Genomic DNA, 58,512 nt, shown 5'->3' on the forward strand with positions numbered 1-58,512 from the left:
CAATAGTAAGGAAGTTAGCAAGAGAAGAAACTGTGTCTTTATTTTTCCATGAATTCGTTGAAAACCAAAATGCCCTTCAAAGACTTCAACTCATTGAAAGATTCACATTATCATTTCCACAGGTCCTCTCTATTTCCTGTTTAAACATGATTTGCATTGGCAAATCCACTCGAATTTGTCTTCAATAATGAAACGGTCAAATTTAACGACTGGAGAAACAAGACATGTCCATAAAAAGAAAAGGAAGGGACCCACTGCGACCTCTTAACTCTCAACAAATTGATAAATACGGTCAAATGTACATCCCGTAAAGACGTTGCGCTGAGAAAAATGGTAAGACTACCGACATTTGACCATGCCATCTAAATTACGCCTCCCACATTTATTACAATGTGGGCATCAAGCTCGCATTATGTCTTTTCCAGAGGCCCAGCAACTTGCAGCAAACGTAGAATCTGTGACGACATTTTTCCCCTTTCCCGTATGTGGCAATCTCGATAGATATGTTTATATAGAGCATTCGTGGCCTCCTTTATCACCACTCCACATTATCAATGCCTTGTGAAGAACGCCCAACACTCCACTCTCTCTGTTATCTGGAAGCGTATGGATTCCACAAAGTTAGAAATCCCTTCGTATTTCTTGTGCCCAACATCTATGCAACTAATGAATGACCCCGTCACGCTCTGCACTGGTTAGACCTACGACAAGTAGAGCATTGAAAAGTGAATATTCACAATGGGGAACAACACCTGCCCTCTCACAAAGCAACCCCTTCAAAACACCGACCTCACACCCAACCACACACTGCACCGTCTCATCCAACAATGGTGCGTTCTCAACTCCTCGGCAGGAGTCCAGCAGATTTCTACGCCCCGGCCGCCACTCGATGCAGATCGCCTCGATAACTTGCTGCAAGACATTAAATCATTTCAATTAAAAGCATTGAAGAAGCTGAGATCTGTGGCCGATGAGAGCGAGAGCAACAGGCGGTTCATCGCATCGTCCGCTGTGCCGGCTATCCTAATCTTTTAATCTTTGTCATTCAATCTGATGAAGAGGGTTTCTTCTACGATGCTAAGGTCTCCTACGAGGAAGCCTTGAGAATCCTTTGCTCTCTTCCTTTGCCTAACGAGATGCTCGATTCCATCGCCACAAGTAAGTGCCTTGCGTCCCTTGCCTCCATTCTTAAGAGAGGCACCTCCAACGCACGCCTTTATTCCGTCATGCTCTTACACACACTTTCAAGAAAGGGCCTTGAACGACTTGTCCTGAACGCCAGCAGTCTACAGTGGTTTCCCTTGAAGTTCTTATGACAATCACTTCCAACAGCCAGCGCAACAGAATAAAGGCCCTTGAATTGGGGGCAATCTCTGTGTTGATCGAATCTCTTCCTGACCAGACTTCCGAGAAAACAAGCAACTGGAAGAGGATTTTATGTCTTCTCAACGTGTTATGCAATTTTGCAGAAGGGAGCATTGCCCTGGTTGACCATGCCATGGGCATCCCTGCAGTCTCTAACAAAATCATGAGAGTCTCTGACTTGTCGATGGAGAAGGCCGTTCGGATCCTGTGGTTGCTCTATAAATTCTCTCATTGCAGGAAGTGAGTAGTTGATGAACTATTGGAGATTGGTGCAATCACCGGATTGCGCTTGGTCCTGCACAGCGAATGCACAGCGAAGACAAAAAGTAAGGTGAAGGAGATGCTTAAATTGCATAGTCATGTCTACACGAAGACCACCTCTTGCTTTCCCTCTGTAAATTTTCAAAAATAAATGAGGCACTATAATTCAACGTGGAAACTACTTAGATTATGAGGCACTCTCTGGTCATATACTCGCCGCTCTCGGTCAGCGTTAACAAGGACAAAACATCAGATAAATGTGAAGTGTAAACCCCCTGTGATCAAAACATAAGTTAATGGCTATTCTTAAAAATTAATTGAGTTTGTGCATGGCAGAAAGCTTCCTATGATGGATGCTCACCCCCATAACGAGCAACGCTAATTACTTACGCACAAGTCCATCGGAAAATGGAATGAGATCAATAATTACATAAATGAAAAAAAATTTCCCTCAGAGATTTTGACTACTGCAGACAAGAAATCAATATTTGCCTAAAGTCTGCACTAATTTGATTAAAACTTTCCCTTTTCTTACAAAACGCGAAGGATCAATGCAACATTTTCTAATTTTTTTTTAAACTTGTAGATCTTCAGCGTACTGGTTCTTTGGAATGAGATTATCAAATTATATAATATATTTACCAACATATTTATATAATTTAAATATTATATAGTCAACATTCAATGATTCAAAAGTGATTTTGGTCAATGGGTCCTTGCTCTAGTGGTGAAGTTGAAAGGTTCTTAAAGAGCCCACCAAGGCTCCTAGCCAAATAAGTTCAGCTGTAAGACTCATGCTCCTTACAAATATTTCATAGAGGACCTCTATTAAAAAATCTAACTAAAAATTATTGCACAAAATGAATACATATATTTGAGAAGAATTTCCCTTGAAGAATCAAATATTGAATCAAGTGAAACTTGACCAAGTTCCCCCTTGAAGCTTGTATCTAATAGGTGTATTTCTAGCTAAATTCTTAAGTTCTCCATTCCTCAAACTCTCATATCATAGACACTATATTATTATGCATGACCTTTGACTAATTCTCCTCTTGACCCTTTTGAGGATGTAATTCTTGGTCTCAATATTATGAACATTGTCGGAAACCATCCATATTCAAAGCAACATTGAATCCCTTATGTGGCTGCTAAAATTAAACTTCAATTTTTTTAGCTAAATTCTTAAGTTCTCCATTCCTCAAACTCTCAAATCATTGAGGATGTAATTCTTGGTCTCAATATTATGAACATTGTGGGAAACCATCCATATTCAAAGCAACATTGAACCCCTTATGTGGCTGCTAAAATTAAATTTCAAATTTTTTAGCTAAATTCTTAAGTTCTTCATTCCTCAATCTCTCAAATCATAGACACTATATTATTAGACATGGCCTTCCACTAATTTTCCTCTTGACCCTTTTGAGGGTGTAATTCTTGGTCTCAATATTATGAACATTGTGGGAAAGGTCATCCATATTCAAAGCAACATTGAAGCCCTTGTGTGACTGCTAAAATCAAACTTCACAATAAATCCATTCTTCAAAATTTTTACCAACTATAAGGAAATGAAAAGTTGAGAAGTTAACTTGAGATAATGGAAATCCTCTAGTGCCACCATCCTCCACATTGACATTTTTCATCTTTCTTAGTTTCTATAAGTGGCACTAAAGGAAGTAAAACAACATTTATATTGAAGAATCAATATTTTCCTTAGCTTCCTTAGTTTCTATATGTATAGCTACAAATTTTTGCATTGGTCCAAAATCTGTCATTTTTCTTTCAATCAACTAGACAAATCAAGGGAACTAAATTGTGCGATATTCATGGAACTTGACATATCATCTGAGCTAGATTAACAATAATAGAATATGTCAATTTGTGAAAATATTCAACTTTTTTGACAATATTTTTACCAAGAGTTGTTTATGGCTATAACAAAAATATTAATTAAAAAGTATTAATTAGCCAAGGGACCCCCTTAAGGATAAATATAACAAAAAATTATTGCACAAAATGAATACATATATTTGAGAAGAATTTCCCTTGAAGAATCAAATATTGAATCAAGTGAAACTTCACCAAGTTCCCCCTTGAAGCTTGTACCTAATAGTTGTATTTTTTAGCTAAATTCTTAAGTTCTCCATTCCTCAAACTCTCAAATCATAGACACTATATTATTAGACACGGCCTTCCACTAATTTTCCTCTTGACCCTTTTGAGGGTGTAATTCTTAGTCTCAATATTATGAACATTATGGGAAACCATACATATTCAAAGCAATACGGAACCCCTTATGTGGCTGCTAAAATTAAACTTCAATTTTTTTAGCTAAATTCTTAAGTTCTCCATTCCTCAAACTCTCAAATCATAGACACTATATTATTACACATGGCCTTCCACTAATTTTCCTCTTGACCCTTTTGAGGGAGTAATTCTTAGTCTCAATATTATGAACATCGTGGGAAACCATACATATTCAAAGCAACACTGGAGCCCTTGTGTGGCTGCTAAAATTAAACTTCACAATAAATCCATTCTTCAAAAATTTTAACAACTATAAGGAAATAAAAAGTTGAGAAGTTAACTTAAGATAATGGAAATCCTCTAGTGCCACCATCCTCCACATTGACATTTGCTAGCTTCCTTAGTTTCTATAAGTGGCACTAAAGGAAGTAAAACAACATTTAGAAACCAATCAATAGAAAATATAATGAAGCATGTCTCCAATTCTTGTATGCACAAGATTTCGCTGGCTATAGAATCAACACCATCCTAAATCCCAAATAACATGCTTCTCTCATTCAAACCTAACTCTTTTTGTTTAGATTAATTTTCTAAATTCATCGTGTCCTTTCTAAGTAGCCTTGATGTAAAAAATATTATGAAGTAAATAGTATATGCTCATCTTCATCCCATTTTTTAACTAATCACCTCAAGATGGTCTTAAAGATCATATAACATATTGGCTATATTTTCTGTAATGGCCACATTAACAACTAAATACACACATTCATATGCATAAATAAATGTCAATGTTGGCCAATAATGCATCCATTTATAATGTCATCTCTATCATGTATCATTAATACCATTTATTTATAGTATGAATCCCAATATCAAAAGAAAAATCTTTTAGAAGAAAATCTGTTAAGAAAATGAAAACTGACCTCATTTTATGTCATTATTTATTTTGAAAGAGCCTCCAATATAATTGATTTGGATGAAACTAGCATCTTATTTCTTGTTTTATAAATTATCAAAATTCCTTTATCACTTCCATTAGCATAGGTGATAGTACCTATCATTACTTGTATACCTCATTAACTGTAAATAATTGGACATTGAATAAAAGTGGTGGCATTGATAGACAAGAAAAACATAATGGTGATAATCAATTCCTCCCTAATATAGAAAGTTTTCATTCACAACTTTTCATCACCCTAAATTTCAAACACCTCTAACTACCTCCAATTGTACCTAACATAGAAAACTTGATTTATATATTACCTCCATCTAAATTGTGGAAGTTATTTTCATCCATTAATTTTTTTCCTTTTTATATCTTTCTAACAAAAAAAACCAAAAATATATATTCACTTCTTATTGTATTTTTCATAGGCGAATACTATTGCAATCACTTTTATTTAACTATTGATTAATCCTTTTTTGTATCCAATTAGATTTAAGTATTTTTATTTTTATTTTCCCCAAGGTATAAATTTGAGATTTTTAATTTCTAAAACTAATAAAATTATTTTAATTTCAATTGTTTGGGTCTAATAAGAGCAAATTTACATGAAGTAGTACCCCTATTCTAAGGCCATATTTTTAGATGCATAGATATATAAACATATATAGATTAAACATATTTAATAATTTTTTGATTTATATAAAATTATAGAAAATATTAACACACTAGCGTAAAACTATGCACATTGTATCATCTTAAGTTGGACACACTTTGACTTAAGACCTTTTAGCTCTTCTATAGTGTGTTTGCATTTCATATATATTCACATCTTTTCTCCTCATTTTCCTAGGTGAATTTGAGGTAAGACCTAACAAATCCTCCTTAATTTCCCTCCTTCACATATTCACTACATTAGGACCTAATCTATGTCTATCCTCTCTTTCTAGGACCTCAAAATCCTAGGGTGGATCTTCAGATGATAGTCTGACACACTTATTACATCCCTAACCCTTACTAATCTAGAACCTGGACAAGAAGACCCTGAAGGTCAACCTTATGGACTAGTTCAACTTAGATTGGCCTAGTCTAGACTAGATTGACCCAAGTTAGCCCAAGTCAACCTTCTCTAGACTAGGTCGACCTAGGTCAGCCTCATTCTAGGGTTTCTATTGATTAAGGGCTCAGAAACGTTGAACTCCTCTAGTAAAATCTTTCTTGTTCATTGTGAAGTAATTAAAAAAATCTCCTATGAAAAGGCATTTAATACCTCATTTGTACATGAGAGGAAGAAGGAGAAAGGACTTGTCGACATCCCAATCTAACTTAGAGAATTGTAAGGTGAAAGCAAGGGTTGGTTTCTTCTTCTTCATTGCAAGTAAGGCTATTATTATTCATCAAGCATTCAAAGGTGACTATATTAAACATGGAGTTGTGAACGGATCTCAAAGATAGTTAGAGTACTTAATTCTTGGGGGCTTGGTATGATTTTTGCATCATGCTTCAAATCTAATTCTTTGCACCTTCATACATTTACATATATGCACAATTACATGCTAGTGTTTCACTAAAAAAGTAGATTCTTAGTATTTTAACATATTTACATTCTAGATCTACAAATATAGGGTACACGCATACACATAACATTTTTTTCTAACAGCTATTCCTAGAGATGGAAATCACCAAAATGAGGGATTAGCTTTAAGAAAAACCCCTTTATAGCCACCCACATACACACACACAAAACCAGTTATAGATTTGCAGGTTGCGTGGTGCAGGGGCACCTAGTAAAAGTCGTCATTTTGGTTTCTAGTTGGATTGGATTTTTGGCATGTACTAACTCTAGCCAAGTCAGGGGTGTGAGTGAGTTTGGACCTTTTCAATATCATCTTTTTTGGGTTGTAGTTGTTCCTAGGTAGATGGATTTGGTGTGATTGTGAGTGTAGCTTGTGTTAGGGGGCATAGTTCTAGAACCATGACAATATGAGGAAGGTGTGATTTTCATCCATCTTATCCTCCATGATGTATTTTCATCCTCTTTCATGGATTGGAGCTCGTAACATGTCATTTGGGAGCTAGAAAGGGAGAAGATGTCCAAGAGATGTCAATTGTGCAAAGATTGTCAAGAAGGCAAAAATGGCATAGATCATGCAAATTGATGTCCTAGGGGATAAATCATGCCTAGACATCATTTATGGGTTAAAATAGACAAGTTTGGAAGTTCCCAAGTGAAGGAGAGAAAAAATGTTCAAAGATGCAAACAGTTATCACAATTGTGCAACTTTTTGAAAAGTTGCTTGACAACTTTTTGGCAAAGAAGTGGAAAAATAAAAGAAAGAGTTTGATGGTTACTCCAACCACCTAAAACCTCTTTTGGGACTTATAAAACCATGAAATAAATACATCCCAAGGGTTGGAATTTGTACTTAAGAATTTTGTGCACTTGGATTCATGCTTTCCAGTTCAATTTTAAGAGTTATTTTATTACCTGTACAGAATAATGGATTGAATCATTCAATATAGTGTAAGATCTTTGTTAGTTGTCTTATTATCGTATTTTTCTATTCAAGTTTCAATTTTGAAGCTACTCATATAATTAGGTTTTGAAATTCATTTATAAAAGTCTTGTGTGTTGGTACAATTTTGATATTCTATGCAAGAATGGTTCTCCCATGAACTCTTCAGGGTTTTAGGAGAAATGGAAGAGGATATAGTGTACATAATGTACATAGGTTTTGGGGCCATTAGAAGTCGGCTAATTTGTTCAAATTTGATGCCCTAGGTAAGTCTATTATACTTGCTTAGGTGATCACGGTTTTGGAACAGAGCTTTTGGGGTTTGAATGTATTGGATACTTCAAACCAAGTATTTTAGAATGAGGAGGGGTGAGTAGTGTCAAAATATACCATAGTAAAAATTTTCACGACAAGTTTTTTTGAGGGAAAGATCTTTCCCTAGTCAAATCTATCATCCTTATTGTAAAACCCTCAAATATAGGCACAAAATTACTTTCTAGTGTACAAACACCTTCGAGACCTAGGACACACAAAATATTTGAGATTTTCAAAAAGGGTATTTGAATATAAATTATTTTTTCCACCTTATTTTGAGAAAATCAAGATTAAAGTCCAAAAACTCAAGTTGAAGGGCTAATTCTAGAAGCCTTATTTTTGGCAATTTTTAGGTAAGAGTAAGGAACTTGATGGTAACTTGAAAAATTGATTTCTAGAAGTCTAAGGGAAGTCTAAGAAGGTCAAAAAGTGAGCATAAAGAGGTATTTGGATAAAGAAGGAACTATAACTATTGATGTAACTAGGTTGTGGGTAGTTAGAGGATAGGATAGAGATCCTCTAGGGAGTAGGGCTTCTAAGGAACCTTAATAGGCTAGGAGTAAGCCTAAGAAAGTCCTTGATAAGTTAAGGACTAAAGGAGAAAAATAACCTAGCATTACATCATACTGGTATCAAAGCTAAAGATTGCGGTTTGTGGGTAGATGTTTTAGCTTGCAGAGTCAGTTCAAGAATCAAATATGGTGACCAATGCAAAATTGGCCAAAGAGATGGGTGACCAGAAGAAGATGATAAAAATCCTTGAAGAATCTCTAGAAGCAATGAAGACAAAACTAGAAGAAGTTACTGAGGCAACTAAGACTTGAAAGACCAAGAAGGTGAAAGTAACAATAAGGGTAAAGAAATGATGGATGAGGAATATCATATTTCTAAACTAGGCCCTCCCACAAATGAAGAGTCATTCCTAAAAGCCATCAAGGCATTAGGTGGAAAGGCCCTAGAAGGAGTCTCTTCATTTAGTTGGAAGATGGAACCTAAATTGGTAATGGAGTGGATTGAAATATTGGAGAATCATTTTCAATGTGAAGGTGTGAGTGAAGCACAAAGAGTCAAGGTAGCCAAGTCTAGGCTAAGCGGATCAACACTAACATAGTGGAAGTACCTCCAACAAGAGAGGGAAAAAGTGGGAAAGAAGCCCATTGTAAATTGGAAAGCCATGGTAACAAAGGTGAAAGAGAAATACCTAATAGAGAACTATGAGGTTTACTTACACAAGAAGAGGCAAAGTTTGAAGCAAAAGGACATGGATGTGGAAATTTACACTAAAGAGTTTTAGAAGTTGTGTTTAAGGTCAAGAGTACAAGAAGATAAACCTATTAAAGTGGCTAGGTATCTAGGAGGCTTGAAATGGAGAATATAAGAAGATATCAATTTATGGACTCCTATAATAGTCCATAAATGCTTCCAACTTTCTTTAAAAGTGGAAGAGAAGAATAAAAAGAAGGAAGACTCAAGCTTTAGAGGTAGAGGTAAGGATAGAGATGGAAGAAGTCAAAGAAATTGTGATGGAAGAGGATCATATTGTAGGTCACAAGGAGACAAAAAGATCACTGAGTAGCCGGAAGGAAGTTCAAGAAGAGAAGGTTTTAGTAGAGGTAGTGGCTCTAACACTAGTTGGAGAGGAAGGAGAAACAACCAAGGTAGAGGGCCACCATGAAGTGCTATTATTGCAATCAGTTGGCACACCCCGCATATAGGTGCCCTAAGAAAGGCTCAACTGCTGAGATAATGGGTGTTGCACACATTGCATAATATTGTTATATTGTAATATTTTATTTTATTATATAATGTTACACCTAGATGGATGTGCAACATGCAGAGATTCCCATGGGATATACTTGATGAGTTTTATTGTAACACTGTGATAATATTTTATGTAATTATTTAATAAGGGTGAAAAGAATTAAAACTCCAATATTAAATCTGGGGTCAGTGGGTTAGGTAGCACATGGTTTTAGCACATAGTTTATGTAATACCACTTGGTGGTTTTGTGGGATTTGCTACTATATAAGCAGCCACAAGAGTATTTGTTGGGTGAGAAGAAGTGAGAAGAAGAAGGCAAGAAGGGAAAGAGTCGAGAAGGACAAGGCTTGACAAGTTAGCCAAGGGAGCATTTGTGAAAGTTGGAAGCATGGCATGGGATGTGTGGATCCATGCTTGTTCACATGAATTTCTTGGTTGTGGCTATGAATTTGAATGCTTCCATGGTTGTATTGCAATGGTATTTTGGTTGAATAATGCATGGTGATGGATGCTTTTGGATATTCTATTTTTGCCTTAATAAGGGTTTCCTAGGGTATATCTTGTGTCACATTTTTGTGGCTATGTTGTCTATTCTCTTGCATGTGGATTTTAATTGCATATTTATTTTAGATATATTATGAGTTATGTGGAAACAGTTATATTCTTTGTTGTAAGTTTCCTTACAAGTGGTATCAGAGCTATGGTTTTATTATTGTAACCCTAGATTGAATCCATGGGAATGCATGAGAGGATTAAAAAAATGGCAAGATATATGAGTTGTTTATTGTAGATCTGGGGATTTTGGGTTTGTTGCTATGATGGGATATTGGTAGATTTTGGGCATGTGAAATTTTTGGACAAAAGGGTTTTTTGGATGTTTCATTTAAATGAGGGTTTTAGAGGGGAGCTTGTAGAAATGACTTCTTGGGTACAAACCTCACCATTGGATCCGAGTCAACATTTTCATAAATCTTGATATATAATATGCCCTAGTTTTGCCACGTTCAGAGGAAATGAAAGAGTTGTTTAGTTTTAGCCCATGATGGTTGTCAAATTTAATCTTGTCAAAATTTTCATCACAAAGAAAAATTGTAGCGAAATTGGTAAAAAGACTGTCTTAGTAAAATGGTCATAACTTTCACTCAAGAGATTGAATTTCAGACTTCTTACAGGCATTGGAAAGCTAATTCAAACACGATGTAGATTTGGTTCTATGATTTTGACATTTTTTTAGGTTTTAAGAGACTGAAAGTCAAATGTTATCTATTTTGAGCATAAATTAGGGCATAAGTTGGGCATACAAAGTCAGAGTTTGGATTTTGAGTAGTCAACAGAAAGCTCTTGGAAAGCTCTACACATTGGTTTAGATTTGGTGTAGGTTTGGCATGGTTTATTCGATGATATATTGATTTCAATAGTTTATGTTATATATTGACTATGGTATCATTGTGAGTTTATGACATTGTATGTTTGGCGATTTAAGATTTGATGTCATTGTATACTTAGTTCATATTTCAGATTGGTCTCATGATGATATGGTTATATCAATGTTTGGTTTGGATATGTATGATGGCTTGTTGGGTCTACAAGTTGTACAATGTTGTAAGTGGTCTATACTTATAGGTTGCATTTATGGCTTGGCTATAGGTTGTCTTTGCCAATTGATCTTTCATTATTGGTGCATATTCAGAATGGTAGCTTGGATTTGGTTGTCTATGCCCTAAGTCACATGATTTGTTGATTTTTTTCATGTAGAAGGGATGGGATGTTGTTACCAGGTATGCATTTAGATTTGTGAAATTTTATAGTATGTTCATATGGAGCATGTTATCTCTTTGGTTGAGATGGTTAGATCATGTTGTCATGTTTATGTTCTTAAGGCCATGGTCGGAACTTTGACATTGATCTTGGTTTAGTTTCTTAGTATTGAGTACATTGATCATAAGTTGGATACTTCATGATATTGCTATGTTGCATTTGGAGTTAGCATGGATTGATTGGTTACACATGCTCATGGATACTTAGAGATGGGGGTGATGTTGATTTCTCTTGGATCAGAGAAGTATTTATTGGGACAATTGATGGTTTTAGTAAGAATTCTAAGGGGTATTCACCTGATATGGACTTGAGAAGAGATTGTTCTTAGATGAATCTTTGTTTGAGACTTGGATATCTTGATGAGCATTCTCATTCCCCACTCTTGGTCTACGCGGTAGTTTTCTACTTGAGAAGTATAGCCCATTGTTTCTCTCAATTGTATTATATTTATGCTTATCTTTCATGGATATGGATCTTGAGCTATGGTACTTGATTTAACTCTAGTGGGTTCAATCGAGATATGGTTTAACATTGGTTATCTCCATTTGCATATGTTGTTATGCTGGTTGAGTTTGGGAGATCGTTTTATATTGGGAATATTCCTTGGATTAGGAATGGTTTACGAGGTTGATCTTCTTCTGAGAGGCTTACATCCATGATTAGTTATATGGTATGGTTTGGGTGTTGCTGTGGCTTCTCGTTGGGGTTTTATGGAGGAGATCATACTTTTAGAGTTTACATCTACACATGTGTATAGGACATGATATATGTTATGATTTGCATGGTTTCTCTTTGGTCTTGGTTATCTTCCTAGATGTTCAGTTTTGCTTACATGGGATTTGATATTAGTTGGAGATTGTGATCAATAGTTTGTGTTCATATATGTCATGTGAGAGATGACATGGTTATTCCTGAATCTCTTTCCTTTATTAGTTGTGGAGAACTTGGGAGACTATTGGAGATTGGTTATGAGAGTTGTTCTTATAGGTTATTGGTTTTTGTATTGTGGATGTCCTTGAGACTATATGGATTCACTTATTTGAGATGTTGTGAGTGGATTGGTTATAGATTTGACATTATCTTTTGCAGTGGGAGCTTGTCAGTATATATGTGGCAGGTATTGCTTTTGAGGCTTGTGATTGTAGGTTACAGAGTGGATATGTTGATGAGGCAAGATTCATTTGGTATACCTTTAGAGGTATGGATAGTTGGATGGGTTACGCACTTGTTGTGGGTGCTATTTCAACTATGGATATTTTGACAACTAGGGATACATGTGATTATCTTTGGATTAGATTTTTGTGCTTGGCATTTCAGTTGGTATAGGATTTTATGATCTTCTAATGTGACAAGTTGGGTGGCTTTCTCTTTGGATGGCTTCTATGTATGTTCAATGGCAGTGGCATAATAAGTGGTGAGATCATTCATGTTTGAGATGTTGGATACTTTGATTATGTTGTGGGTACTAGGATGGAGCACTTCATGTACTTTGATCCATGATGGTGGATATGCTAGGAGGGATTATTTCCTTGTTAATTTATGTGGCTACAGATTGACCCTATGCAATGTATACAACAAGTGGGAGATTGTTGAGATAGTGGGTGTTGCACACATTGCATAATATTGTTACATTGTATTATTTTATTTTGTTAGGTAATGTTGCACCTAGATGTACGTGCAACATGTAAAGATTCTGATAGGATATACTTGATGAGTTGTATTGTAACATTGTGATAATATTTTATGTAATTATTTAATATTGGGAAAAATAATTAAATTCTCAATATTAAATGTGGGGTCAATGGGTTAGGTAGCACATGGTTTTAGCACATAGTTTCTGTAATACCACTTGGTGGTTTTGTGGGACTTTCTACTATATAAGCAGCCATAAGGGTAGTTGTTAGGTGAGAGAAGAAGTGAGAAGAAGAAGGAAAAAAGGGAAAGAGTCAAGCAGGACAAGGCTTGACAAGTTAGAAAAGGGAGCATTTATGAAGGTTGGAAGCATGGCATGGGATGTGTGGATTCATGCTTGTTCACATGGATTTCTCAGTTGTCGCTATGACTTTGAAGGCTTCCATAGTTTTATTGCAATAGTATTTTTGTTGAAATAATAAATGGTGATGGATGCTTTTGGAGGCTAGGTTTTTTCGATTTCCCAAGGTATATCTTGTGTCACACTTTTTTGGTTATGTTGTCTATTCTCTTGCACGTGGATTTTATTTGCATATTTATTTAAGATCTATTAGGGTTATGTGGAAATGGTTATATTCTTTGTTGCAAGTTTCCTTACATCAACTTCCCAAGGAAGTACAAAAAGGGTCAGTTATGTACAAGAGGAATCTAGTCGTAGTAAAAAACATTTTGGGGTACCCCTAGAATCTAAGGAAAGGGAGAACCTGATGATAAGAAGAACCTTAATCAAAGAGCCAATCAAAGAAGAACCAAGTCAGAGAAGATCACTCTTTAGGATCAGATGTAAGATCATGGAAAAGGTGTGTAGATTCATCATTGACTCAAGCTCAATTGACAATATAATCAGTGAAGAGGCAATCAACAAGCTGAAGTTAAAAAGAATCCCTCATGCCAACCCATACAAGGTCACATGGCTAAATAAGGGACAACATATACTTGTTGGAGAGAAAGCATGGGTAGAGTTCACTATAGGGAGATACAAAGACAAAGTACTATGTGATATTCTTCCCATGGATCCATGCCACCTTCCACTTGGAAGGCCATGGAAATCTGATAATCAGGTCATGTATGATAGAACTAAAAATTCCTTCTCATTCAAGAAGGATGGGGTGAGATTAAAGATCTAATTCTTGCTAGAAGAAGGAGAGTTGAAGACTTTGGGACCAAGTGTTCTCATGGTTAGTGAGAAGAATTTCTCAAAGACCCTAGAGGAAGGAAATGGAGTTGGGTTTAAATTGGTTTCAAAACCTGTTGTCACAAACATTTGTAACCTTCCCTGAAGTTTGACCTAAAGGAAACCTTATGAAACATGAAAAAAATCCCTAAGTTGTGGGACTTCAACAATGAGATTGAGTCTCTAGAGAAGGTTAGCTTCCTCACTATCAAGATGCACCTAACTACTTCTTTAAAGGAAAAGGGAGAAGGAAATGCATGGAATTAAACTACCTAGTCTAATCTAGAGGGGTGATACACCAAATAGTATGTTTAGTCTTATCTCTGCCTAGAACTACATTGTTTATCAATATAATCACAAAGTACATAAATTCAATTGTTTCTTTAACTCAACAACCACACGTAGATCAAAAACCAATAGAATATTATAAGGAAGGATTTTCACTCTATATCATTCAAAGGCAAAATAGATACAACATACAAGTTGAAGAATGGAAGCAACACATTAACAGAAGGCAAGAAGATATTACACAATATATTAATGGAAGAAAGAGGTACAATAGAGAAGTATATTTTCTCAGAGGCAAAAAAAATTACAATAGAAAAGTATGCAATACAGCTAATACAAAATTAGAGAAGAGACTAACCCTTTGAAAGAGTTACAAATTTTGCCAAAATGTATGTTGTGAAATCCTAGCATGTAAAGAACATTAAAGTTAATCTAACATTGACAATTAAAGAAATACAATAATATGTATGAGAGGACAAAGGAGACATAGAAGATGAATTCAAACCAATTATGGTAAGTTCTATAAGTATGACTTTGATACTTCAATGTGTCCAAATGATGGTGGATGTGTGCTCAGAATGATCTCAAGCTTCAAGTGATGGATTATGATCAATTATGAGGGTGAATGAAAGGTTTAACAATGAGAGAATGGATAGATTTTATCATTATAGATGGTATTTTACCATTATAAATGCATGAATAGATAGATTTTATCATTATAAATGCTCTTAGAAATTTACATTCCTTTTCATCTTAGATCTACAATATATCAAGACAACAATGTCTACTTCTCGTTTTCTCCAAGAGCTGTAGTGCTTCCTCAATTTTACCACATGTATAGAAATTCTTTATGAGAGTGTTGTAAGTGATCACATTTGGATGGATGCCTATCTCTCCCAATCCAGCAAGGAGAAAGGGAATTCTATAGAGGTCACTATCATTCGCAAGACTATCCAAAAGTGCATTAAAGATTACAAGATTGAGAGAAAGGTGTTTGGTAATGGTTGAATGGAAGAAGTCCCATGCATTGTTTTGTCTTGCCTAATTAACATAAGACCTTAATTGATTTATTGAATTGTCCAACATCAGAGTTAGGAGATAAGTTCTGTGAAAACTCATTGGGGGTTGAGGTTGTTTGTAAAGAGAGATAAAGCAACAAAAGAATGAAAATAAATAAAATAAGTGGGTATATGAGGTTACCTATTTCAAGCTTGGGAGTTGCCATATAATGGTGATGTTGGAAGCAGAGAGACTGCAATCTTTTTTTGAATTATTCAAACTATAAGCAATTATTGTGATTGAAAATTTTGATTGTTGTCGATATTTGAAATTTATTTTTTGAAGAGTGGTGTGGCTTTTGAAAGAGGAAATAGAGGTGGGTGAGTCAAATTTGATGCATGTAGATTTATGGAGGCTTGCTCTTCAAAAAAGAGCATGGAAAATAAATCAAATAAAATAATGCCAAATTGCAAAACTCAAAGTTTCCTACAATAATTAAGTAAAAACACAATAAAATAACCAATAGACGATTCCCCCTCTTCAAATTTCACAAATAACCTAAAATCTTCTTCTGAAATCCCTAGATGAAAAAGAAAATGCTTACTCCATGGAATTTGCCAAAAATCCATTTCATAGGTTTGGATAGAAATAAAAGAGTTCAATTATCAGAAGAAAGTTGTTTTGGCATATTTTGTATAGGGCGAAAATAATACTTGTTTCAAGTTTGGGTTTTTCCCATTAATTTAGGGCTTTCTCTATAATTTTATATTTTTTATGTATGGGAATCATAGCCATAGATTTATTAATATATTCTTCAATTAATGACAAGGGCATTTTTGAAAATTACCACAAGCCATAGTAATCAATAGTGAAACCCTCAAAAATTGATATACACAATGTTTATGTCACCTGGAGTGGACTAAGACTTGTCAGTTATGGAGATGGGCCTTCTTTTGGTAATAAAATGTATCTACAATTTTATCATGCCTATCTGTAACTCATTCATTTTCAAATATTGTAATATCTATGGGACCATTTTCTCTTCCATCATTTTAATCATTGCTAACTAATCCAAACCTTTTAGCTTTGATAGCTTTCGAGGTGGAAAATTACATGGTAATAAACATGAAATGGGTGAATCCAAAACAACTTCGGGGATAAAGTGGAGAACATGGAAGCTGGTGCAACAACACATAGGTTGTGGCACAACATGGTGTTCGATAGAAGAATAGATTAGGGCTTCCACAGAGAAAAATTCGATGAATAACTCGAAAAAAAAAAGGTGTGAAATGGATGAAATGAACAAGACAATACCACAGGAAACTATCGAGTATGAAGAGGGCGTTCAAATTTTTACTTGTTCAAAACACTTCCCCTTTGTGAAATCTGAACTATTGTTTCTATCTTTACAAAAAGGCTGGATTTTTGAATCTATGCCAAATGCCAGAGCCAGTTGTGAATAATTTCTTTCTCTATCCCCTACACCTTTTACAATCAACTTTACCTTCAACTCCACATAATAAATTCATATGTATTTGCCTGCAATCAATGCAACTCAACTTTACCTTCAACTTTGCATATTAAATTCATATCTATATGCTTGCAATCAATGTGAGTTTATCTAAATGTGTTGTCTTTTCTAAATATCATTTAATTTTTAAATTCTGACAAAAGCCAAAAGGTCTGGCAAAATAGAGTTCAGCCAATCAAAAATTAAGATTATTCATTACAAATTGATTTTTTAAATATTGTTGTCTCAAACTTTATACAATAGCATCCCACGAGATTAAAAATTGATTAAAAATAGGCCACTGAAAATATTAGTTTTGTAACTTATTTCCTAATGAAACTCTAATCAATAGTAAGGAAGTTAGCAAGAGAAGAAATTGTGTCTTTATTTTTCCTTAAACTTAAATTCGTTGAAAACCAAAATGCCCTTCAAAGACTTCAATTCATTGAGGGTCCGTTCGGTTCGTGGAAGATGACAGGAATTGGCTTTATCAAAATCCGGATTTAAAAATTTGTGTGTTTGTTTCAAAATTTGTAAAACGAAATTAGCATATGCGACTTCCAATTTTGCCTCAAAACCAGTTTTTCCAAATTCCTGCTAGCAAGCAGGAATTGAAAATCAAAACCTGGTTTTGTTTTTTAAAGAGTGTAAAAACAATAGATTGGACTACTTTTTGAAATTTGCTTTCAACTCCAAGCTTACGCACTTCACACACATCTTCCGAGTGAAACAAACAGTTTTAGTAAAATCCCAAAAATCAAAATGAAGATATGCAAAACCTTGATTTGACTAAATCAAGATTTGTAAAAATCCAGATTTTTTAACTTCCATGAATCAAACGGACCCTGAAAGATTCACATTATCATTTCCATAGGTCCTCTCTATTTCCTGTTTAAACGTGATTCGCGTTGGCAAATCCACTCGAATTTGTCTTCAATAATGAAACGGTCAGATTTAACGACTGGAGAAAAAAGAAAAGGAAGGGACCCACTGCGACCTCTTAACTCTCAACAAATTGATAAATACGGTCAAATGTACATCCCGTAAAGACGTTGCGCTGAGAAAAATGGTAAGACTACCGACATTTGACCATGCCATATAAGCTCACATTATGTCTTTTCCAAAGGCCCAGCAACTTGTAACAGACGTAGAACCCGTGACGACATTTTTCCCCTTTCCCGTACGCGGCAATCTTGGTAAATATGTTTATATAGAGCATTCGTTGCCTCCTTTATCACCACTCCACATTATCAACACCTTGTAAAGAATACCCAACACTCTTCTCTCTCTGTTATCTGGAGGCGTATCAATTCCATAGAGCTAGAAATCCCTTCATATTTCTTGTGCCCGATATCTATGTAGCTCATGAAAGACCCCATCACACTCTACACTGGTGCGACCTACGATAGGCAGAGCATTGAGAAGTGGATGTTTGCAATGGGGAACAACACCTGCCCTCTCACAAAGCAACCCCTTCAAAACACCGACCTCACACCCAACCACACACTACGTCATCTCATCCAACACTGGTGCATTCTCAACTCCTTGGCAAGAGTCCAGCGGATTTCTATGCCCCGACTGCAACTCGATGCAGATCGCCTCGATAAATTGCTACAAGACATGAAATCATTTCAATTAAAAGTGTTGAAGAAGCTCAGATCTGTGGCCGATGATAGCAAAAGCAACAGGCGGTTCATCACATTGTCCGCTGCGCCGGCTGTCCTAATCTCTGTCATTCAATCTGATGAAGAGGGTTTCTTCTACGATGCTACAGTCTCCTACGAGGAAGCCTTGGGAATCCTTTGCTCTCTTCCTTTGCTTAACAAGATGCTTGATTCCATCACCACAAGTAAGTGCCTTCTGTCCCTTGCCTTGATTCTTAAGAGAGGCACCTCCAATGCACGCCTATATTCCGTCATGCTCTTACACATGCTTTCAAGAAAAGGCCTTGAACGCCTTGTCATGAATGCCAACGGCGAGTTAATCAAAGTGCTACTGGAGCTATTGATGTAGGAGGTGTCCCACCAGTCTACAGTGGTTGCCCTTGAAGTTCTTACGACAATCAATTCCAACAGCCAACGCAGCAGAATAAAGGCCCTTGAATTGGGGGTAGTCTTTATGTCTTCTCAACGTGTTATGCGGTTGTGCAGAAGGGAGCGCTGCCCTGGCTGACCACGCCATGGGCATCCCTGCAATCTCTTAGAAAATGATGACAGTCTCCGACTTGTCAACGGAGAAAACCGTTTGGATCCTTTCGTTGCTCTGTAAATTTTCAGATTGCAGTAAACAAGTAGTTGATGAACTGTTGGAGATTGGTGCAGTCACCAGATTGTGCTTGGTCCTACACAGCGAATGCACAGCGAAGACAAAAAGTAAGGTGAAGGAGATGCTTAAATTGCATAGTCATGTCTAAACGAAGACCACCTCTTGCTTTACCTCCGTAAATTTTCAAAAATAAATGAGGCACTATAATTCAGCGTGGAAACTACTTAGATTATGAGGCACTCTCTGATCATATACTCGCCGCTCTCGGTCAGCGTTAACAATGATAGAACATCAGATAAATGTGAAGTGTAATCCCCCTGTGATCAAAACATAAGTTAATGGCTATTCTTAGAAATTAATTGAGTTTGTGCATTGCAGAAAGCTTCCTGTGATGGATGTTCACCCCCGTAGCGAGCAACGTCACTAATTACTTGCGCACAAATCCATCGAAAAATAGAACGAGATCAATAATTACATAAACGAAAAACCATTTCCCTCAGAGATCTTGACTGTTGCGGGAAAGAAATCAACATTTGCCTAAAGTCTGCACTAGTTTGATTAAAACTTTCCCTTTTCTTATGAAATGTAAAGGATCAATACAACATTTTCTTATTTTTGTAAAAACTTACAGACCTTTAGGGTACTGGTTCTTTGCAATGAGATTATCAAATTATATAATATATTTACCAACATATTAATATAATTTAAATATTATATAGTCAATGTTCAATGATTCAAAAGTGATTTTGGTCAATGGGCCTTTGGTCTAGCGGTGAAGTTGAAAGGTTCTTAAAGAGCCCACCAAGGCTCTTAGCCAAATAAGTTCAGCCGTAAGGCTCATGCTCCTGTATCGAATAGATACAAATATTTCGTAGAGGACCTCTAAAAAAAAATTATTATTACTTTCTATTCGATAATAATATTTTATTTTTTATTGAAATAAGATAATTAATTATTATATTTGATAACTAATTGTTTGGCTTGAATAGTATGATATTTAAGTTAAATTTATTTTATTAGTATAGTAAACCTTTTAATTGAGTTTAAATGTCTTCAAATTAAAATTATATTTAAGATTAATGGCATCAAATTTTTACAACTCTGTAATATTTAAAAATAAATTTTTAAGGTATATTTTTTCTGAGTTTTTGTTCGTAAATATTTTAAATCACATGTTGTGATCTATCATTGAGATGATGTGATTCAAATTTTTCTCCTCTTGTTCTTATATCATCTTGATGATAGAAAACGAAGTGTGATCTTATGATGGAAAAATATTCTTACAAGTGCTACCTAAAAAACCATCGTGCTATATTCAAGATTTATATGCTTATATTTTTATGAAGTAATTATAAATTTGATATTTTCTTGTGGACTCATTTTTAGTCTGGTGTTGTTTATTGTTTTAGACTCTTCTATTGTTCAAGTGTTTAGGTTCCTTCAAAGCCTACTTTCCTCTAATCAAAAACTCTAAAGTGAAATGTTATTATTATTATCAGTATTATTATCATCATCATTGTCATCATCCTGGTATAGTAAAAAGATAAATAAACCCTCACGGGTAGATGACTTGGCTTGGACTATGTGTTTTCTCCCTATAGGCCTTGAGTTCTACTCTCTAATTGTTTTAAGATGGGGGGTCGCTTACAAGTTGTGCATCCTCCCTTCCCCACAATGGGACTAGTCTCACCTTTTCCTAGACCCCAACTTGGCAATATGTACGCCCAAGGTTAGGTAGTTCAGTATGCAAGGATGCTCCTTGTATACCAAAAAAAGAAGTTCAACTAGTAATTTCATAGTGGTTAATCAAGTACCACATTATTTAACATAACTTGAATGAGTTGAATGCGATTATAAAAGAACATTTTGGAGATAACTAATTGGTTGAAGTTGTTAAATCATATCTAGTAGAGATTCACATAATGAGTGAGGAAATTGAAATCATGATATTTTATTTGATACGTGGGAAAAAATATTTATACACTAGAAAATAGTAGTTGTCAAAAAATGTTGCAACAATCATAACTAATATAATAGTTTCATATAGTCAATAGTTTTCCCTTGTTACAATGATCCTAAAAATGTAGCATCAAAAAAGTATTAATTAGCCAAGGGACCCCCTTAAGGATAAATATAATGAAAAATTATTGCACAAAATGAATACATATATTTGAGAAGAATTTCCCTTGAAGAATCAAATATTGAATCAAGTGAAACTTCACCAGGTTCCCCCTTGAAGCTTGTATAGGTGTATTTTTTAGCTAAATTCTTAAGTTCTCTATTCCTCAAACTCTCAAATCATATACACTGTATTATTAGACATGACCTTCCATTAATTTTCCTCTTGACCCTTCTGAGGGTGTAATTCTTGGTCTCAATATTATGAACATTGTGGGAAACCATCCATATTCAAACCAACACTCAACCCCTTATGTAGCTGCTAAAATTAAACTTCAAATTTTTTAGCTAAATTCTTAAGTTCTCCATTCCTCAAACTCTCAAATCATAGACACTATATTATTAGACATGGCCTTCCACTAACTTTCCTCTTGACCCTTTTGAGGGTGTAATTCTTGGTTTCAATATTATGAACATTGTGGGAAACCATCCATATTTAAAGCAACACTAAAGCCCTTGTGTGGCTGCTAAAATCAAACTTCACAATAAATCCATTCTTCAAAATTTTTAACAACTATAAGGAAATAAAAAGTTGAGAAGTTAACTTGAGATAATGGAAATCCTCTAGTGCCAACATCCTCCACATTGACATTTGCTAGCTTCCTTAGTTTCTATAAGTGGCACTAAAGGAAGTAAAACAACATTTAGAAACCAATCAATAGAAAATACAATGAAGCATGTCTCTAATTCTTGTATGCACAAGATTTCACTATTTATAGAGTCAACACCATCCTAGCTCCCGAATAACATGCTTCTCTCATTCAAACCTAACTATTTTTGTTTAGATTAATTTTTTAAATTCATCGTGTCCTTTATAAGTAGCCTTGATGTAAAAAATATTATGAAGGAAATAGTATATGCTCATCTTCATCCCATTTTTTAACTAATCACCTCAAGATGGTCTTAAAGATCATACAATAGCTTAGCTATGTTTTCTATAATGCACACATTAACAACTAAATACACACATTCATATGCATAAATAAATGTCAATGTTGGCCAATAATGCATCCATTTACAATGTCATCTCTATCTATCATTAATACCATTTATTTATAGTATAAATCCCAATATCAAAAGGAAAATCTTTTAGAAGAAAATCTATTTAGAAAATGAAAATTAACCTCATTTTATTTTATTATTTCTTTTGAAAGAGCCTCCACTATAATTGATTTGGATGAAAATTGCATCTTATTTCTTGTTTTATAATTTATCAAAATTTCTTTATCACTTCCATTAGCATAGGTGGTAGTAAATATCATTACTCGTATACCTCATTAACTGTAAATAATTTGTAATTGAATAGAAGTGGTGGCATTGATAGACAAGAAAAACATAATGGTGATAATTAATTTTTCCCTAATATAGAAAGTTTTCATTCACAATTTTTCATCACCCTAAATTTTAAACAGCTCTAACAACCTCCAATTGTACCTAACATAGAAAACTTGATTTATAGATTACCTCCATCTAAATTGTGGAAGTTATATTCATCCATTAATTTTTTTCCCTTTTATATCTTTCTAACAAAAAAATCAAAAATATATATATACTTCTTATTGTATTTATCCTAGGCTAATACTATTGCAATCACTTCTATTTAACTATTGATTAATCCTTTTTTGTATCTAATCATATTTAAGTATTTTTATTTATTTATTTTATTTTATTTTTCCAAGGTATAAATGTGATATTTTTAATTTCTAATACTAATAAAATTATTTTTATTTTTATTGATTGGCTCAATTGTTTGGGTCTAATAAGAGAAGATTTACATGAAGTACTACCCCTATTCTAAGGCCATATTTTTGGATGTACGTATGTATAAACATATATAGATTAAATATATTTAATAATTTTTTTATTTAAATAAAATTATAGAAAATATTAACACACTAACATACAACTATGCATATTGTATCATCTTAAGTTGGACACACTTCGATTTAATACCTTTTAGTTGTTCATTAGTGTGTTTGCATTTCATATTCACATCTTTTCTCCTCATTTTCCTAGGGGAATTTGAGGTAGGACCTAAAAAATCATCCTTAATTTCCCTCCTTCACATATTCACTATATTAGGAACTAATCTATGTGTATCCTCTCTTTCTAGGACCTCAAAATCTTAAGTTGGATCTCCAGATGACAATCTGACACACTTATTCCATCCCTAACCCTTACTAAATCTGGAAACTGGACAAGAAGACCCTGAAGTTCAACCTTATGGACTAGGTCTACTCAGGTTGGCCTAGTCTAGACTAGATTGACCCAAGTTAGCCCAGGTTGGCCTTGTATAGACTAGGTCGACCTAGGTCAGCCTCATTCTAGGGTTTCTAATGATTAAGGGCTAAAAAATGTTGAACTCCTCCAATAAAATCTCACTTGTGCATTGTGAAGTAATTTCACAAAATCTCCTATAAAAAGGCATTTAATACCTCATTTGTACATGAGAGAAAGAAGGAGAAAGGACTTTTCGACATCCCAATCTAACTTAGAGAATTGCAAGGTGAAAGAAAGGGTTGGTTTCTTCTTCATCATTGCAAGTAAGGCTATTATTCTTCATCAAGCATTCAAAGGTGACTATATCAAACATGGAGCTATGAATGGATCTCAAAGATGGTAAAAGTATTTAAACCTTGGGGGCTTGCTATGATTTCTACATCATGCTTCAAATCTAATTCTTTGCACCTTCATACATTTACATATATGCACACTTACATGCTAGGGTTTCACTAACAAAGTAGATTCTTAGTATTTTAACATATTTACATTCTAGATCTACAAATATAGGGTACACACATATACATAACATTTTTTTTCTAATAGCTATTCCTGGAGGTGGAAATCACCAAAATGAGGGATTAGCTTTAAGGAAAACCTCTTTATAGCCACCCACACACACAAAACCTGTTATAGATTTGCAGGTTGCATAGTGTAGGTGCACCTAGTAAAAGTCATCATTTTGGTTTGTAGTTGGATTGGATTTTTGGAATTTACTAAGTCTAGCCAATTCAATGGTGTGAGTGAGTTTGGACCTTTTCAAGGTCATCTTTTTGGGTTGCAATTGTTCCTAGGTAGATGGATTTAGTGTGTTTGTGAGTGTAGCTTGTGTTAGGAAGCATAGGTATAGGACCATGATGATATGAGGAAGGTGTGGTTTTAACCCATCTTATCCTCCATGATTTATTTTCATCCTCTTTCATGGATTGGAGTTCCTAACATGTCATTTGGGAGCTAGAAAGGGAGAAGATGTCCAAGAGATGTCAATTGTGCAACAATTGTGCAAAGATTGTCAAGAAGGCAAAAATGGCGTAGATCATGCAAATTGGCGTCCTAGGGGAAAAATCATCCTAGACTTCATTATTGGGTCAAAATAGATAGGTTTGGAAGTTCCCAAATGAAGGAGATAAAAAAATGATCAAAGATGCAAAATATTGTCACAATTGTGCAACTTTTTGAAAAGTTGCTTGACAACTTTTTGACAAAGAAGTTGAAAAATGCAAGAAAGAGGTTTATGGTTACTCCAACTACCTACAACCTCTTTTGTGACTTATAAAACCATGAAATAAATACATCCCAAAGGTTGGAAGCTGTAATTAACAATTTTGTGCAATTGGATCCATGATTTCTAGTTCAGTTTTAAGAGTCTTTTATTACCTGTATGAAATAATGAATTGAATCATTCAATCTAGTGTATGGTCTTTGTTAGTTGTGTTATTACAGTACTTTTCTATTCAAGTTTCAAGTTGGAAGGCACTCATCTAAGTATGTTTTGAAATTCATTTATGAACATCTTATGTGTTGGTATAGTTTTGATAGTCTATGCAAGAATGGTTCTCCCATGAGTTCCCACCATGAGTTCTTCATGGCTTTAGGGGAAATGGGAGAGGATCTATTGTACATAATGTACTTATTTGTGGGGGCCCTTGGATGTTGACTAAGATGTTCAAATGTGATGCCTTAGGCAAGTATGTTATACTTGGTTAGGTGATCACAATTTTGGAAGAGAGCTTTTGGGGTTTGAATGTATTGGATACTTCAAACCAAGTATTTCAGAATGAGGAAGGGTAAGTAGTGTCAACATCTACCATAGGAAAATGTTTCATGACAATTTTTGTAGAGGGAAAGATCATGCCCTAGTTAGGCGTATCATCTTTATTGTAAAACCCTCAATATAGGCATAAAAATTGCTTTCTGGTGTACGGACAACTTCAAGACCTGACACCCACAAAATCTTTGAGATTTTCAAAAAGGTTACTCAAATATAAATTATTTTTTCCACCTTATTCATAGAAAATCAAGATTAAAGTCCAAAAACTCAAGTTAGAGAGCTAATTCTAGAAGCCTTATTTTTGGCAGTTTCCAAGTAAGAGTAAGGAACTTGAAGGTAACTTGTGAAATTGATGTATAAAAGTCTAAGAGAAGTCTAACATCACTTTTATGAGCCCCTCACTCTACAGGGTTGAGAAAAATCATTAGAAAAGACCAATGGAGAAGGTTAGGAAGTGAGTCTGAAGAGGTATTTGGATAAAGAAGGAACTATAACTATTGATGTAACTAGGTTGTGCATAGTTAAAGGATAGGATAGAGATCCTCTAGGGATTAGGGCTTCTAAGGAATGCTAATAGGCTAGGAGAAAGCCTAAGCAAGTCCTTAAGAAGGTAAGGACTAAAGGAGCAAAATAACCTAACATTACATCATAGTGGTATCACAGCTGAAGATTGGGGTTTGTGGGTAGATGTTTCAGCTTGCAAAGTTAGTTGGAGAATCAAATATGGTGACCAATGCAAAATTGGAAAAAGAAATGGGTGAGTAGAAGGAGATGATCAAAATCCTTAAAGAAGCTCTAGAAGCAATGAAGACCAAACTAGAAGAAGTTGCTAAGGTAGCTAAGAATTGAAAGACAAAGAAGGTGAAAGTCACAATAAGGGTAAAGAAATGATGGATGAGGAAGATTGTATTCTTGAACTAGGCCCTCCCACTAATGAAGATTCATTCCTAAAAGCCATCAAGGAATTAGGTGGAAAGGCCCTAGAAGGAGTCTCTTTATTTAGTGGGAAGATGGAACCTGAATTGGTAATGGAGTGGATTGAAATAATGGAGAATCATTTTCAATGTGAAGGTGCGAGCGAAGCACAAAGAGTCAAGGTAGCCAAGTCTAGGCTAAGGGGATCAGCCCTAACATAGTGGAAGTACCTCCAACAAGAGAAGGAAAAATTGGGAAAGAAGCCCATTGCAAATTGGAAAGCCATGGTAACAAAGGTGAAAGAGAAAAACCTACTAGAGGACTATGAGGTTCAATTACACAAGAAGAGGCATAGTTTCATAGAAAAGGACATAGATGTGGAAACTTACACTGAATATTTTTAGAAGTTGTGTTTAAGGTCAAGAGTATAAGAAGATGAACCTATTAGAGTGGCTAGGTATCTAGGAGGCTTGAAATGGAGCATATAAGAAGATATCAATTTATGGCCTCCTACAAAAGTCCATAAATGCTTCCAACTTTCTTTAAAAGTGGAAGAGAAGAATAAAAAGAAGGAAGACTCAAACTTCAAAGGTAGAGGTAAGGATAGAGAAGGAAGAGGTCAAAGAAACTATGATTGAAGAGGATCATATTGTAGGTCACAAGGAGACAACAAGATCACTGAGTAGTAGGAAGGAACTTCAGGAAGAGGAGGTATTAGCAGAGGTAGTGGCTCTAACACTAGTTTGAGAGGAAGGAGAAACAACCAAGGTAGAGGGCCACCATGAAGTGTTATAATTGCAATCAGTTGTGACACCCTACATATAGGTGCCTTAAGAAATGCTCAACTATTGAGATAATGGGTGTTGCACACATTGCATAATATTGTTATATTGTATTATTTTATTTTATTATGTAATGTTGCACCTAGATGGACATGCAACATGTAAAGATTCCCATGGGATATAGTTGATGAGTTGTATTGTAATATTGTGATAATGTTTCATGTAATTATTTAATATTGGGGAAAAGAATTATATTTTTAATATTAAATGTGGGTTCAATGGGTTAGGTAGCACATGGTTTTAGCACATAGTTTATGTAATACCACTTGGTGGTTTTGTGTGACTTGCTACTATATAAGTAGCCACAAGGATAGTTGTTGGGTGAGAAGAAGTGAGAAGACAAAGAAAAAAAGGGAAAGAGCCGAAAAGGTCAAGGCTTGATAGGTTATCCAAGGGAACATTTGTGATGGTTGGAAGCATGGCATGGGATGTGTGGATTCACGCTTGTTCACATAGATTTCTTGGTTGTTGCTATAACTTTAAAGGCTTCCATGGTTGTATTGCAATAGTATTTTTACTGAATAATACATAGTGATGGATGCTTTTGGAGGCTGAGTTTTTGCCTCAATGATTGTTTCCCAGGGTATATCTTATGTCACTTTTTTGTGGGTATGTTGTCTATTTTCTTGCATGTGGATTTTAATTACATATTTATTTTAGATCTATTATGGGTTATATGGAAATGGCTATATTCTTTGTTACAAGTTTCCTTACAAGTGGTATCAGAGCTATGGTTTTATTATTGTAACCCTAGATTTAATCCATGGGAATGCATGAGAGAATAAAAGAAAGGGCAAGATATATGAGTTATTTATTTTAGATATGAAGATTTTGGGTTTGCTATTATGATGGGATATTGGTAGATTTTGGGCATGTGAAATTGTTGGACAAAAGAGTTTTTCAGATGTTTCATTTAAATGAGGGTTTTAGGGGGGAGCTTGCAAAATGATCTCTTGGGTAAAAGAAAACCTCACCATTGGATCCGGGTCAAAATTTTCATAAATTTTGATATATAATATGCCCTAATTTGGCCATTTTTAGAAAAAATGAAAGGGTTTTTTAGTTTCAGCCCATGATGGCCATCAAATTTAATCCTGTGAGAATTTTTGTCAAAAAAGAAAAATAGTGAAATTGGTAAAAAGACCATCTTAATAAAATGGTTATAACTTTCTCTCAAGATATTAGATTTCAAACTTCTTACAAGTGTTGGAAAGATAATTCAAAGTACTACAACTTGGTGTAGGTTTGGTTCTATGATTTTGCCTTTTTTTAGGTTTTAAAAGCCTAAAAGTTAGATTTTTTTATTTTAAGCATAAATTAGGGTACAACTTGGGTATACGGAGTTGGATTTTGGATTTTGAGTAGTCAACAAAAAGCTCTTGGAAAGCTCTACATATTGGTTTAGATTTGGTGTAGGTTTGGCATGGTTTATTTGGTGATATATTGATTTGAATAGTTTATGATATATATTGACTATGGTAGCATTATGAGTTTATGACATTGTATGTTTGGAGATTTAAGATTTGATGTCATTCTATACTCAGTTCATATTTTAGATTGGTCTCATGATGATATGTTATCAGTGTTTGGTTTGGATACGTATGATGACTTGTTGGGTCTACAAGTTGTGCAATTTTGTAAGCGGTCTATACTTATAGGTTGCATTTATGGCCCAGTTATGGGTTGTTTTTACCCATTGATCTTTCATTATTGGTGCATATTTAGATTGGTGGCTTGGATTTGGGTTGTCTATTCCCTAAGTCACATGATTTGTTGATTTTTCTCGATGTAGAAGGGATGAGATGTTGTTACCAGGTATAGTCATGATGGATGATTATGGTTGACTATTTTATGCTAACAGGTTGGACATATTGAGAGTTAGATGCTCGGTTCATGGATGTGATCATGGTGTCATGGATTTTAGCATGACATGATTGGATATACAGGTACATCCTTGATTTTCATTAGTTTGGATTCCCGATTTGGTTATGGTGATATATCTTCTTGATTGAGGATCATGGTTATTTGGTTTCTTTTGAGGAGCTCATGATGTGCATTTTGAGTTCTTTGATGGTTTTATGAATTGGTTGATTTTCATGGTTAGAGGATGGTTTTTTATCATGATGTCACAGATAGCTTGGGTACATGATTTAGTAGGAGCTTCTGATAGTGATGAGGTGATAGTGCAGGATTAGTTCCTAGTTTGGTTTGTGTCTTCTTAGTTTGGAGATCTTGGTTTCACTCGGTATTTGACACTTTGGTTGTGTGATTGTAGACCTAGAGGATCTTCATCTAGGAGATGGGTATTATGATTTCATGGTTGACTTGGTACCATGATTGCGTGGGAGTTTCTGGAATTGATATAATGATTGAGTGTTTACAGATGTTGGAGGTTTGTCTTAGATCATGTTGTTGCAGAATCGTCTTTGTCATTTGCATGGTGCACTTGTTATCTTCATGGTGTGTGGAGATGGTTCTTCATGGTATATGGAGATGGTTTTCTTCATGGTGTGTGGAGATGGTTGCATCTTAAGGACTTTTGGGATTCTTGGTAAAGGTGTGATTTATGCTTTCATTTGACATGTTATCCTTGGTGTGAGGATCGTTTCATTATTATGTCATGGTATACTCTTGATATGCATTTAGAGTTGTGACATTTTATATTATGTTCATATGGAGCATGTTATCTCTTTGGTTGAGATGGTTAGATCATATTGTCATGTTTATGTTCCTAAGGCTATGGTTGGAACTTTGACATTGATTTTGGTTTACTTTCTTGGTATTGAGTACATTGATCATAAGTTGGATACTTCATGATATTGCTATTTTGTATTTGGATTTGGCATGGATTGATTGGTTACATGTGCTCATGGATACTTAGAGATGGTGGTGATGTTGATTTTTCTTTGATTAGAGAAGTATTTGTTGGGATAGTTGATGGTTTTAGTAGGAAGTCTGAGGGGTATTCACCTAATATGGACTTGAGAGGAGATTGTTCTTAGATGAGTCTTGATTGGAGACTTGGATATCTTGTTTTGATGAGCCTTCTCATTTCCCACTCTTGGTCTACTCAAAAATTTTCTTCTTGAGAGCTATAGCCCATTGTTTCTCTTAGGTTCATTATATTTATGCTTGTCTTTTATAGATATGGATCTTGAGCTACAATACTTGATTTAGCTCTAGTGGGTTCATTTGAGATATGGTTTAACATTGGTTATCTCCATTTTCATATGTTGTTATGCTAGTTGAGTTTGGGAGATGTTTTTATATTGGGCATATTCCTTGGATTAGGAATGGTTTATGAGTTTGAACTTCTTTTGAGAGGCTTGCATCCATGATTAGTTATATGGTATAGTTTGGGTGTTGTTGTGGCTTCTTGTTGGGGTTTTATAAAGAAATCATACTCACAAAATTTACATCTAGAGGTGTGTGTAGAAGGACATGATACATGTTATGATTTGCATGGTTTCTCTTTGGTCTTGGTTATCTTCTTGGATGTTCAGTTTCGCTTACATTAGATTTGATATTGGTTGGAGATTTTGATCACTGGTTCATGTTCATATATGTCATGTGAGAGATGACATGGTTATTCCTTAATCTCTTTCCTTTATTAGTTGTGGAGAACTTGGGAGATTTTTGGAGATTGGTTATGAGAGTTGTTCTTGCAGGTTATTGATTTTTGTATTATGGATGTCCTTGAGACTACATAGATTCACTTCTTTGAGATGTTGTCAATGGATTGGTTATAGATTTGACATTATCTTTTGTAGTGGGAGCTTCTTGGTATATATGTGGCAAGTATTGCTCTTGAGGCTTGTGATTGTAGGTTATAGATTGGATATGTTGATGATGTGAGATTCACTTGGTATACTTTTGGAGGTATGGATAGTTGGATGGGTTTGGCACTTGTTGTGGGTGCTATTTCAACTATGGATATTTTGACAACTATGAATACATGTGATTAGCTTTGGATTAGTTTTTTGTGCTTGAAATTTTAGTTGGTATAGGATTTAATGATCTTCTAATTCGACAAGTTGGGTGGCTTTCTCTTTGGATGGCTTCTATGTATGTTCAGTGGTAGTGGCATAATAAGAGGTGAGATCATTAATGTATATGCTACTTTAGTATGCAAGAAACACTGATTTAATGAAAACAAAAGCATTAACATTAACTAAATTAACATAACATATGAGATAGACAAAAGAGGAACCCCTAATTAGGAATGTGAGCCAAATGAATGGACTCTCCCAATAGGAATTAGCTCTTTGTTTGGTAGATGAGTCTAAGTAAAGGATTGGTATGTATGCTCAAACTTGCTCTATGCTTCAATGGAGATGGATTTGGGATTTTTGGTGTGAGTGAGTGAGATTGGTAAAATGGCTTCTCAAAAGAGCATTATAACTTTAGCTTAAGGATTGTGATTAAAATGGCTTGGGAGGGGATTCAATTTATAGGCTAAGGGATTGAGGGTTTGAGGGCTAAGATGCAAGGATGGGAAAAAGCTCATGGAGGGCTCAGATTGCATGAGAGGAGAGCACATGGATTGTGCTTCCTTACAGTCAATCAGGGAGTGACACATGTCACAGGGTGAGTGGATGGAAGAAAGGGCAAGGCTGAGTCAACAAAAGAAGCTCAAGGCCTTAAAGACCCTCATAAATGGCTTGTAAGAGCAATGAATGGGTTTGTAAGAGTCTTTATGGATTTTGTAAGAGCATTCATTGTTGGGTGGGTGGGATATTTTGGAGGGAGTTGAGATTGTTGACTTTGCTTGGTTTAGGAAAGTCTTAAGTTTTCTTGGGGAATGTGACAAGGTTAGGGGGGATTAGACTTGGGTTTAGGATTAGATTAGGGATGTTAGAGTTGGGCAAGTGGGTGGCTTTTAATGAGGGTGGGTGAGTTAGTAGCTAAGCTTGGTTAGTATGGGTGGATGGGGTGGATTAGGCTAAATGGAGGATTTAGGGATAGGCTTAGGATGAGGATAAAGACTTTTTAGAAGAGTCTAGAACTTCTTAGGATGAGGATAAATAAATTTTATTTATCTTGAAGGTTTGGGTTGAGGAGATATTCATTAAAACATAATTAATAAATATGAGGATTAATATTTAATCTTAACTAAATATTTTGAGTTGGGATTAGGAGTAGGAAATGATGGGATTAGCCTTTAATCGAAATTAAAGAAGGATTAGAAGATTTTGGAAGAGGTTAGTGGTCTTAAGGAAATTGGCCAAGTTTTGTGCAAAAAATAAATTATTTATTTATTTTGAGATTTTTGGTCAATTTATTAATTAAATAATTAATAAATAAGGAAATAATGTTTAAATAAGATTTAAACATTTTTGGGAGGGATTCCTTAATTAAATATTTTTAATTAAGATAAAGGGATTTAATGGCATAAAAATTAATTAATTAATTAATTAATAAATGATGATGTCATCAGGGACTTTTCATAAAATAAAAATACTCTATTTTCTAAAGAATTTTAGGTGTCTACATTTTGCCCCTCTTTGATGTTATGCTGCAAGTGGCATGGCATCAAAGATAAGAAAATAAGATGCCCAAGGCTAGAGCAGAAGAGGAGAGAATGGACTATGAGATGCCCCCTCAAGAAGGCGATGGAGAGAGAAAGCGAGGCTCAACGGCTTCTTGAAAAGTACAAGAATCTTGGCGGGTGGGAGGACGAAGAGTGGCTTAAGAGAAGAGGTTTAGTTAGCTCAAACTCTCACTATGGGAGAATGATAAAGGGCTAATCAGAGGCGCAAGAGGAAGCAAGCTTAAGACTTTATGGAAGGTGGAGGAAGAAGGAGCGGAGCGCTATAAAAAGGAATCCAAGATAGGGGAAGGGATGATGGGATGAGATAAAGCTAAGGCAACAGGATTTCAAAGAGTCAGATTGGTGAAAGATGGGTGTCAGAGATCCCTAGGACTAGGATTGTGGATCTCGAAAGATGAGGCTTGGTGGATTTATTTGATGGGTGGATCCCTAAGACTAGGATTGTGGATCCCTAAAGCTAAGAGTGATGATTGATTTTGAGAGATACGATTGCACAAGCTGGGGTAGGAGAGACAAATGTTGGATATGGATGGGGGATAATGGAGATGAAGGGAATCCATTGAAGCTTTTTTAGCAGGGGGATACTTCAAAGAGAAGTACCACCATGTAGTTGAGCACTAGCTTTGTTATAGGACTGTTGGTTAATTTCCAAGGTTACCAAGAACATCAAGGTCGTGTCACCAACTGCCCAGAGGATTGACGGACTAACTCGAAACAAACACACAAGGATTGCCCTAGCATCACACATGAAACCCAGAGGAAACAGCATGGAACCGACACTGGGTAACCCACAAGCAAAAAAAGATAAATGAAATACTTGATCAAAACTGTATGCTCAGAGTGCCCCATTCGCAACATACCATGATATGAAAGATCGTGGAAACCTTGAGAAGGGAACAAAAAGATTGCTTGGAAAAGATACTTCAAGACCCAAAAGAGAAGATTCCAAATCAAAAGAAAGTGAAAATCCAAAAGAGAACCGTTTGCCAATGAGATGGGTAGGACGAGGTACTAACGAACCAAGATCAGACATGAGGAAAGCTATATCCTACAAGGATCTATCGGAGAGCACCTAAGATAGTGTATTTGGATTAGTGATGCACTTGGAAAGCTAAACTAAGAAGGATAACACTTTGGTGATAGGAGATCTAGCTAAAGGATGCATTGGAATAGCTAACCAAGGGTTGTGCGATGTGTGAAAGATGTTGATCAAGGAGGAACTAACACAAAAGCTGGATAGATACAATTGTACTAAGCTAAAGAGGATGTACAAGCTGACAGACCAAGATATGTTACAAATGTACAAGGTTGTTCATGTTTTAGTTTTGTGAGATGGAAATGTTTTTGAAGGGTGGGATGTCTATAATAGTTGATAGGCAGATAGGTAGATGGTTTGCAAAAAGCTTGATTGAAAATGGGATTCTTTGTGTGCATGTGATAGGATACAAACTAGGATACAAGCTTTGGTATATAATACAAGCTGGAATATGGTACAAGCTTTGGACAAGATTTGGATATACAAGCTATGATACAAGAGATGATACAAGATTTACAAGCTAAGGTACAAGATTTACAAGCTGTACAGGAGGTATTTACAAGCTTCATTAGATTTCAGATATTTGGTTGGAACACCAAGGGAACAAGCAGGTGTTTTATGGGATGGTGGGTGAATGGATGAGGGATAGGATAGTGATAGATAATGGATTAGTCTTAGTACACAAGGCGCTTGAATTACCAAGTTTTCACCAAGGTACCTATCCAAGGTGCTTGAATTGCCAAGTTTTCACCATTGGATGCTTATTTCTCTTTAGTATATATATATATATATATTTTGTATTTTTCAAATGCTGGGTATACCAAGGATCTTCAAGCATAGAACTTCTTGAGATGAATGATGTTAGTAGGATCATTCAATATTTCTCCTTCTAGTGTAGATAGCTGATAGGCTTCGGAGCCAAAGGAGGCAGTGACAACATAAGGACCAAGCCATGTAGGTTCAAACTTGCCTTTCTTTTCTTGATCTGCTTAGACTTTCATGTTTTCTTTGAGGACCATGTCGCCTGGCTGAAAGTGTCATGGGAGCACCTTCTTGTTGAAATTCTTTTTAAGATGAGTTTGATAGACTGTGATATGATCATAGGCTTGTTGTCACTTCTCATCTAAGATATCTAGCTGGGTGAGCCGAGCTACACTGTATTCTTCATTTGATATTTTCCCTTGCAAAGATATGCGCAAGGAGGGAAGTTCAACCTCTATAGGTAGTACTGCTTCGGCACCATAGACTAAGGAGTATGGAGTTGTGCCTGTGGATGTATGGAAGGAGGTTCGATAGGCCCATAGGGCTAGATTTATTTGTAGGTGCCAATCGCACCCAGAATCATTGACAACTTTCTTTAGGATTTTGAGGAGGGTTTTGTTAGTTGCCTCTGCCTGGCCGTTACCTTGTGGGAAATATGGGCTAGAAAAGAGGTGATGGATGCGGAGGGAGGTGCATGGATAAGGGTAGTTGTTGGGTGAGAAGAAGTGAGAAGAAGAAGGCAAAAAGGGAAAGAGTCGAGCAAGACAAGGCTTGATAGGTTAGCCAAGGGAGAATTTGTGAAGGTTGGAAGCATGGCATGGAATGTATGGATTAATGCTTGTTCACATGGATTTCTTGGTTGTGGCTATGACTTTGAAAGCTTTCATGGTTGTATTGCAATGGTATTTTTGTTAAAATAATGCATGGTGATGGATGCTTTTGGAGGTTGCATTTTTCCTCAATGAGGGTTTCCTTGGGTATATCTTATGTCACATTTTTGTGGGTATGTTGTCTATTCTCTTTCATGTGGATTTTAATTGCATATTTATTTCAGGTCTATTATGATTTATGTGGAAATGGTTATATTCTTTGTTGCAAATTTCCTTCCATCAACTTCCCAAGGAAGTACAAAAAGGGTCAATTATGTACAAGAGGAATCTAGGAGTAGTAAAGAACATTCTGGGGTACCCCTAGAATCCAAGGAAGGGGAGAACTTGATGATAAGAAGAACCTTAATCAAAGAGCTAATCAACGAAGAACCAAGTCAAAGAAGATCACTCTTTAGGATCAGATGTAAGATCATGGAAAAGGTGTGTAGACTCATCATTGACTAAGGCTCAACTTACAATATAATCAGTGAAGAGGCAATCAACAAGCTAAAGTTAAAAAGAATCCCTCATGCCAACCCATACAAGGTCACATGGCTAAATAAGGGACACCATAAACTTGTTGGAGAGAAAGCATGGGTAGATTTCACTATAAGGAGATACAAAGATAGAGTACAATGTGATATTCTTCCCATGGATACATGCCACCTTCTGCTTAGAAGGCCATGGTAATTTGATAATTATGCCATGTATGATGGAACTAAAAATTCCTATTCATTCAAGAAGGATGGGCTGAGTTTCAAAATCCAATCCTTGCTAGAAGAAGGAGAGTTAAAGACTTTGGGACCAAGTGTTCTAATGGTTGGTGAGAAAGATTTCTTGAAGACCCTAAAGGAAGGAGATGGAGTTGGGTTTGCATTGGTTTTAAAACCTATTGTCACAAAATTTTGTACCCTTCCCTAAAGTTTAAACTAAAGACAACCTTGTGAAACATGGAAAAAGTCTCCAAGTTGTGGAACTTGAACAGTGAGATTGAGTCTCTAGAGAAGGTTGGCTTCCTCACTATCAGGATGCACCTAACTACTTCTTTAAAGGAAAAGGGAGAAGGAAATGCTTGGAATCAAACTAACTAGTCTAATCTAGAGGGGTGATACACCAAAGAGTATGTTTAGTCTTATCTCTGCCTAGAACTGCATTGTTTATCAATATAATCACAAAGTACATAGATTCAATTGTTTATTTATCTCAAAAACCACATGTAGATTAGAAACTAATAGAATTTTATATAGAAGGAGCTTCACTCTATATCATTCAAAGGCAAAATAGATACAACATACAAGTTGAAGAATGGAAGCAACACATTAACAGTAGGCAAGAGGATATTGCACAATATATTAATGGAAGAAAGAGGTACAATAGATAACTATATTTGCTCAGATGCAAAGAAAATTATAGTTGCAAAGTATGTGTAAGAATCTGCCTTACGGCAGAATTTACCCAAGACCAAGGAACTCAAAACACAAGCACAAATTAGACCAGAGTATGATCAGAATAACTGTATAGTATTCAATTCTATGTACAAGTACACTAGGAGTGCCTCAATATAAAGGCCTCTGAGATGCCTCAAAATTAGCATCATGATAAGTCTAACAACCAAGCACATGTCCACCAGATATGGGTTATCCTCCATTATGCACGAAAGTAAGTGCGATGATGTGAGGATAAGCCTACAAAGGTGAAACATGCACATCAGTGTTGTAGACAGCATGTGCTAAATTAGGAGTGCAAAAAACTGTGTTGTCTACATGACAACTCAGTGAATGATGCAAACTCCAGTGGTGTAGACACCATGTGCATAATTAGAGTTGCATACTTCTATGTTGTCTACATGACAACTATAGAAGATGCACAAACTCCTAAGTGTCTCATAAAGAGAAATAATAAAATAATGCAAAATAATAAAATAATGCACTAACCTAAGTAAACTTAAGTAAAGTGTAAATAGTAAATACCTATTTACACCAACACCCCCCCTTAAGTGCAACTTAGGGGAATGCACTTAAGCTCACTAAGGCATAATGGGTCCCGGCTACTAGGCCATGTTAGGTACCCATGTACAAAAGAAATGCTAAAATGATGAAATGCAATCTCTCATAAAGTGGAGAAAGAGGGAAAACCTCATGGGAAAAACCCTCCTCCAAAAAGAGAGATAAGTACAATAGAGAAAAGAGAGAGAGAGAGAGAGAGAGAGAGAGAGAGAGAGAGAGAGAGAGAGAGAGAAGAAGAAGAAGACCTCATAAGAGGAAAAAATCCCTCCCAAAAGAAGAGAAGTCAAGGGACTCCCCTATCTGCAACATCTCGCATCCCCAAGAGATCTCATAAATGAGAATACTTGACCTCGATGAAGGGTTTGGTGAAAATATCAGAAACCTGCTCTATTGTAGGACAGTACTGAAGTGAAATGATCTACTCATGTATTAGCTCTCTAATATAGTGCATATGAACCTCAATGTGCTTTGTCTGCTGATGTTGAACTGGATGCTTAGAGATTTCAATGGCACTTTGATTGCCACAATGAAGAACTGTCGGCTTAGGTAGATTGAATCCAAAATCCTCCAAGATATGTTGTAACCAAAGAGCCTCTATAGCTGCATTGATAGCCCCTCAATACTCAACCTCTGTGGAAGAAAGAGCAACATTGTTCTACTTCTTACTTTGCCAACAAATAGGGCTGGAACCAAGGTGAAATAAGTACCCTGAAGTAGACTTCCAAGAATCTAAGTCTCCTGCATAGTCTAAATTTGTGTATCCAATCAACTAAAGCCCTGTACCTACTGCATAATGAATCCCGTGTGTATGTGTACCCTTGATATAGTACAAAATGTGCTTGGCAGCCTTCCAATGAAGCTCATGATGTTCTTGCATAAAGCGTGAAACCATACCAACTACAAAGGCAATATTAGGGTGTGTGTGTGTCAAGTAGATAAGGCTCCCAACTAACTATCTGTATAATGTTGCATCAACAAGTGGAGTGGTACACTTAGCCTCTAGCTTGACACTTGATAGGAAGGGAGTAGGAGCAGGTTTACAGTCACTCATGTGAAACTGAGAAAGCAAGTCAAGAGCATACTTGGGATGTGAGAGTGAAATCCTTGCTAAAGACTGTATGATCTTAATGCCAAGGAAGTAGTGTAGCAATCCCAATTCTATCATGGCAAATCTATCCTGAAGAGAGGTCTTGACACTGGCTATGATGGATGCAGTACTCTATGTAATGATCAAGTCATCAACATAAAGCACTAAGATCAAGTGAGAGTCATCCTTCTAGAGAATGTAAACATTTGAATCATAATGACATCTTCTGAAACCTACTGAGAGGAGAAATGAATCCATTTGTGCATACCAAGCCCAAGGAGCCTACTTTAAACCATAAATAGATTTCTTTAATCTGCAAACCATAGTAGAATCCTGTATGAACCCCTATGGCTGCTCCATATAAATTTCCTCATGAAGGTCACCATTCAAAAATGCGATCTTAACATCCATCTAGTGTACAACCCACCCTTGAGCTGCAGCAATTGCTAGTGTCAGGCGAATGGAGTTCATCTTGGCAACTAGTGCAAAAGTCTCTGTATAGTCAATACCTGGAACTTGCGAGAAACCTTTGGAAACTAGTCTAGCCTTATGTTTATCAATACTTCCATCCGCTACAAATTTGGTTTGATAGACCCACTTGCATCGAACCACTTTTCTTCCCTTAGGAAGGGGAACTAAGTCCCATGTGTTATTTTTCATCAATGAATTGTATTCTTCCTCTATAGTTGTATCCCATTCTGGAATCCCTGATGCTTCCTTAAAAGATTGTGGATCTGAAGCAATGGCTACATGTATGCATGTGAAAATGACTTGTGTTGTGACCTTGTTCTTCGAGTATCTGAAGGATTTCCCACTAATGATATTGCTGCATCAAGAGTTTGTTGTGCCCAACAAGGTTTAGTGGAAGAAGATGAAGGAATGTCCTCAACTGTTTGTTGACCCTGTGAAGGTGGTGTCCTGCGAGTCAAGGTTGGAGGAATTTCATCTTCGATGTCACTTTTATCACTATGATCACTATCCACATAGGAGGAAGAAGGAGGAGTTGAAGAAGCCAAACTTGGACATGTCTCTTCAAAATGAACACTCCTCTCATAAAAGATTTTGTGAGTCTCTGGATCCATTAATTTATATGCCTTGAGATGATCAAGATATCCAACAAATATGCATGGTTTCCTTTGTGGTTTTAATGCCTTACACTTTTGTGGAGGTATCCTCGTCTATGCTAGAGAACCAAAAACTTTGAAGTGCTTAACACTTGGTTTCCTTCCACACCATGCCTCAAAAGGTGTTATTCCATCTAAGGCCTTATGTGGACTTCTATTTTGAATGTAGTTGACACAGCACATGGCTTCAGCCCAAAATACTTGGTCGAGAGACTTATGTTGAAGCATGCAAGTAGTCATTTCCTAAAGGGTTTTGTTTTTTCTTTCAGCTACACCGTTCTGTTGTGGTGTGTATGCAACTGAATGTTGAAGGTCTATCCCCTCATGTGTGCAATAGTCTATAAGTCTGGAGTTGACATATTCTCTGCCATTTTCTATCCTTAGTATCTTGATGGCTTTCCCAGATTTCTTCTCAACTTGAGCGTTGAATGTGATAAAGTTGTCAAAGACTTCACTCTTATGACCAAGGAAAAAGAACCAAGTGTACATTGAAAAGTCATCAATAAATGTGAGAACATAGTGGGCCTTACCAAAAGAAGGTACTGGAAAGGGGCTAGCTACATCACTATGTACCAATTCTAGAATAGCAGTTGCCTTCCAAGACTTCCCCTTGTCATATTTCTCTTCGGGATGTTTACCTGCTTCACAACCTAGACATACTCCTTCTTAAAACTTGACTTGAGGTAGACCAATGACCATTTCTTTGCTGCTTAATTGTTGGAGGTAGCGATAATTAAGGTGTCCAAATCTTTCATGCCATAGTTTACTTTGAGTGTTTGAATGAGTCAACAAGGCAAGAGACATGGACTTAGGCACAAAATGTGAGAAAGAATAAAGTCTAGTCTCATGGTTTGTCTTTCCAATCACCGCCATTGAATCATCTTTGAGATTCTTTACCACTACTGTGTCGGGGAGGAACTCTACTTTATTGCCACATCCATAATGAGTGATTTGATAGATGGAGAGAAGGTTGGTGCTAAGGCTAGGAACATGAAGTACATCCTTGAAGATGCCATTCTCTAACTCAACATTCCCTTTACCTTCTACTTTAATTTGAGTATCATTGCCCACATAGATGTAAGGTACATTTGAAGTTTTTAAAGAGGAAAATTACTTCCTTGAAGCACCCATGTGATGAGATGCTCTAGAATCTAGAACCTATTCCTCCGGATTGTTTGTACTTGCAACTAAAGCTTGGACCTTGCCCTTTGACGTGGTTGAAGAACCCTTGTCTTTGTATGTATTAGGAAAATCAATTTTGTGTTTCCTCATAATGTTTACCAATTCATCAATCTGCTTATCTTTGCACTCATGTTCTTCATGTCCATTCCTCTTACAATAGGAACATGTTTTCTTCTCCTTCTTGTTGCAATTGTTCCCCTTTTGATTGTTCTTGGAAGAAGATTTTTCTTGTTGTGAAGAAGAATGTTGAGTGGAAGAAGATTGACTTGTGGAAGATTGTTGTTTTGAGGAGGACTATTGTGTGTCGTCTTGTGGCTTGGCCTTCCATTGCTTCTGCTTCTTGTTTGAGTTTTTGCCACTTGAATTTGCTACCAAGGCTTTAGTTTTGGAAGACTTGAGAATTCCCATAGCCACTAGATTGTCATGTTCTAAGATCAACATTTTTTAGAATTTCTCGAATGAAGGCTTAACATAGGCACTACCCATTGTTAATTTGTGTGTATTAAAGCTAGAAACAAAAGGAGCATATTTAGATGGAAGATGAGTCATGATGTGTTTGATCATCTTTCCATCTTTAATGGGTTCACCACAATCATTCAGTTGTATCCTATACATTTCTACTTGAGAAGTTTATCCTCTATTGTGTAAGCCACGTCTTCATCTACTGTGCCATACAAAGCTTCTAGTTTAGCCCAAACATCTATTAGATCTGTAAGCTTCCTAATGTGAAATTTGACAAGATCAGAGATATTTATCAACAAGGCTCCTAAGGCCATCTCTTTTTTGGATTCCCAATCTTCTTTACAAGCTTCATCAGCATCAACAGGAGGTTTCTTGGCTGCACCAGTGACATAACGCCATAAACCTTTTTCTACTAATGGCTCTTTAATGTTTTCTTTCCAAGTAGAATAATTATGTGGAGTTAACTTTGAAAAAGAACTCATAATCCAAGAACACAAGATAAAGGAGACACAGTACACAGTACAAACCCCCCCCTTTTCACTCAATCAAAAAATCCCCCCCCAAATAAATGATTTTGGCACTTTATATATAGTGCGTTTACAATGGGCCACTTGCCAAAATGGACAAAGTGGACTTTCTGATTTTTCTGATTACAACCTCTGTATAGAGTACAAATCTGGACTATTACAATGTAGCTCAAAATTACATCAATTTTGAAGCATTACAATGCAAAACAAGACCTATCTCTGAAAGTGATACTTTTGTCCAAATAAGACTACAATCTGACTACAGATCTAAAAACTAGAGAAAAAACTATTCACTTTCAAAAAAAATAGAATGTGAAAAAGAGTCCAGATGAGCCCATACGATGCATTTGAAGTTACAAAACATAGGATTAGACAAGTACAATCGTGAAAAACTATGATTTTTGACCAATTTGAGCATCAAAATCATAAACAAACTACATCACTAAAAAATTCAGAAAATTTTATCTAAAATAAAAAAAAATTGCACCTAATTTGGAGTCTGTATGACCAAGATATGGTTGTTTGAAGTCAGGTTGCCAAATCAAAAATGCATCTGAAGAGGGGTCTGCAGAGGAAACCACTATGTTAAATTTGACGTCCAAATGGCCATCTCATCAATTGAAGAACGCCCTGGTATGATGGTTAAACGGCCATCAAATTTAGGCTATCAAACTGATGATGTCAGTTTCTGCTTGAGCTGGTGATGACATCACTATGTACAGCTGATGACATGTTTTGGTACGGATCTATACAGATAGTACAAATTTTGCAGACGTGGCATGTTGCATGGCGATTGACTCAACAAGTGACTAGGATCCACCGTGGCAGTTCATTGTACAAGGGTACCCAATCTGAGGTGTCAGCATGTGCGCTATCTGCTGCACAAAGTCCTAACTATGTGTCACATGTCGAGGCCTGATGAGGCCGCGTGTCAATGTAAATGCAGGGGTGACACGAGCCTTACACACCTGATTCGTTGCTAAAAGATGGAACAGCGATGGCCAGAATTTGTTGTTTGTGCCAGAGACTTTATGCAATATAGTCCCACATGGATAGCGCACTGGCTTCTAAGGGCATTTAAAAGCCAACACATAAATATTTGAAAGAAAAAGCCACGGAGTTCCCAGTGGTTGTGAAGAGGTCTCCGTCAAGTAGGTGTGGTCACCGGTTATGCTATGTAATCAAAAATTTGTTGCTGACTGTTGGGTAGTTGCCGGTGTAGGCTTTGTTGAGCCAGAAAATACTGTGCGGCCCTCAAAAACCTGCGAAAGAAAAAGAGAATATTCCTTGCAGAATATTCAGCGGGCAGGCTTCAAGCCTGCACACAAAAAAAAAATTCTTTGCCTTTCTTTGTACACCCAACTAGGCAAAAAATAATTTCATAAAAAAATATTTCAAAAAATACAAACAAATTGCAGAAAATTAATAAATCTAAAAATCAATTAATCAGATCGAAAAAGACCATACCCAGATTTGCAGATCGAGCCTGCAGGTTTCGATTTGCAAAAAAACTTGCCTCCCGATTGACTATGGCCTAAAATAGGCACATTTATAGTCAATCTTCACTGAATCTTCACTCTGGACGCAATGGCGAGGTCCACTTCGACTCTAGACACTCCCATTTGCAGTTGATGCTCCAGATCTAAATCGGGTATCTTAGAGAGATGAAGCAACAAGGTCTCCAGTGGCTATGTGATGAGTATCTCCCTCAGCTCTGATACCATGTAAGAATCTGCCTTAGGGAAGAATTTACCCAAGACCAAGGAACTCAAAACACAAGCACAAATTAGACTAGAGTATGATCAAAATAACTGTATAGTATTTAATTCTATGTACAAGTACACTAGGAGTGCCTCAATATAAAGGCCTTTGAGATGCCTCGAAATCAGCATCATGATAAGTCCAACAACCAGGCACATGTCCACCAGATATGGGTTATCCTCCATTATGCATGAAAGTAAGTGCAATGATGTGAGGATAAGCCTACAAGGTGAAACACGCACATCAATGTTGTAGACAGCATGTGCTAAATTAGGAGTGTGAAAAATTGTGTTGTCTACATGACAACTCAGTGAATGATGCAAACTCCAGTGGTGTAGACACCATGTGCATAATTAGAGTTGTGTACTTCTATGTTGTCTACATGACAACTGTAGAAGATGCACAAACTCCTAATGTCTCATAAAGAGAAATAATAAAATAATGCACTAACCTAAGTAAACTTAAGTAAAGTGTAAATAGTAAATACTTATTTACACCAATAGTATGCAATACAGTTGATACAGAATCAGAGAAGAGATCAACCATTTGAAAGAGTTACAAAATTTGCCAAAATGTATGTTGCGAAATCCTAGCATGTAAAGAACATTAAAGTTAATCTAACATTGAAAACTAAAGAAATAAAATAATATGTATTAGAGGATGGAGACATAGAAGACGACTATAAACCAAGTATGGTAAGTTCCCTAAGTGCGATCTTGATACTTCGATGTGTCCAAACGATGGTGGATGTGTGCTCAGAATGATCTCAAGCTTCAAGTAATGGATTATGATTAATTATGAGGGTGAATGTGTTGGAATAATTTAGAATAACTAAGAGGAGGGTGAATCAGTTATCCAAGGCCTAGATGTATAAATAAAACTTTTCACAGCTTAGTGAACCCATAAAACATTCATACCCATGTATGCAACTTAGTGGATTATGCAATCACTAAAACTTGTATGTTACTGTCCAATCAACTTGCAGATATGTAAAGCATGAAACATAACAGATTCATCAACACACTTGACACAATGATTTATGTGGAAACCCAATTTGGAAAAAACCACCAGTAACATGCTACTTCTTTTCACTCTTCTGAAGTGATGCCCTATGAAAGGCCAACCCTACTAAAGGTTACAATACACACTGTTAAATTTGACCCGGTTGAGGTATTTCAATCACCCTGTTATAAGTGAGCCTTGTTAGAGAACTTTAGGCCATTCACTTGGAATGCCACCTAGTTAAAGGATTTACAAATGACTATTAGGTCAACCTTAATCCAAAGGATTTACCCTAGACTGATACAATTGTTAGAGAGTAACAGTAGAACTTCGATTTGATACAACTTACAATTTCTCTTACAGATTACAAATCTTTGTTCAATCCTTAATTATGCTTGGCCTTCATACTTTTTAGCTTTGATAGCTTGTTCACCCTTCAAGCATTCATCTCCTTAAGCCTTCTTTCTTAACATGCCATTGCAGACTCTTCTCTTGGGTCACTTGATGAAGAAAAATCCTTAACTCCTTCACCTCCTTAGGTTCTCGCACATGACAACTTTTTGCTTCATGACTAGACATTCCTATAAATAGAAAATTAGGATATTTTCTTGCTCATTTTCCATCATCAAAATTAGGGTTTGGATGGATTAGGTAGGATACAATGTATCTACTCCATATCTTGTATCTCTTCTAGAAACTTCTCCTAGAATCTATTTGAATTTGCCTCAAAAATGGTATGCATCAATTTTTTTACCACCAACTCATCAACCTTATCTTTCTCCTGGTTCACAAGTTTTAGGAAAACAAACTTTTTGGCTTGGATTTGGTGAATCTTTGATCTTTAACATAATGCAGCAACTTGGCATTATCAATCTTCTAATGCTCAACACATATTGCGTTGCTCAGTATCAACTGTAAAATCGCTCGGTATCAACTAAAGTTTACTGATTCTTGGCATCAACTAAACTTTACTGGACATCAACTATCTTGCTTGGCATCCACTAGAATTTTCTTTCACTCAGCTCCAACTGACTTTCTACTTGGCTTGCACTTACTTTGCTCGGCACCTACTATCCACTTCGTCAAGCTTGGCAGACAAACTTTGTGTAACTTGTTCATCTAAACTTTTTTAGTGTAGCCAACATTTGTAACCTTAAGTAAATTATCAATACATCATGTCATCACTGTCTTAATTGATTCTTGTACTTTATTACATAATCATAACTCAACCTTTCCTCTAGGTACTATTGTTACCTCTTATTGATCGAATCGTCTTCATCAATCAACTCAGTGAAAGTACTTAAATCTTATAAGCAGTTGTCTTAATAGTAAATAGAAAGTTTGACATCAGTAACAAAACAATAATTAAAATACATAGTCTTCTTCAAGAATCTCTCTTAACAATGATCTTTTCAATCAAATTTCAACAATCTCCCTCTTTGGCATTGATGGCAAACCAAACTGATCAACCAAGTCAATCAAATGATGAACATCTTGTTCAACCAATCTGACTAGGTTAAAATAGTAAGACAATACCAAAAATAAAACTTGTATCAAAATTTATCTTTCTATCAGCAACTTCCATCTTTTGATTAGGTTAGAGAACTCTTTTCTTATAACTCCCTCTGAGTTCCTTCTTGTATCTTCCTCTTACTAGGTAGAAAAGGATTTCTCCCTCTTTCTTACATACATGTGTCTTCTTCTAATCAACAACATCAGCAATTATCTGATCTCCCTCTAAGATCAGTAGCTTCTCCAACTTCTTTAACAACAATCTCTTGTACTTTCTCCTTGAACATTTATAAGGAATATCTCCCTCTGTGATTATACATTCTGGCTCTCTGATCTCAACTCTTGATATCTTTCTTTAATATACTTTCTCCCTTTGATGATGATTAGTATAATGTATAATGTACTTTCTCTCTTTCTAATTAGAAAATCTCTCCTTCTGATAATGATTAGTTTAATGTACTTTCTCACTCTTTGATAACAATGCCAAAGACATATACCAAAAACTTGTTATCTTAAAATATGTAGATATAAGCTTTTGTAGTTTCTTCAACTTCTCCCTCTATCACCTTGATAGTGAATAATTTGAAATTTTAGCTCTGTGATTACTTTAGGTAGCTCCTAAAGTAAGATCCACTACATCAATTTGTATTATATGAACATCAGCTTGTTTGATGCAGGGCACTCCTCTTGTTACTTAGATAGTCTTTGATAGGGGTATCACCCCTAATTTACCTCTTAGATACTCGTGAGCATCCTTAGGTAATGGTTTTGTGAAGATATTAGCAATTTGTTCTTTTGAGTTAACATATTCCATCTTTACCTCTTTATCTTGAACTAGTTCTCTCAAGTAATGATACTTGATTGCAATATGCTTAGTCTTTGTGTGCATTACTAGATTCTTTGAAATATTTATTACATTTGTGTTATCACAATAAAGTATCACTGGTTCTATGATCTCTTCCTTCATTCCTTTGAGTAGTTGTTTGATCCATACAATGTTTGTGCAATTTACAACAACAGCAACATATTCAACTTCAATAGTAGATTGTGAAGTACAACTCTATTTCTTGCGAGACCATGTAACTAATCTCTTGCCTAAGAAAAATGCTCCTCCACTAGTGCTCTTTTTGTCATCAATGTTTCCAGCCCAATCAGCATCAGTGTAGGCTCTCAATTTAAACTTTTCATTCTTCTTATAGTATAGACCAAACTCTTATGTTCCTTTCAAATATCTCATTATTCTCTTCACAACCATTGAATAATTCTCCCTAAGATTCACAGAGAATCTTGAAACTATCCCTATAGATAATGCAATATCAGGTTTGCTATGTACTACATATTGTAATTTTCCAATCATAAACCTATATAATGTTTGATTCACCTTAGCAGAATCATCATTCTTTGACAATTTGTGTCCTGTCACCATAGGCTACTGGTTTGGAATCCTCTAATCCAAAAGTTTTCAATATTTCTTTGACATACTTTGACTCAGTGATGTATATACCATACATCTTCTAATATATTTGCAATCCCACAAAAAAATTGATTTCTCCAAAAATAGACTTTTCAAATTCTTGCTTCATCTGATTTGCAAAATCCTTACATAAAGCATCTTATCCTCGAAATATGATATCATTAACAAATATTTCAGATAGCAAAATACATTTGTCTTTCTCTATCTTTATGTAAAAAATTTTGTTATCATCAGTCCTTTCAAATTCAATTTTCACAAATATGAAGTCTCTCATACCATGCTCTTGGTGCTTGTTTCAAATCATATAAAGCGTTGTGCAGTTTTCATACCATTTTCTTATTGTTATCATCAACAAAACCTTCTAGTTGTTCTATGTAAACTTCTTCCTCTAATATGCCATTCAGAAATGCAGATTTAACATCCATTTGATAAACTTTGAAACCTTTGTATGTAGCATAAGCAAGTAGAGTTCTTACTCCTTCCATTCTAGCAACAAGAGAAAATGTCTCCCCATATTCTATTCCTTCTTCTTATGCATATCCCTTGCAAACTAATCTTGCTTTGTTTCTAATGACTTCACCATTTTCATCTAGCTTGTTTCTGAATACCCACTTGGTGCCAATCACATTCTTGTCTTCTAGTCTAGGAACTAAACTCCATTTTTTTTTCTTCTCTATCTGTTCAATCTCTTCTTCCATGGCTTTGTACTAGTCCACATATTCTAATGCATCTTTCATTGTTTTGGGTTCCTTCATGCTTAGCAAACAATATTCACTTCTCAATTTGTTTCTTGTCATTGTTCTAGCATTTTTATCTCCAATGATTTGATTGGTAGGATGATGTCTTTTGACATATTTGGACAATCTTGGCTCAGATGTTTGTTTGCACACTACATTTTGCCTAGCTGACATTGTTTACACGCTACATTATCAGGGTTCTTCAACTTGGGAAAACCTCTAACTTTCTTCATGTCACTAATACTAACCAATTTATCAAAGTCAACATGACATAACCTCTTGTGCCAAAGCCATACATTATCAAATTTTGTAACAAGACAAGTAGCATCCTCTATATCAAGATAGAATAGATTAATTCTAGTTTGATCACCTTTTCCAATCACTTTCCCATTTGTAGCATATATCTTAGCAATCTTATTTTCAAATTCAACCTTGCATCCCAAATCATTAAATTGTGATACACTCAACAAGTTATAGTTTAATGGAAGTGGGCCTACGATTGTCAGTGTTTCTTCCCCAAGGAAGTACATTTATGTGATTGCAATCCTAGCAATGCATGTATTAGGCACAGAGTGGGTTTTATTTGTTTTAATGAATAAATTGTGTATGTTTAACTCTTTTGCTTTCCACCTTCTGTTGAATTTGGTTTGGTATAGCATTTTGAATTCTCTGGAAATGGGAGGAGAGCCACAAAAATAGGAACCCCCATATTGCAAGGCATGGAAGGATAAAGAGGATGTGTGGAAGATTCTGCAAAAGGGGAAGGTGACTAACTTCTTAGAGCATCTTCATGGGTTTAAACCTCATGTTACCATAGCCTTCTTCAAAAATTGGACAAAGGAAAGGTTTTCTCTACATGGTGTCACTGTGCAATTGACAATGAAATTCATAGTGGAGATAAGGGGCTTACCTATGGAAGGCATTAAGTTCAACAACCAAAAGAGCATATCAAATGTTGCGTTCAATAAATTTCCCAAAATAGAAGTAGAGAAGAAAAACTTGGAGAAAAATGAGGCTTTCTATGAACTGGACCAAATAAAGACTATATGGTAGGATATGCTTTCATGTACTCGTGAGTATTTTATCCTTGATGGTAGATATAAATGAGTGCATAAGTTTCACTTTGTCTTCCTTAATCATTTTAGGCATAAGGATAGACTTTATTTTCCTTTCTATTTGAGATTCTCTCTTCTTCAAAGTTTGCAAGCTCATAGGAAAAAAGAGCCACGTCCTATATTGCATGAAGGGTTGATTCTTCTTATAGAGGGTCATTGTAAAAATATGGCTATTGTGTCTTCTCCCTCATTAGATAAAAAGAAGGGTTCTACCACTGAAACCTACTCTAGGAAGAGTAAGGGTGATGAGACTGTTAAAGGTAAGAGGAGGAGTCTGAAACATGAAACCCAATAATCTCCTCAACATAATGTGGATGAGGCCACTAAATCTGAGAATTTGGAAAATAAGGAGGAGAAAAACCTAGAGGAAGAGGAAAACACAAATCAGGGACATTTTAGTTCCAATTTGGAAGGCTACCCAAATAGCAAGGAAAAAAGTAGGAAGGAGGATGAGGAAGAGAATAGTGAGGAGAATATAGAGATGGGTAATGTTGGTGATGAGGGAAACTAGAGTGGCCATTCGAAAGAAGTAAGGGATGATAAAGAGGACATCGAGCAAGCTAAGGATGACCCTGTAAATATGAGGGAGGAGGAACAGACTAATAAGGTTGTTTCTCCTACTAGAGAAGATGTGGAGAAGGATAAAAATGACTCACCTCATAGGGATACTATGCTCTCCTTTTTACACACTACAAAACTAAAAGCTAATACCATGCTACAAGCTAACTCATTGATGTATAACGAGTTAATGAGTCTCAAAAGGAAAATGGAAAATATGCAACAAAATCAGGTTATGGACCATGTTAAGTTTAGTCATATGAAAATCTAGGTGGGAAACATACCAAATAAACTCAAGGACTATGAACAAAACCTTCAGCTACTTATCAAGGAAAGTGGTAATAAAATGCAATAGGTTACCTCCAGTATCTATGCTACTGTTGCAAGTCTAGGAAAATGTACCAATGAAGAAATTATGTCACTAGGGGGTCCTAGTAAGAGAACTAGGCAGAGTTCCAAGAAGAGGGCTATGGAGGTTGTTGGTGGATCAGCTATTGATTCCATCCAAGGTGCTGCAGAGATTGGTAAAGAAGTGATCAAAATGATCAAAGAGCTGCAATAGTAGCATTTACTAGTCTTTGGTCTCTAGTTTTTGTTCTTGTTCTAGTTTTATTTACTGGTCCCGGTAAATGGTTTCTATTTTTGGTAGTGATTGTAGACACCTAAAAATCCTTTAAAAAATAAAGTATTTTTATTTTTTGAAAAAGTCCCTGATGACATCATCATTTATTAATTAATTAATTATTTAATTTATTTATTTATTTTTATACCATTAAATCCCTTTATCTTAATTAAAAATATTTAATTAAAGAATCTCTCCCAAAAATGTTTAAATCTTATTTAAACATTATTTCCTTATTTATTAATTATTTAATTAATAAATTGACCAAAAATCTCAAAATAAATTATTTATTTATTTTTTGCCCAAAACTTGGCCAATTTCCTTAAGACCACTAACCTCTTCCAAAATCTTCTAATCCTTCTTTAATTTTGATTAAAGGATAATCCCATCATTTCCTACCCCTAATCCCAACTCAAAATATTTAATTAAGATTAAATATTAATCCTCATGTTTATTAAAAATATTTTAATAAATATCTCCTTAACCCAAACCCTTGAAATAAATAAAACTTTATTTATTTCCTAAAAACTTTATTTATCCTCATCCTAGGAAGTTCTAGACTCTTCTAGAAAGTCTTCATCCTCATCCAAAGCCTAGACTCTTCTAGAAGATGTCAATCCTTATCTTTGACCCTAATCCTAATCCCCCCCAACCTTGTCACATTCCCTAAACATGGGTTAAGACTTGCTAACCCAAGCCAAAGTTAACAAATATCTCCTCCTTCACCCACCCTCATTAAATGTCATCCACTTGCCCATCTCTAACAAGCCTAATCTAATCTTAACCCAAGCCTAATCCAAGCCTTAATCATTTTCACATTCCTAAGTCAAGCTTAAGACTTTCTTAATCCAACCCAAGTCAAAATATCTCAACTCTCTCACAAATATCCCAACCATAAAACTTTATGAAGCTCACAAACCCATAAATGACTCTTACAAGCCCATTCATTGCTCTTACAAGTCATTATGAGGGACTTTATGAGCTTTGAGCCTCCTTTGTTGACCCCTCAACCCCTCTTGCTCTAACCAATGACCCTGTGACATGTGTCACTCCCTGATTGGCTGTAAGAAAATATAATCCATGTGCTCTCCTCTCATTCAATCTAAACCTTCCATAAGCTTTCTCCCATCCTTGCATCCTAGCCCTTGATCCCTCAAGCCCTTTGCCTATTTAAGGAATCCTCTCCCAAGCCATTTTAACACAATCTAGAAAGTAAAGCTATAATACCATTTTGAGAAGCCATTTTTACATCAAATCCATTCACCAAAATCTATCAAAAATCCTCCATTGAAGCCCATTTGAGCATTTGAGCATACATACATAATCAAGCCATCTTAGCTATTAGACACACCTCTACATCAAGTGATCATCCTCATTGAGAGAGCCTATCCATGGCTCATATTCTCATTTGAGGACTTCACTTTGTCTCTCATGAAGTTATGTTAAATTAATATTCAAATGCTTTTGATTTTTTTAATTTTGTGTTTCTAACATACTAAAGTAGCATATGCAGTGATATCTAATTTTTATCAGTTGTTTAAACTAGGTTCTAGGTCCTTGTATAACTTGGGTTCATTTTTTGGTTATTTTCTATGGTTTCAGGTCCCTGTAAAACCTAATTTTGATATTGTTTAAACAATAGATTTTAGATCCTTGTAAAACCTAGTTGTGCTTCATGTTTTAGCTTTTCAGCTTTTGTTAAAGGGTTTCAGGGTCCCTACAAAACTTGTTTTTACCATAATCTAAAAAACAAGTTATAGTTTAGTCCTTCAACATAGTAAGTATTGTGACATGAAATTTTATTTGTTAGTTTGATAGAACCTTTTCCTTTTATCAAACATGTTGCATCATTACCAAATATTACACTATTTCTATCATAACAATTCAAAACTTAATGAACTTACTTTTGTCTCCAATCATGTGATGTGAGCATCCACTATCAATGATCCATTTATCATTTTTGTTCACACAAGTCACATGTGCAGTCACCTCATCTTCATCAAATTTTTCCTTCATTGTAACATACACCACTTCATCATCATGTTCATCAAAATCATCCCTAGTTTCCTCTTCAGCAATGTAGCATGACTTCTTGCCTTTGTCTTTGTAATCTTTACTGTCATGTTCTCTTCTGATCTTGCACTTGTCACCTCCTCTATAGTTCTTCTTTTGTTTACATCTTGCAGCAATATGACCAACCTCATTGTAATTGAAACAAATGATGGGTAACTTACCTTTGAACTTCCCTTTTCCTCTATGAAATCTTATTGCCAATAGTGCTTCCAATTGTTCAGCATCTTCCTCATCTGTACCATTGTCACTAGATACATATTTTATCTTTCTCTTCTTCTTCTTCTACTTCACCTCATCAGAGTCCTTCAATAACAACTTAGCTTTGAAAGTAGATTCAAGACTCTTAGGTTTGTAATTTTATCAAAGTTAGATAGCTCAAAATCAGTGAGTCTACCTACCAAACCTTCAAGGGTTAGATCATTACTTGGAATACATCTCAGTTCTTGAATTGCAAAAACTCTAATAGCATATATGGGCAGTAGTGTTCTCAATACTTTTCTTAACACAGTATCATCATCTATATGACTAGTAGCTCCTCTTATTGCACTAACAACTTCTTTTATTCTAGCAACATATTGAGCAATATTTTTACCTTCTTCCATTCTCATATCATCAAACTTACCTCTGAGATTTTTAGATTTAGCTCTGTGAACATTTTTGTCTCCTCCATAGATGGTGGCTAGGGCATCCCACATTTTCTTTGCACTATCAAGACCTTTGATATCATCAAACTTGGCATAGCTTAGGGCAGAGGCAATCTCCAACATCGTCTAATTGTGTTCTTTCTTCTTCTCCATATCTTTAGTAGTTAGGGTTCCAAATGGATTAACATGTTCCACACAAATGGTAGATTGTGCATGATCTCCAAGTCCTCCAAGGTGTAGCTTTATCAAATTTTTCCATGCAGGAAAGTTATCTCTATTAAACTTGGGTACTTCTCTTTTAGACATCTTGATCTTTGTGTTTCTAGTACCTTCAAACTAGTCCTCTTAAGTTGATGGCTCTAATACTAATTTTTGGAATACTTTAGAATAACTGAGAGGGGGGGTGAATCAGTTATCCAAGGTCCAAATGTATAAATAAAACTTTTCACAACTTAGTGAACCCATAAAACATCCATACCCATGCATGCAACTTATTGGATTATGCAATCACTAAAACTTGTATGTTACTGTCCAATCAACTTGTACAAATGTAAAGCATGAAACATAATAGATTCATTAACACACTTGACACAATGATTTACATGGAAACCCAATTTGGAAAAAACCACTAGTAACATGTTACTTTTTTCACTCTTTTGAAGTGATGCCCTGTGAAAGGCCAACCCTGTTAAAGGTTACAATACACACTGTTAAATGTGACCTAATTAAGGGATTTCAATCACCCTGTTAGAAGTGAACCTTATTAGAGGACTTTAGGCCATTCACTTGGAATGCCACCCAGTTAAAAGATTTACAAATGATTGTTATGTCAACCTTCATCCAAAGGATTTACCCTAGACTGATACAATTGTTAGAGAGTAATAGTAGAGCCTTGATCTGATACAACTTACAACTTCTCTCTTGTAGATTAGAGATCTCTGTTTAGTCCTCAATTCTGCTTGGCCTTCATACTTTGTAGCTTTAACAGCTTTTTCACCCTTCAACCATTCATCTCCTTAAGACTTTTTTCTTAACATGTCATTGCAAACTCTTCTCTTGGGTCACTTAATGAAGCAAAACCCTTAACTCCTTCACCTCCTCAGGTTCTCGCACATGACAACTTTTTGCTTCATGACCAGACATTCCTATAAATTGGAAATTATGATATTTTCCTACTCATTTTCCATCATCAAAATTAGGGTTTGGATGGATTAGGTAGGATACAATGTATCTACCCCGTATCTTGTATCTCTTCTAGAAACTTCTCCTAGAATCCATTTGAATTTGCCTCAAACACAGTTTACATCAATTTCTATGCCACCAGCTCATCAACCTTATCTTTCTCTTGGCTCACAAGTTTCAGGAAAACAAACTTGTTGGCATAGATTTGGTGAATCTTCAATCTTTAATATAATGTAGTAGCTCGACATTATCAATCTTCTAATGCTCGGCACATACTGTGTTGCTCGGCATCAACTAAATTTTACTGATACTTGGCATCAACTAAACTTTACTTGGAATCAACTATCTTACTCGACATCCACTAGAATTTTCTTTCACTCAGCTCCAACTAACTTTCTGCTCGGCTTGCACTGACTTTTCTTGTCACCTACTATCCACTCAATCAAACTTGGCAAACAAACTTTGTGTAACTTGTTCTTGTAAACTTTCATAGTGTATCCAACATTTATAACCTTAAGTAAATTATCAATACATCATGTCATCACTGTCTTAACTGACATGGTACTTCATTACATAATCATAACTTAACCTTTCCTCTAAGTACAATTGTTACCTCTTATTGATCAAATCCTCTTCATCAATCAACTAAGTGATAGTACTTGAATCTTATAAGTAGATGTCTTACTAGAAAATAGTAGGTTTGACATTAGTGACAAAACAATGATTGAAACACACAGTCTTCTTCAACAATCTCTATTAACAATAATCTTTTCAATCAGATTTCAACAGAATGAAACATTTAACAATGAGGGCATGGATAGATTTTATCATTATAGATGGTATTTTGATAGTTTGTGAGCTATGAAAATAGAATTGTAAGTTTGCATGGGAAGTGGATATGAATTGTGAGAGGAGAAGGTCAAACTTATAAGCTAAGGGGTGGTGAGATGGATGGCTAGAATGCAAGGATGGAAAAAGGATGAAGAAAGGTTAGGATGCAAGAAAGGGGAAGAACATTGATTGTGCTTTTTTAAATCCATAGTAGGTGGTGAGATGAATGGTTAGAATGCAAGGATGGAAAAAGGATAAAGGGGGGTTAGGATGCAAGAAAGGGGAAACACATGGATTGTGCTTCTTTAAATCCATAGCCTTGTGACAAGTGTCATAAGGGGATTGGATGGGGGAAGAGGGTCAAAATAAAGGCTCAAAGGGGGTTATGAGGAAAAAGGAGTCTGGAAGAGGGATGTAAGAGGCCTTAAAGAGCCATTAATGCTTTGTAAGAGCAATAAAAGTACTTTGGATAGAAATGTAAGAAGGATAGGATAGAACTTTGAATTTTGTTTGGGTTAGGAAGTCTTAACTCTTGGTTAAAGTTGTGGACATGTTTAGGAGGGGGATAAGGCTTAGCTTAGGAGGGGATTAGGATGCAAGTGGGTTAGCCTTAATGAGATAGGTTAATTAGCTAGCTAAGTGAAGTTAGCATGAGTGAATGGGTTGGATTTACATAATGATACTAGGGTTTGGGAATGGTTAGGTGTTGGGAATTGATTTATTAAATGATTTATTTAATAAAAGGAGATGTGGGATTAAATTAAATAGGTATAGTACAATTATTTAATTTAATAGAATAATAAGGATTTAATTAATAATTAGACTTTGGGTTGTCATTTGATTTTATCAATTAGACTATAGTTAAGTTAATTAATTAATTAACCAAGGGATGATGATTAATTAATTAAATATTAAATACTTAATCAATAATGTCCTAGAAGATGACTAATTAAGATTACCAAGTGATGAAATGAGACTTCGATGTCTACACCAACTACCTGCAACCTCTTTGGGGACTTATAACCATGAAATAAATACATCCCAAGGATTGGGAGTTGTACCTAACAATTTTGTACAATTGGATTCACGCTTTTCAATTAAGTTTTAAATAGTTTTAAGAGTTTTTTATTACCTATACACGATAATTGATTGAATTGTTCAATCTAGTGTGAGATCTTTGTTAGTTGTTGCTTGGCCAAAGAAAGGGATCAAAATCCTATAGCAATGGACTACTTAACCCAATATTAGACATCTTAAGTGGTTCTTATCCAATTCATTTGGACTCATTTAATTTATCAATCAAGGACGTAAACTTGAAATGTTGTTCGTAAAATATATGCTTCAAACTTATCTCAACTTAAGAACTGCTCTACTGAAATTCAAGTGCTTAATCTACAAGAAATTTATGCTAAAGCTAAGAACCAAATCCTTTTTTGATAAATCATGAAAATATAGCTGAGAATTACTTCAACTACCTATGTTGCAAGAACAATCCACTAATTTTGTTATTAGTGGTTGTAGGAATAGCAGAGTCTACTTGGGTTCTATGAACTGAAAATAAATCCTATGCTAACTAATTAGTTCACTCCCTATGTGGGCCCCCATAAAGAAGTGAAGTATAAAAACTCAGAGATTGAAACCCAAAATAATCCTTTTATTCATAGATCAACAAAATGTACATAACGATGAATAGCAAGATTATATTTAGTACTTAAAAACTTAGCAACTTCTTCTTTCTATTGAAAAATGACTGACTAAAACCTAGCACTTCTGGAACACAGACTTCCAATTATATAAAACACAAACTAGGAACAGAATTCCTAATTCAAGACTCGTCAACTACCAAAAAAAATGACAGCATTGATTATTACAATATGCACATTGATTCTAGCACCAAATAGAACAGTGATTTAGGAGCTCACGACCCCTTAATTTCCTCTGCTCTGGGCTAGTCTATTAACGTGAGCAACTGCTTTGACTCCCACTTGGTTGACTTGGCTTTGCGTTTATATCTGCAAAATATTAGCACCTCCAAAACAATAACATACATCAAGACTTATTCAAAACATGTTATTTAAAATTAGTTTACCCTATGTCACATTACTACAAGAGAACTACCCAACCTAGCTAAGGAAGAAAAAGCATTATTCTCACTATTTTATAATTAAATGACATATCTTTTCATGGCTTATTCATTTTAATCCTGAAGAGTAATTATGCACACATTTGTCTGAAATCATCACAAACATTGTCTTCTTAAACATCAAAGTCTTTTAGAGAGTTTGTAAATTAAACTGAAAATGAAATGACAAGATAGACCATATTCTAGTCTCATCAGTTGTGTTATTATAGTAGTTTTCTTTTCAAGTTGCAAGTTGGTAGGTACTCATCTAAGTAGGTTTTTAAATTCATTGATAAACATCTTGTGTGTTGGTCCAGTTTTGATAGTCTACGCAAGAATGGCTCTCCCATGAGTTCTTCATGGTTTTAGGGGAAATGGGAGACGATCTAGTGTACATAATGTACATAGTTTTTGTGGCCCTTGGAAGTTGGCTAAGTTGTTCAAATGTGATGATGCCCTAGGCAAGTTTGTTATGCTTGGTTAGGCAATCACAATTTTGGAATAGAGTTTTTGCGGTTTGAATGTGCTAGATACTTCAAACAAAGTGTTTCAAAATGAGGATAGGTGAGTAGTGTTAACATCTACCAGAGGAAAAGGTTTCATGACAAGTTTTGTAGAGGGAAGATCATGCCCTAGTCAGACCTATCATCCTTATTGTAAAACCCTCAAATATAAGCATAAAAATTATTTTCTGGCCTACATACACCTTGGATATATGAGACCCACAAAATATTTGATATTTTCCAAAAGAGTACTCAAATCTAAAGTTTTTTTGCCACCTTATTCAGAGAAAATCAAGATTAAAGTCCAAAAACTCAAGTTGGAGGGCTAACTCTAATAGCCTTTTTTAGTAGTTTTGGGGTAAGAGTAAGTAACTTGATGATAACTTGTGAAATTGATGTCCAAAAGTCTAAGGGGATTATGACATCACTTGTATGAGACCCTCATTCTACAAGGTTGAGAAATATGGTCAAGAAAGACTAAAGAAGAAGGTCAACAAGTGAGCCTGAAGAGGTATTTGGATAAAGAAGGAACTATAACCATTGATATAACTATGATGTGGCTAGTTAGAGGATAGGATAGAGATCCTCTAGGGATTAGGGCTTTTAAGGAACCCTAATAGGCTAGGAGGAAA

General features: G+C 35.5%; 2 pseudogenes; both read left to right on the top strand.

Moving 5' to 3' along the window:
* Positions 1-606: 606 nt before the first annotated feature.
* Positions 607-1,777, top strand: LOC149531860 (E3 ubiquitin-protein ligase PUB23 pseudogene; annotated as a pseudogene).
* Positions 1,778-17,826: 16,049 nt separating this feature from the next.
* LOC149531861 (E3 ubiquitin-protein ligase PUB23-like) lies at positions 17,827-28,381 on the top strand (annotated as a pseudogene).
* The last annotated feature ends 30,131 nt before the right edge of the window (positions 28,382-58,512 follow it).

This window comes from Cupressus sempervirens, chromosome 11 (assembly GCF_028749045.1).
Source record: "Cupressus sempervirens isolate cs-2001-9-10 chromosome 11, ASM2874904v1, whole genome shotgun sequence".
Classification (NCBI taxonomy): Eukaryota; Viridiplantae; Streptophyta; class Pinopsida; order Cupressales; family Cupressaceae; genus Cupressus; species Cupressus sempervirens.